This window comes from Drosophila hydei, unplaced genomic scaffold (genome assembly GCF_003285905.1).
Source record: "Drosophila hydei strain 15085-1641.00,03,60 unplaced genomic scaffold, DhydRS2 tig00000060-arrow-pilon, whole genome shotgun sequence".
Classification (NCBI taxonomy): domain Eukaryota; kingdom Metazoa; phylum Arthropoda; class Insecta; order Diptera; family Drosophilidae; genus Drosophila; species Drosophila hydei.
In genome coordinates, this window is record NW_022045656.1 from 721698 (window position 1) to 776831 (window position 55134).

The 55134-nt window shown below is 39.3% G+C and overlaps 1 protein-coding gene across 2 annotated transcripts; it reads left to right on the forward strand.

Moving 5' to 3' along the window:
- Positions 1-15889: 15889 nt before the first annotated feature.
- Positions 15890-39912, forward strand: LOC111599711. Of its 2 annotated transcripts, none has more exons than XM_023315443.2 (2): positions 15890-16693; positions 38871-39912. In XM_023315443.2, exons 1-2 carry the CDS (start codon positions 16310-16312, stop codon positions 39429-39431), a joined length of 945 nt encoding a protein of 314 aa, XP_023171211.2. In that variant the 5' UTR covers positions 15890-16309; the 3' UTR covers positions 39432-39912. The 2 variants fall into 2 exon arrangements, with proteins under 2 accessions (XP_023171211.2, XP_023171212.2); XM_023315444.2 differs by lacking the exon at positions 15890-16693 and adding an exon at positions 27900-27966.
- Positions 39913-55134: the final 15222 nt, after the last annotated feature.

The following is a 55134-nucleotide window of genomic DNA, read 5'->3' on the forward strand; positions in this document are numbered from 1 at the left end:
ATGTGTAAAAGAATCGTTTAAAATAAATGACAGCCGCGCCCCCCATGCGCTGCTCCCCTGCCCTCGCTGACTCACTCTCCCTCTCTTTTTCGCGCGCTAGCCGTCTCGCTTTATGCTTCAGCTTGCCTGCATAATTACCCACAGAGCTGAAGCACACGGCAGATCACAATAATCAATACGGCGATGTAGGATGCCACAACAGCCTGGCCGAGTTTTTATATTTTTTGATTTTGCTCTTTCTATGCCTTCCTCTCTTTATACCCTGTAGTCCAAGACTTTGAAGCCATCAGAAGATTTTTGAGCAAGAACTCTAAGTATAATAGGCTGAACAGAGTAGAAAACAGAAACAGTCAAATTTTTAAGAATATTTTTTAATGTCATTTCAAAGTCAGATTCAAAATTTGCAGAGATAAAATCAAATTTTTCAAACCTTATAAATGTCTAAATTCAATTTACAAAATAATCAATTTATCTTCAAAATTACAGAAAATATTTCAAAATGAAATGGAACTTTAACATATAGAAACAATATGAAACAGAATCCACTCAGCTATTTCAGTAGCTTCAATTAGAATGGTCCGATAATATCCACATAAAAATGAAAGCTAGATGAATAAACAAATTGTATACTCAATATTAATTAAACATATCAATTTACATAATTTGCAAATGATTTTCATCATTAGCCAGCTCATAGTCTTCTGTGATTTGATTGTCAATTTTAAGCCAGCTGCAAGATTTCTCATTGATTGGAGGATATCTTGAAGTCAACCAATATTAGTTAGGTCACTTTTTCTTGCTTTGTTTTTGCCTCTCGGTGAGTGTGTGTGGTCCAGTGCTTCACATGTTTTCGGTTACTTCGTTTGAGCTGGTAGCTGGATCCAGGCTAGCCCAGCACCCAGCGCCCAGCGCCCAGTTGCCAGTTCCAGTGGCCACGTCCACATCCCTCAGCTGGCAGGCGTGCCTAGATTATTTGTTTACACGCATCCATTGAGCGATGCAAATCCATCATTCATCATCATGCGAATGCACTAAGCATAGACCCAAGCGAAGGCGACGGAGGGGACAGCGCAGCTTTTAGCACATTACAACACCACCTTGGCCGAAATAGCGCCTCAGGCCCCACAAAAGTGTTGCACACACGCCAAGGCTGGCTCGCAACACCTGGCAGAGACAACTGTTGCTGCCTGCCCGGCTGCCCCTAACCGCCTGTCGTACTGGCTGACTGACAGCTGGGCGTGGCACAGGCAATGAGCAAAGTCGAAGTTAGGCGGAAAACTTTTGCTTCGTCCTGCCGAGCAACTTTATCCTTGGCCCCCTGGACCCTTGGCATGCCAAGAGGAGGAAAATAGCAGGAAGGGAGCGAAATTGTCAACTTGGCACGCATTTTATTAAATGAAAGAATGTTTTTTAGCTGAAGCAAGTGGAGAAAGTGAGCAGGGCTGAGCTGCTGTCAAACTTATGCCAAGCAAATCGAGAGAGCACGCACGGACAAAGGGGGACACAGAGTCGACAAAGTGAACATTTTTTAATTGCATTTTTGCCAACTGTCGCTGCGGATTATTGGCAGCGGAAAAGCGATTCATTCCTCTGGAAATAGCAGCGGAAAATGTTATGCGCTTTGCGCAACACAACACTTGCATTAGGCAGGAATCTGAGCTCGAAGGAGAAAGTGCAGGCAGGGCAGGAGCGTAGACAATGGCAATGACAATGCCAATGGCAACGGCAACGGCAACGGCAACGGCATTGGCAACTGCGACTTTCAGAAAGCAAAAAGGATATTGGATAAGGAAACTTATGCTAATGAGCAACTGCTACAGGAACAGCAGCAGAACAATCAAGCAGCAGCTCCTAAGGAATTTAAATCATTTTCTATTTTCGTCTTTAACCTTGCAACAATTTTGTTAATATATTGGCTGGAATTGAATAATCAGACAGAAAGTTATTTATTCATTTTAAATGAAAGCCAAATAATTAATTTGAGATGTGCTTGAACAAAACACGTTTTGGGTGTCGGTCGATAGTATACTAAAAACTCAAATATAAAGTCTACTGCACTCAAGCTGGGAGTCTCTTGGGCTCAAGCAGAGATTTCCAGGCTAACCAAAACCCACATGGAACGATTAGACAAACACGCCAGGGGTTCAGCTGTCATCAACCCGCTTGTTAACAGCAGCGCCACCCGCCGCCTAAGAAGATATCACCCACTGCATCCACCACATTGTTATGATTGAATACCCTAACTGCTCTAAGCCTCTTAACTATCCTGCCACTTTAGTCAAACAGCCAATACACTATAGTCTATCGGGCAGATTGCAAGTAAATAAAAATATATTACAAAAATAGTCTACTTTTATAGCACTAACTAAATTGAAAATAATGCTTTATAATCATAATAGAAAAGAGGAATTAAAGTTAGTTTTAAATCAAACTTTTGTATTAGAAATTTGAAAACATCAAGCAGACGATACAAAAACTTAAATAACACAAAATGCTTAAGTAATTGAGGCTAGACTGCAATGTTTAGCTTTTAAATAAAATATATATTTCCCTTTTATGTATTATTAGTAAAAGCTCTCCCAAAACGCAGTTAACTTTCGCTTTTACTGCTTCCATTTGAACACGTTGAGTCGAAATCAATGACAAATTTTATGCTGCTGCTGCTGAATGTTTTTAGCTTTAAGCTTTTGCCTTTAACTAAATGCCAGCCGCAACTTACATGCATAAATAAACACTGCACACACACACATAGCTGTGCACATATGCGAGTCCAACAACAATTATAGCTGTATTATTTTTTGGCAATTCTTTTTTGTTGCTCTTGACGCCGCCGTCACCGCTTGTTTGCAGTTGTTGTTTTTTTTGCTTAAACGTTTCGGCTTGTCATGCGATGAAAGAGCTTTTGTATCTGTATTTGTGTACGTGTAAGCTCTGTCGGTGTGTGTATGTGTGTGTGTGCGTGTGTGTTGTGAGCTGTTACGCGTCGCCACCCAGAAGCTCAAGTTTATAAGAGCCTACATATACCATCATCATCATCGTCGCCAGCATCATCATCATCGTCCTGAACCTCGTCAGGTTGTTGCTTTTGTTGTTGTACAACTTTATGTGTGTTTTCGATAAGTTGTTGCTGCCACGCAACAGCAGCAGCAGCAGCAGCAGCAGCAGCAGCAGCAGCAGCAGCAGCAGCAGCAACAACTAACAAGGGATAGCGATCATGATGCTGCTGACGATGATGATTCTGATAATGATGATGATCGATGCGGTTGCCAAAACCAATGTCGACTGGCAATAGTCAGCGCCAACAGCAACAGCAACAGCAACAACTATAAAAACAACAACAACAACAACAACATTGAGGACGGCAGCGTTTGATTTGCTTGGCCTGCTACGCAGCCCATTAAAAGTACAATGACCAGAAAATAACGTTATTAAGCAAGCGCCTTGGCCAGGCACAAAAACCCAAAAACTTCGGAATCAAAACAAAGTAACCAAGAATTGCCCAAGACACGCACACACAGAGCACAGCCAGACGCGAACACCCAGAGTCCAGGTTCCGGTATATAACAAACGGGAACGAGAACGAGATGGAGATTGAGATGGTGAGAGATCCCAGTTTCGATTCTCATTTTTTATGCTTGGGGCACGATCGAAAGCGAAAACGTTGGAGGTCCGCAGCATAAACAAACTCGGAACAACAACAACAGCAACACACAACTGCAGCAGGCAAGAAGAAGCTGCCAGGGCAGCGTTTGATCAAAAGCTACCCTATAAATGATCGAAGCAAGAAGAAGAAATATGGAAAATATAAGACTTCACTTATATTATTACATTATATTTTTACATAAAATAGTTTAAAACTCTATGTCCATCGTTTATTGTTCAAAATTTAAACAATGTTTTAATATGAATAGAAAAAGACTAAGTCATTCAATAGCTATAAATCAATTAAGCGACAAGCACAAATAATATATAAAAATTAATTATGTTAAGTCAGCAGCAGGCGGACTATATAATACTAAAGCCCAATTTGTGAACGATTTTTACTTTGACTTGCTAAAATTGAAATAAAAAATTGTTTTTCTGATTAGACACGCCCTGAGCGGCGACTGTAATGTAACTAATATATGCTCAACGTTTGGCTATAAAATGCCGTTCTTCCCGATGTGTCACATCCAACTAAATGATTTGGAATTTGAATTATGTAATTATAAAAATTGGTAAAAATAAAGAAAGCAGGAAAGTAAGATGAGAAAACAATTTAAATCGCCTTCCTTATGAACTACAATCAAGAACTGCATTTGGCAAAAAAAAGAAAGCAGAGTAAACTACAGAACACTATGGCTCGAACCATCATCTCCTCGGCAATGCTCACAGCCTCTACCCATCGCGCCACTTCACTTCTCAAACACCAGGTCACAAATCTTAATCAAGGCAGCAGCTGAAAAGTCAAGCACAATTCAATAGCAATTTCGATGCTTCGATTAGAAACGAATACACTCAAACACTACATACGAATAGAGGTACAGGCGGACGGACTCAGCTCGTCGTTGTGATCAAGAATATATAAAAACAGAATGTGGACAAAAATATTGCCTCGTTGAACATTTTTGTTTTTCATCTTGACGAAATTAAGAAATTAAACTTTGCAATCAATATACCCTGTTAGGAAGTCTCTTAAGGTATAACCTTAAAAACATTTAGTAACAATTTTCATTTCATTCTTTTTGATTGCTGACTAACTGTTTATCACATGAATCCCGGCTAATTGGTTGACTCTTTTGAGTTGGGTTAGTTTTGATTAGAAGTCAGCAGCAACAACAGCAACAACAGCATTTGTTGTTGCCGCTGCTGTCCGGCAAACAAGTCAAATTACATAGTTGAACAGTGTTGAAGCCCCCAACCGGACAACGGGTCGTCAGAGCAATTGTCAATGGCTCTGCAGCAATGCAGCAGCCACTCGAATCGGTGGCCCAAATTGCAGTGGCCCAAAAGGCGGCCAACTGCAAAATAGTTCTCTGTGACTGTAGCTTAAAATTGATTGAAATTATCAGCTTTGGGCTTTGGCATGTCAACTGTGAATGTGTGCGAGCATGCGTGCATGTGTGTGTGCGTGTGAGTGTGTGTGTGTGAGTGTGTACCAGACATTTAATGGGTTAAACGAGCCAATGTGTCGTCGATGTCGCTTGCCAAGTGGCTTACGCTTGTTACTTAATTGGATTTGGGTTAAACCATAAAATTACAGCCAACATAGCGCACAATAACAATAAACTTGCACTTAAAATCCATATGTGTGTGTGTGAGTGTGTGTGTGTGTATGTGTGCGTATATGAATGTTACTTTATTGAAAATAATTACCTAAATGACATGTTATCAGTTAAGAAGGAGAGCACGGCAGAAATGCAGAAAAGAAGAGGGAGAGAGAGATACATAGATGTCGACAAGTTGGCTAAACTCTGATAAACTCTCATAGGTATAACAGCAATTGAATATCAAAATCAAAATGCTTGCCAAAAATAGTCAATAACAAGTAATAGTTCTCTAGTGTAGACTGCTCGACTAGAAGATACTCTGATTCCATACACATTCAACACACACAGCAGTCCGCTCTCCACTTTCTGCTTTCTGGACTTTACTATGGCAACTTAATTGTTGAATAACTTTTCTAGCTGAACTTTCTTGATTAAATTTTCAGAGCGTGATAATGACATTTAAATGTATGTTGGAGTCAAGGCACAAGTGTCTAGCACATGAAACAATTTATCTGCGAATTTGCCGGGAAGGAGCAGGTATTCAAAATCCAAAGTATTCATCACAAGAATCTACACAGTAACTCTACTCCTTTTAAGGTGTTCAAGCTACGGTAGAATACAAAATATATTTATCGATTTTTATCGATAATAGTGAAATGAGACAAGTTTTCGAATAAAAAGTAAGCTCGTACTGCGCATGGTATACACCCATCTCAAATTTCTCTAGCATTTGTTACGGACGGACACAGTAAAACACCAGCAACAACAACAACAGCAACCACGTCAACTGCACATGTAAACAATCGAAATGTAACAACAAACCGAATTTTAGATATGTGACAAAAATTGTATACAAAATCAGTCAAAGTTTAAACTGACTTTACTATGCACTATTTATTTTTTTTAGAATATTAATTTCAAATAAAATATTTGACTTATTTGACCCCTTCAGGTAAAACAGCAGACAGAAGACATTATCATGTATATATAAATATATAATATATATATATATATATTTATATATTTATATGTTCTTCTTTTACAATATGTCAACAGTAACCGATTTACTCAGTGTGTACAATGTGCGTAGCTAAGTGAATGGTTAAGAATGGGAAAGCGGAGATGAGATCAACAGAGAGCATCCTTCCTGGCAATTTTCTGACCTGCATATTTATGAATATTATCAGCTCACATGACAAGTTAAATTTCTTGATTGAAATCGTAAAATAATTGCAATTTTAATCTATTCAGACTGATATGAAGTTCAAATTATAACATATTCCTAAAATATTCCTAAAATAAAAAACCAACTAATTCAAGTCAAGTCTCATACGCAATTTGTTAGTCAAATAGCTGCCAACTGTACTTGCGAGCTGGCAATTGCGCGTGAATTATAAATAAATAAATATTTTAAGATCAAACCCGAAATAAGCATCATGTTGTGGCCACATTTAGTGTCATATGCCAGAGACAGGCAATAATATATGCAATTACTGGGGCGCACGTTCCGTGGCAGATCTTGTTTACACATATAGTATACTATATCTCCTATAAACAATGAACACTAAGTATTAATTCATGTGAAAATAGTATTTTAAATAGCTGGCACAACGCCAACGAATAGTATTTCGCTAATAATTTAGATTAATTGATGCGTGTTTGTTATGTTATTTCATGTATATATATACATATTTGAAATAACAAAACAAATATATATATATACTATATATAGCGTACAGTTATTTCCGGATAATACAAATATTTCTGGATTTGTGTAAAGAATTGCGGATCATAGCCACAGCTGACTCTACGCAGTGCTTAAAATATCCAGAATATGATTAAGCCAAAGAGAAGGCAGAGAAACATGTCAGATTCGAGAAAATTACTTCTCAAATGATTCACTTCACTCATGTTTTCCAATCTTCAACATACTTTGCTCAAATAAGTGACTTGCTAAGACTATGAGATAAAAAGAATGACGAGTCAAAGGGTTGAAGCATAAGCTCGATTTGCGATGATTCATTGATATCAGATTGTTAAGATTCTTTGTTTTGTTAATATTTTATTACATTTATTTAATATTTCTATCATTCTTATTGTTGATTGTTTTTCATTTTTGACAAAGATTAAAAGCAAACTATTTATAAATTTATTAAGAGAAACTTGCTATATTTCTCTCTATAAGATATATTCGCTCAAGCATTTGACATAAGACATTTATTTTTAATGTATAACATCGGACTTTTATTTTTAATCTATAAAATATTTTCTTGCTTACCATAAAAGACAGAAAAGAAAATAAAAGTTGTACATAAAAAATTCGATTCGATCTAAAAAAATTGATCATTTTTAAATTTCAATTCCTTTTGTAGACTTTTTACACGGCATTTATTACGCTTTCAAGATAATACAAGGGATCAACTCTTTTGCAAAAAATAACCTCGAACCGGAGCACCAACACTGATGGCATAGCCGCATTCTCGACTCGTTGACATTTGGCATTCAAAACACAACTTCAAATTTTAGACATGCTATTTACATTTCTAACATGGCTCGCTTTAACCGGGGTCGCAACTCAACTTTCAGCTGCATTTACTATTCTTGTTGTTGTTGTTGCCGCGGCAGTTGTGGTTGTAGTTCCTGTTGCCATTGTGTCTTGCAACATGTTGGCTTTGCGTCGTCATCGCTGCCTGTCCATCTGTTACATGTTTTTGTACGACAGCTCAAATTCTATATGAATACACACACGCCCACAGCCATGCATATTGCGGGCTCTGCTATATGTTTGATTCATGAACGAGTTTTGAAAAACATTCGAATCATCCTTAACACTTAATTCAGTTCAATTAAGACTTCCGCGTTTGCGTAGACAACTTTGTTTTATACAAATAAATATTTTTCTCTACCATTTTGAGGCATTTTAAAAAGTAAAAGAGATTGCGGATCCTACACATATATGTTGGGTGCACATATATATCTATTAAATATATTATATTAAGATTTTTGTATTTATTTGAAAGTCTCAACCGTAAACGCCGACGAGTCGCTTTGCGTTCACACGGGTAGACGGACAGGTGGACATACCTACAGACGGACGGACAGCGCCAACAAGTCATTGAGAAGCCATGCTCAGGAGTTCAACTCCAGGATAAGCATGGAGACGAAATATTTTAATATTTATATATATATTGCAAGCTCAGTTCATTAGCCTTGAAGAAAGCCACGTTTCCTTTGATATGCACAATAAATGAATTAGCTAATGGAGTAGAAATTCTCGGGCGGAAGGGCATAGCATCTTCGACATACCAAACGCAGCTATATTTTGTTTTTCCCTCTTTTCTATTTCTATTCTATTTCCCTTTTTGTTGTTGTTGTGCTCTGTAGCAACATATTTCAGTGCATAATTTCATAGTTGGGCTACACCCACAATGGGAGCAGCGAACTAAAAACTTGACATGGGGACAGCCGCAGCCGTCTAACTGACAGTTGTCGTTGTCTTGTGACGTGTTTTTGCTCCTTGTTGTTGTTGTTCTTGGGAGCACTGGCTTGTTATCATTTTTTAATAACATTGTTGCGCAGAGCAACGAATTTGCATAAAGCACAAACCGAGCCACGTCAGAGCGAGCAGCAGCAGAAAAGGCAGCGCCGGCCAACACGTGGTATGAGTAATTCTTTCTTAAGCACAAGACAATGACACGCGCGTGCATTAAGAGTGTGTGCGTGGTCGTGTGTGTGTGCGTGTGTGTGTAACTATGCGTGGGTGTGTGCGTGCAGTATGAAATAAAACAATTTTCATACAAATTCCGTGCATTTGCATAAATTTCATGAGATGCCGTCGGAGTTAGTGCCATGTCACGCTGATCCTGTCAGGACGCGACACGACTAACAGCAACAGTAACAACTGCAGCAGCAGCAGTAGCGCCAGCAACAGCAACAGCAGAGGCAGCAGCAACTAACGAAGGCATCAAAGCGCGACATTTGGCCAAGTGCATGAGCCATGCTTGGCAAAAAAGTTTTTGTGGACAATTTTTTTGTCCGTTTCGACAGTAATCATAAAACATAAAATTTCATTACATATGAAACAAAGAACCAAGAGCATTTCCGAAAAAAGACTTATATTCATACCAAATGGAGACACTAGAGACGACAGCACGTGATTGCAACATAAAAGCGTCATTTAAATGACGTTGCTGTCCCCGTTGCCGTTGTCGCTCCCTTGGCTGCTGGCAATATGATAACAGGAGCTGCGCCTGCGCCGCAAACTTTTCCGTTTGCTATTTGCCGCCTCAATAGTTTGTAACGACCTCCTGCCACGCCTCCCACCTCCATTGCCATCCGCCCTGGCAATGGCCAACGGCTTTATTGAGGTTTTGTTTAAGCTTTTAGCGTACTTTTCTTTTTCCTAGTGCAAAGTTGGGTTGCTCCAGTGTGTGTTTGTGTGTGTGTGTGTTTGCCCGGCAGCATTTTTGCAATTAGGCAACAGTTTCGGATATTTTTCTTTTTGGTAAATGCAATGGAACTTTCCAGTTTCTGCCACAGTTGCAGAGTTTTCATTGCTAACAGCGTTCGACACATACAAAAATGCTGCGTAATTGAGACTGATTGTGGATGAGAGGGCGAAGGGGAAATTGGGCAAAGTGAGCAGGTGGGTGGGGCTTCGCAGTGTGGGAAGCGACGCGTGGAGAACCGCTTGCAGCTGCTTTATGAAAAAGTTGAGTCCTGTGTGGCATTTGAAGCGAATTTGGCAGTCCCATCTCCACACTCACACTGACCCATTCGCAACATGTGTGTCCGACTACGAGTGACTATGTGAGCTGAAAGAGTTGAAAATATCGTATAAAACGTTACTCAACAAGTCGAGCAAGGATTAAGTTAAACACACTGTCAAATATTAGTCATAGATTGGTTCATTTTCAATTATTTTGAATGTTTCGTAATCATTCTTCTTCTTGAAAACAACGACGTTACTCCATCAGGCAGACGACTTAAATTGTTTTATACTGGCAATATATTCCCAATCTAGGTAATGTGTCAAATATTTTGCTTAAGCATATGTCTCTAGTTTTTTGTGAATTTTTTTGAAGAAAAGGAAGCTATCCAAAAAAATAAACCTTGCAAACTATTTACACTGTATACTATATATAATATTCTTTAGAATATTTATATATATACTATATATATATTATACTATAAAATATATAGGGGTCGAATAGTGGGCGTGACAAACAGCAAATATATATATCTTATGAAGCCTGGGACTAAGTCCTCCAGCCCCTACTGCAGAAAACAATATGTATTTTATCGGCTTCTTTAGTAGCTTTCTAGCCAGGTATGCCAATAGTGTGTTAGGGTCGCCTTTACCCTTGCTGATATGTTCGAATCGGAATACTTTACAGCTTTCTGTTTCAGTATCTCTGCCACTATATCGCCCGGTCTCAATATTATCTCTTCCTTGGGGAAGATTGGATCAGAGCAGTGAAGCTGTATACGTTTTATAGATGCGTGTTGGAAATGGTGTCGTCACTGTGGGATCCATTGTTTCATCCTTTATTCTTGCTGCTGCTTCGTAGTTCCTAAATTTCTTCTCAACGACCGACACTTCCTTTTAAGTGTTGTTGCCACTTCCATTGTGTAATTTGCTAAGTGTTAATTTAAGTTTGCCTGCAATGTATGCACACTCTTCTTTTTTAGTTTCTTTTTTCCGCGATATAGTGTTTCCACCTTAACGCCTTCCGTCTACTCCTTTACTTGCGGAGCGGTTATTGCCTTGAAAAGAGACGGTCTTTCGATAGCTTTGAAACCTATTTCTACAACTTCTTTTGCACATAGTAAAATTATTCAGTGTTTTCCAATCCTTTATTGGGTCGACAATTTTTTAAGAGCCAAGGCGCTATTAAAGGTTGCTTTGTTCCATTGGTTTGCTACCACTAGGCCAGTGCTAGCATCCAGATCCGCTCCTACTGCTCGGGCATCAAAATCGTATGCATCTAACTTAATTTAAGCGTATTTATGTCGTCAACAGTTGTGAGTTAGCAGCTTAACTCTGCAGTGTCTGAATGTAGCGTAAAAGTAGCAATTTTCCGATTATACCGAAAGCCCATTGAAAATGCGAAATCAAAGTGAAATAGTTTTATTAAAATATAAATAAATAACTAAATATAAATATATGTTTTTTATCCGGACGAGTCCGTCACTCGGTATGTATAAACGTTGCGACGCGATCTGAGAACCTAGAGATATGATAACTATTCCTGTTTTATTGTTATCGACCAACATAAAAAATAACTAACTAAAGCCACCGAAATTTAAGTAAAACAAGTCATTAAAAAAACGCTTGGATAATTTGCAAAGAACGTGGCAAGCGGCGCTAAGCGTACTCATCTTTCTTACACCTGTGTAACATTCATTCAAATGCGAAGCTTCGAAATTACGATTGAATTGTGATTGAATTATTAGCTGCTTCTGTAGTTCAGAATTGTAATTTCTTACTTTAGCAGTGAAGTGACGGTGTTAGTTGAGACGGCACTCGTTGTCGAAGAATTTTGAGGTCAATGAAAGTCGACGGATGCGTGTTTTTATGTTTTTTTTGTCTAATTATTTAGAGTGGAACCTTGGTATCCTAGTGTCGTTTTTTTATTTTATTTTTTTTTTATGATCAACACAAGTTTTGGAAAATATTTAGAAAGCGCAGATAAGACTGGGTTCATTATATCGTCTTACTTTCCTTTATTTGTAAACACGAGTCTTAATGTCCTAATCTCCATTCTTCTTCTTTTTTATGCTAAATATGAAATGTATTTAAAAACGAAGGTCGGGCTTCGGGGTATCTCCTAGTCGGGCACCCCCAACTAGAATTTTGGAGCTTATTTTACTTTATTTCTGTTATTCCTTTAGCAAGAATCCATTCTTAGAGAATGAATCCATTCTTCAGCTTAGAGTGTTCAAAAATGACCATCAAGTCGATAGCGTATTCCGCTGTGCTGTTACGTTTTAGCCCGAAGGATCTACATCAATTTGTGGTAACTTTTCGAGTCTGTGTCATGTGATCGACAGTACCATGTCCTGTATTAATAAAAATGCAGAATTTATGTGTGTTTTGCTGTGATTTATTTTGTGACCTGCTTCTCCACATTTAATGCAAACGCCTCCGCCATTTTGGCCTGGGCCTTGGCACTTAGCATGTATGTGGCCAACCCCAAATCTCTGTGGCATATCCCTAGATGCCCATCTCAAGTCTAGGTCTTACAAAACGTAATTGTATGTTTCCCAAGTTGACCAACTTCTCTGCTAATTGGCGCTCTAGAGTTACACAAGCTCTAACCTGCTCCCGGCTATTCGACGCACTGACTCCGCAGACTCCGACTCTACTGTGAGTGAATCAATATTTCGAATCTCTATTGTCGCTATAGGCTTCAACTCAGCTACCGTGGCTGTTTTGAACATGCTCAAATAGCAATTGTTCCCGTTTATGTCACAAGGAGTCTAACGGATTGGGTTTCCCTTTTGTCTCTTACACTTGCCTTCCCGTGCTGCGTCGGAGAACATCTACGTGGCTCTGTCTTTGTTCAAGTTTTAGGTGGACCGGGTTTAGTAGCGAAGTCCGTTTTATGGCTGCTGCTTTCAGTTTTTCTGCAATATCCGTCTTCCATTTTGTATAAACGCAAACCAAGCTAGAAAATTGCGAGAAACGATATCTAGTATAACAGAAATGCTATTAGTTCAGTGGGATCAATCGTGCTGTGAGTCAACTTCAACTACGATAAGTAAGTCTCCAGATAAGCATCAAGTATTTGTAACCAATATTACATTATCTTAACTTAAATTCTGCGAAGTTCAAACTAAGTTTCAACACTCAACAAGAAAAGCAATATTATTGCATTGTCTACCTCAAATTATTATTAATGCTCGCCCATAGATATGCTAACCACACGTATATTAATATCAAAATTTGAAAATAAATTTCTATTCTCATACACAGCAAATGCAGCTGGGAAAAGAGGAAGTGTTGCTGCATTCATTTGTGAATGCATTCCTCTGCTTCTCTACCTTCAGCTTGCATTGCAATTCGCTGAATGTGAAGTGTTACACACTTAATGTCATATAACACCCATGGTCTGGAAGGAAGGTCAGAGGTCGGGACTGCCACATTATCAAACGTATATATTTGGCAGACGAAGAGGATGTACAGCATTTAATGCGAAGCCTAGACATAAAGATAAACTAAGAGAATCTTATCGCTGCCTTTGCTGCGGCACCCCACATGAAAGCAAGAGAAATGACAAAAAATATTTCTGGCCTCAAGTAATCGACAGGCAAACAAAAACGTGTGTGAAAAAAATAAGACTGGACTGGGGTGTCAGGCTGTCGGGCTGTCGGGCTGCCGAACTGGCGAACTGCTGGACTCACGAATAACATACAAAAATGTTGACCACGTTGACAGCTTAACGTACAAAATTAATGTGACAATCTAGCTAAATGCGTGTGTGTAGGTTGGACATAAATATGCGAGTATATAGCATACATATGTATTTGCGCATTGAGGCAGATAAACATGTTGCCAAAATGACCAAACAAACCTAACAAAGCGAGTAGGAGGGGTGCAGCAGCAGCAGCAGCAGGACAAACAGCTGCCAAACTGATAGACATTAATTACGCACAGAAATACTAGTGGGCAACAAAAACTACAACAACAGCAGCAACAACCCACAACGATGAGTTGGAACTCATTAAATGGGTCTTCCTAGTAAAGCTGGCGGCACAGCGGTGCGTATGCGTGATGCGATCTAATGGTTGCTGATATTCCAGCAAACAAACAATAAAAGTTTTTATTGCCGCTGCTCCCTCTCGTTTTTCATCTCCCTATCGCCTTTCTCCTACCGGGTGCACATGCCCTTGCACCCTTGGCGACTATCTTATCGTGCAGACAACAAAAAGCATTAAATTACTTTATAATCCGTTTATAGCTCCAGCCGGAAGTGGCCGAGACAAGCACACACATGCCACACACACACACACACCCATGGAGTGAGAAAAGGACATCTCAGCACGTTTTCTGCGCACATAGGAGCCAGCTCAACAACATAATCAAATCAAAGATTATGTTGAAACATTGAAATTACGTACAGAGCCGACATACAAACGCCAGATACACAAATACACACACACACACACACACACACTATCTCAAGCACACACAATTACAAACGCAAGCACATATAGATATATATACACTCAACTGATGAAATGTGTGCCTTCTCATCACTTTAGTCAGTAATCTGCCACCAGAGCACTGCAAGAGCAGCAGAAGTTTTAATTTAAGTTGCGCTAAGTGCGCGACCAACAAATATCCTGTAATACGGCAAAATAAAATATGTAAATAAAATCAAATAAAATGAAATCAAAGATTAAGCTTAAAGTTACAAATAAAAATAAATTTAAATTAAATTTAAATTAACTTTAAAATTCAAATTAATATTAGAATTAAATTTATATATAAAATAATATTTAAAATTAAAATTAAATTATTTTAAAAATTTAAATTTAAACTAAAATTAAAATAATTTCTGTTAAAACTAAATTATTTTATATATTGATAATATATACTAAATTAAAATTATTAAAGATAAATTCAAATTAATGTTAAATAAATATTTAATTAAAATTACAATTGTAACTTAATTTTAAAAATATTAATTCAATTTAAAATAAATTTAAAGTAAACTCAAACTGTTTTAAAAAAAAAAAAGAAGACTAGAAAAAACGAATGAATTCAGCAAAAACATAGGCTCATAAGAATTTAACTTTTTATTATTTTATTATTAAGTGTAGAATCTGTACAATCAAATTTAGTACCTTAACAACACATGTATATATATGGAATTAGAGCCATATTATGAGGAATTAAAAGTTTTACTGTATTTTAAAGCCATTTTAACAGATTAAAATTTCAAATGTTAAATATAACAATTTATAAATGCAGATTTAAAACACATTTTTAATTTGCTTTTCTTATTCAATTGCAGAAAATCGATTATACTCGAATTTATATTTAGGTTTTTTATGTCTAACTCAGGTTAACATGTTCGAAACTTATCCAATTAAAATCATCACATTCCGAATAAACAATATTTGGCTTCTTCTAATCACACTTTATGTAAAATTTATTTAAGACTGTTGTTTACGTGCACAACAGACCCGCCTCGTTTTTTGCACATTTACAGGGTATTTCAAAAAACTGCTGCATAGCATGAGGCGCCGCTCGACTGCCGCCAAACAATTACACACATAAAGCAAAATGCGCTACAACTTTGAACTACTACCCGCTCAACGTAACAAGCACACCTCTTGCCACGCCCCTTTCAGGCCATAGTAGGAAGCAGAAGCCGCAGCAGTCGACGCAGCATCAGCTAACGTAAACAGGCAAAAATCTTTGGTTCATTCACAAGCCGCTGCCAAGGGCGCAAGTGGCATGCTTTTTAGCACTCACTGTGTGCTGGACATGCGCACTGCCCATCGTCAGCTGCTCTCGCCACAGTCTGGCAACGCTGTACGGCGTCGGCAGCACAAGCGGCCCAAATACTTAGCAATGCTACCAGTTGGCTGACTGCACTCGGCTCGTAAGCGTCGCGGCTGCTTTTACCTTTGTGCACCGTGAGGCTGTCCGTGTGTGAGAGAGCGACGTAAGGGTACGTGTATGTATGTGTGTGTGTGTGTGTGTATGCGAGTGTAAATTGGTGCGTACGGGCGCCAAGTTGTTGTGTCTTTAACAGCCACCACAGCACCATTGAACCACCTGCCACAGCACGCTGCTATTTTCAGTGGCACTCAAAAGAAAAAACAGAAATAAATACACACACAATAAAAGAATCTGAAACTTCCGGCTGACGATGTGCATATAAAAAAGAGCCAGGGCATGTTTAAAGCGGACAGACCTGTCGGAAGTTGTGTTTAAACAGCAGCAATAGCGACAGCAATAACAACAATAACGGTAAACAAGCAAAAACATTTCGCAATTCAACACAGCGCGCAGGAAAGTAGGCAACAGTTTTTTGTTGCGCACCATGGAAATGGACGTCAATCGTCAGACACGCCACAATGCCAACCTAATGACCATATCCGCCCGCTGTTGTGCCAACAACAATGCAACAACAGAAACAACCGCAACAGCAACAGCAACAGCAACAACAGCAACAGAAATTGAAACGCCTGCAGCGAGCGGCTGTTGTGGCATCTTAAGTCGTTTGTTCTGCGTGAGCCGCCATAAGGCGACACAGTCGGTGGCAGGTACTGAGTGCAGCCAAGGTGAGCCATTGTTCATGCAACGCAAGACGCTGACAACGCAGCCGGCAGCACAGCGACGTCGACGTACGCCACAGGAAATCTATTTCGAGAGTCGCGGCAAATCCTGCAAGAAACTTTTAAAATTCAATGGTAATTCCAATAAGGTGAGTGCAACAGAAAGTAACTGTAACTGTAACTGACAGAGTGTGTATGTGTCTGGCTGTGCTAGTGCGAGTGTGCATGAGAGTGAGCGATTGAGGACATGACAAGCCAAAGCATCGACTCGAAATCTGTTGACAAATTTAAGCAACCCATTTACATAAGGACAAAGCTGACCTCGAAGACACAGCAGATTAGAAAGGATTTAAGAATTCAAACAACAAATGTATCAATTTCTTAATGCTATCAATAAGCATATGACTGCACCCCTTGCTGCTTATCAGCAATATATGTGCCACAACAAGCTCTAACTTAACTTAGGTCTGGCTAAAGTAGATATCTGCAAGGCTTATAGAAAAATAGAATCTACTCTCGGCTTTTTGTATAGCCTCTCAATTTTATTATCGGCACAGTTTACTATCAAAACTGTAACTAAATGATTAAGGACTAGCAATCAGGTCGAAGTTATTTAATCAAAAAGGAAAAAGTATAATAAAAATATTTTAATTTTTAAGACTCAAGTTTCTTAGCTTCTTATCTTTTTGAAATGCTGCATAATTCCTTTAATGGCATCCAGCTGAGTTTGAAGTATTTTGTAGTACAAATAGTTGAGAGCTACAACCACTGTTACCTAACACCGTGAGCAGTCAAACCAATACACAAGTGATTTCACTTCACAAATTTCACTTAGGCATTCATGGGTGAGTGCTCAGTGTGTGCGCGCCATTGTTAGAAAATTTGGAAAATTTGTAGCTTTAGCTGTAGCTGTAAAGAGTAGCGTGGAATTGAGTCGATTGTTGGTCTTTTGTTTGCGGGGCACTCACACACACTCACTCACACACACGCACTGAAATACTTTTACTAATACTCATACTCATGCCCATAGTCTGAGCACTTTGCATATAAATCATTTAGTATTGTGGCTGGGTCGCAATGCGCTTATGAAATATTTCATTTGGTTTAATGTGCCAGCAACTTTAAGCAGTGTTGCTACATGCCACATGCCACACGCCACAGGCCACACATGACTACTTTTTCTATGCTGCCTTGCACTAATTAAAAACGTGCAAAAAGCAAGCCAATCAAACAGGTCGATGCACAACAATGGCCTACCCAAAATCGCATATGCGAATATATAAATGCATGTGTTTGTAATTGTGTGCCTGTGCCTGCATCTGTGTGTGTGTGAGTCTGTGAGAGAGTTTGTGTGCGCTGCAGGACACAATGCCATGTGCTGGCTGTCCAACCCAGCACTAGGCGCGCACTGAAGCGCAAGCAACAGGATGAATTTGTTAAACAACATGAACGTGAAGCTGGCGGAGCTTTTCAAGCTTTCCTAGAGCATGGTCTGGTCTGGACTGGCCGGGGCTTCAACCAGGACTAGGACCTGCAATGCCTGCAATGTGAAAAGTGAAAAATGAAAACTCATTCGCCCTATCAAGTGACATCATCAATTTCAGTCTATTTTGCACTGACGAGGCGAATGCAGCTGCTGCACAAGTGCCACAAAAAACGGAAAGGACGAAGCCAAACGCCAGAGAGCATTAGCTGTTGCACCAGACGGAAACGCATTTTGCATGTGCTGCAAGGGCTTGGGGCGACAGAAAGGCCATCGTGATATTGTGGTCTAGTAACAAAAGCAAAACAACTAAGAAGACCCAATCGCCCAGTCGCGATGACCCAACTGATAGATACCCTGGACCACTGCGTGCATATCTGCCTGACTGTCCACACAGATGGGCAGACAGACATGGCTAATCGACTCAGCCTTTCGACTCTCAGTCGTCATGATCAAGAACACATTTGCCTCAAGTGGGATTGGATTCAATCGACTCGGCTATTGTCACTGCTGCGGAATATAAATATACGTGGATAGCCCACATATTCAGCTGATTGTTATATATATTTCAATGAAATCATTATACCCTCAATTCTCTTTTGAAATGGATTCAAGGTAAAAACAGAAAGAAAAATCGTGCCAAGCTCTGTTTTAAGTTAGACTTTCGCATTTAGCTGTCAGTCACTTAGAGCGAAGGCTATAAATACATTGAAACTTAGGACCACATAAGAATTTATACTGAGGTTTTATTAGAGTTGAAAAGGGCTCGAAATCTATGATCGACATTTAAAGACCAATGATATCAACCTACGTAAAGGCTTGGCCTGATTGTCTAAGATCGTACTAAGTATGCTGAAATGACTTAAGTTCGTTATTAACAGAGACAGACAGACATACCTTACGGAATGTCCAATGAACTTCAAATCATTTCAGCTTAAGTTACAGTGCAATTTAAGCTTTATTTCAAACTAATTTCCTTGCCAAATTTTCCAGCAACATTGAATTTGATACTTTTTTAACTGCATAAATTAGTTACAATTTAATTAAAATTTCCTCGCTAGCTCAGAACTGATTTAATTTACTTAATACAATTAAAGTTAGAGCAAGCTTTTCACGTGCGTTAAAAGAGGCATTCTTAGGCCTTTATTGATCTACATATCACATGAATATGGCCTCAACACAGTTTCAAAAACTTTATTAAGTTCCAGCACGAGTTAAAGTTTTGTTTGTGTCTAATTAAATTTTAAAAGCGTCTAACCCTGGCAGTCTCCCAATTGTGCCTAGTTTATAGAAGCAACCAGAGCTCAACCCTGGCTATCAATGCACGAGTGTAGCTGTGTTTTAACCCCCCGGTCAGCGTTTGGCTTACACCTCAGACCTCTCATCGATTTTATAATGAAGCTATAGAGCAGAGTGAAGCAAAATGTTTGTTTTAGCACAACGAGCCTCAGGGTGAGTGGAGCACGGGCCACCGTTTGCAACCACCGAAAAAACCTACCCCCCGACTGACATTAGGATTATATTGCATTACGGAAATTTGGGGGCGACGGTTGCGTTACCTTCAAAAGCGTCCTAATGTCATTACTTTTATGTCATCAACGGAGCTCATTGAGTCACAACCTTGAAATGCAGCCAAGATGTAAAACGCAAGTGGCTGACAGACAGCATGAACTGTGAATCTAATATGTAGCTGTATGAGCCTGATTGCAAAACAAATTCAATTTATTAGCAAACACCAAAAGCTCGAAAATCAGACAAAGAATCCCTTTCTGCTAATCAGCTTGAAATATGCTTATGAAACTAAGTCAATTTAGAGGAAATTCAATTCCTCTTTACGGAATTTGAATAAGGAATATGTCAAAGAATTAATTAGAAATTTTTTGAATAGAACAAGAAATATACAAAATAAAATAAAAAACATGGTTTAACTTTGGTAACGTTGCCTTGCGAAGTAAACTATGGTTGCAATATTTATCTTATATATCTTATACCTTATTTAGTTATGGGTAACAGGTAGTAGAAGAAGTAGAATAAGCAAAGGAAATAGTCAATAATAAACTATGATCATACTCAATAATATGATGGTCATAATCAGCTCTTAATGACTCATAAAATATAATAATAAAAGACTTGAAATTATATAAAGTATATCTTTCAAAAATCTTTATATATATATCTTTAAAAATTTTAAAATTCACATATTCAATCATACTTTAAAAAATAATCAATAAATTTAATCTATGTACGCCAAACCTAAGATCCAAGCTCTTAATTATTATTATTATTATTTTATTTATATATATATTGCACGTCAAGTACATCTCAAGTCGATTTCTGAACTTCCCTTTTAATAACGTTCAATCTTCTCTTCAAACTGCAGCACTGCAATTTCTTGTCAGTTAAAAGTTTAATTTTGAGGAGTTGCTTGGGAAAATTGATTAAATTTTGAGAAGAGCACATGTGAACTCGTCGCTCAATAGCTGTGAAAGGCTTGGAGAAAGTTTGCAGCACCTAGGAGAAGCTACTCTTAAATTGCAAATAATCAATTGGAATGAAATTCTTTTGTCTTCCTGTCGAGCTTTGACTTTCTTATTAAATAGTTGCTCAAAGTGAAATTTGGTATTTACTCCGTATGAAGCATTTGCGTTTAATTGTTGACACTTTGTGCACAAAAGTGCCTATTACGAAGTAAACAAGCCAAAACTATCTAAAAGTTTGTGGTAAGCGGCTTAAAGGCTTCGGTTCTTTTCAGAGTTTATCAGCGTGTCGGAGGCACTTCCTGCACTCACTGATTGCTAAACAGTCTTGGCCAAGTTTGCGCTCGAGAGAAATCATCATGTGCCAACATTAGTGACCCGGCGCATGCATAGCAGACTGGTTGGCGAAAGTCCTTCGTCCTTTCATCGCCCATAATTATGCTGTAGCTGGGTTGTTGAGCTGCTGGTTGCCAGTGGCCGGGCACAAGGCTCAAATGCAAATGCAAATCAAGAAACTGCCCCGCCAACAAAAGCCGTGAGAGCTCAAACAAAAAAGGGTATTATAAAATGGACAGCCCTCGCCTGCAAGCGGAAGTGACTGGCCCATCTGTCTGTCTTTCTGTCCATCTGTCCGCTCCCTCCCTCTCTCCCCGTCGTTGTCCCCCTCTGACGCTCTCAAACTGTCGCCTCTGTCAGCTAAAGTAACTGTGCATGTGTGTGGCTTTGAGCATTGTGCCGTATGGAACTATGGTTATACCCTTTCCAGTTGTGGCTTGACTGAGAGGATATAAAAATATATATTGTAAATCAAATGAGCTTTTGAAAACTAAGTATTTGAGACTCAAGCTATGATACTTTGTTAGATTTGCAGGAAAACGTGCTATGACCTAGTCAGCTACCAAGTTTTGCTTGGCTTAATGTTGGCTAATCCTACAAGAAAATCAATGCGAGTCCAGCACAGGAAAGGCAAGGACAGGTACAATAATTTAAAATTAATTGTGAAGCCAAGTGCAGGTGTATTTCGCTCTACCAAACTGTTAATTTCTGTCACAAAAAAGAGAGTCAAAAAAGTTGACATCAACATTGCAACGTTGTAAGTGCCAACGGGCAATGAAGAGCCAGTGAGCACTGGCAAAAAATGAGCAGAAGAGCTGAGCTTACAAACAGTTGGCTGCTGCTACATGTCCGCGAGCTGCGCAACATTTAGAACACACGGCTAATGTGTTTTGCCGCCGCTGCTCAGACGACCACAAATGCTGGCAGCCAGCAAGCGAGTAGACAGCAAGTCCTGGCCCGTAGTCCGCCCCATTCGATCTGATGAGCCAGCTGCCATCTTGGTGATTGACCCGACTGTTCGCATTCATTACAATCAGGCCTGATTAAGTTGGGCAAAAGTTAAACAGGCGCCAGCGACACAAACTCAATTCAGGAGTGAATTTATTCGAATGCCGTCGCAGACTCCAACAAAAGCAGTCAAAGCGCTGCATATACAAACAAGTAAGAAAGCTCTAGTAGAGATGACCGACAACGAGATACCCTGATCCCAGTTCTATCTGCGTTTTTAATATTTTTAAGAAAATGTTTGTTTAATAACTTCTATTTTGCTTAATGGATTTTAATGGAATTTTCAGCATATAATCAACATATTCTATTTGATTGGTAGAAATGTTAACTCTTTCACATATTGGCCCTATTTCAAACTGAACTTAAATTTAAAGAATTTAAGGAAATTTGGAACGCGTAGCCAAAATATAACAAAAATGAAAGTTGTATAAAATAAAAGTAAAACTCGTAAGCCGTATAGACATAATTTAATAACTGTATTCCATCATCGATAATTATAAAAACGGGAATAGTTATCGATTATTTGAAACAAACTTGATATGCGCGTGCTATACACGGACCTACAAAATAACATATATGGATAGATGGGTAGACGGACAGGCGGACAGACTGATAATCAACTCGGCTTGGCGTCATGATCAAGAATATATAAGCTTTATGGGGTCTGCCACGCCTGCGTAAGCCTGTTACATACATTTGCACAAGACCATTATACCCCGAATTTCCATTTTCAATGAGGTTAGGGTATAAAAAAACTGAGAAAAAGACAACAAAAAAAGTCATAAAAATGAACCGTTAATCCAAGTAGTTGAGGCAATGGACTCCAAGCCCTTTTGCCCAACCAGATGAAGCATTCGCCTTTTTTGGAGCTGGTCCCGAACTCTGGACTGCTACTGCCAAGCGTTGACGATGACAAGGGTGCTTTGCCGCCTCACTGACTAAATAAAATTGGAATTTATTATCATGATTTGTAGCAAAAAGAAGAAGCAGCAGTAGCATCACCAGCAAAAGCAGCAGTAGCAGCAGCAGCAATGGAGGCAGCGACAGCAGATAAAAGAGATAGAAGCAGTCAAAATGGCAGCCTCACTCCAACTGCGACTCTTCGCCCGCTTCCCAACACTGACTCATTGGCTGCCGTCAGTGCAGGCCAAGAAGCCAGAAGACGCCAATAAGTAGCCGCACTCTTAGATTTATGCAGCGTGCCTCTGATTTAAATGCCATGCAAAGTTTAAGTCACGCCTACAGCACTGGCTGTGGCCTAAAAGGATTAACTATGCATTTCAGCTAGTTTATTAGGGCTTATGGCTCACCAGCTCAGCAGCAGCAGCCGGAACAGCAGCACCAACAGCAACTAAGGCGATTTACGTCTGGCGACGCAGCGTATGCGTAATTTTAGTTGCGCCGTTCGCAAAATCTTAAATAGATAGCGATTGCTGAACTGCTGAGTGGCAACTTTTATGATTATGCGGCAAGATGGAGCCATAGCTGCAGCCCACTATCAGCCTGTAAGCAGCTAACTTAATAATTCAAAAGAAAATATGCGCAAGCCCCAAAAGAGCTGAATTGCATGCGCCAAAAAGTGGACTTAAAATATGCAACTAGCTCAAAAGAAATTCTTTTTTAATGATGTATCACGAAACTTACAGGAAAAGGATCAGTCTCGTATATAGATGTCACCAAATCAAAGCGCAATCAATGGGATTCACACATGTGAGACGCAATAGTAAAAAATTATTCATAATAACCTGAATCTCAGTTGAAGGTGGAAAGTTTTTTCATATGTAACATGCTAAAGAATTAGGATACACATAGTCTTAATAGATCACTATCTCGGAACCTGACAGATCTACAGACTTGAAATATATTACGTAGGTTGAGGTTGTCTTTAAAAAGAACCCAATTCGCAGAGCCACGAGGCAGCTAAAGCTAGAAGTACGCATTGTGACTATACAAAACATGCAAATAAGTAAAATATATAGACTTTTCGAACTAAATGGAGACGGAGTGATATTAATACTAGTTTTGTATCTATGTATGCACAGTTTATCAATAAATATTTTTACTGTTTCATAAATGAAAAACCATCCTTACTATTGTTGACTTATTTCGGGCAAAATCTTGAAAATAAAATAAACAAAAAAATAGAGCTTTTAAGTTACTATTTCCAAAGCTTAAAAAGATATATAACCTATATTTGTATACCCTGAGCACATTGAAAATGGTCAATAATCGGCACGAGCATGACAAATTTCTTTCAAATAATTGATACAAATTCCCGTTTTATTATTATTACAATTAAAACTTTGACTTTTGTAATATTTTGGATACCAGCTCTGAATGTACCCAAATTACTTAAATTAAATTCAGTTGAATATATAGCCAATATGTGAAAGAAATTCCGATGTCTCTAGTCTCTAGCCCCTATAGGGCTCAAATTATATAAGAATTTGTACAAAACATTTTATGGTCAGGGCCAATGTGTCTACGCCCTTTGAGGGCGTGGACAATAATTATTTGATCGACCTGTATAGCAACTCTCATGCTTACCTGATGTAAAACTGTAGAGGATACAGGTATACCAGAATTAATATATCTATTATACCTTTTTGATCTTGCTAACTCGTGTATATTTTCTAATTTCAAGAGGCTAAATGACTGACGATCATACGATCAAAAACTTCATGAGCAAGCAATTTATTTCTTCCACATAGTTTATAGTTGATAGTTAAAAAGCAAATAATTTCACATTCATCCCGATTGTCATTATTAAAGTTAACTTTTAAAGCGTCTGATGAAGTCAAATAATTGTTGCAGTAAGTTTTGCTGCTACCCGATTCTGAGCTCAAATTAAAGCGTTTGCCAGTTGCTCCGTATTCATCATCATATGAGAAAACGCTGTGGCTGAGTCGGTATGAGTGAGTGAACATAAAAATATTTTTTGACCAACGAGGCTTACTGCAAGTACTTTTCCATCATTGCTCTGACGCTTTCTACCCAAGGGGATTACCACGGAGGCCGACACTGGTTCCCCAAATATCAAACACCTCTCACTAATACGTGCACTTTCAGCTAAAAGGACACAATACACTGACACTGACACGGCTAGGCCAAAAAACCCGCTTTCAGCTGAGTTGAGCGCAAAGTGCAGGCGTCGTTAAGCTAGCGCCTACTCACCTGACCCGTGCCTGACCACGCCCATTCGTGTGTGTTGCGCCGTGCTTAAGCGAACATTTTTGGCATTTTGCATACGAAAAAGAAGTAAACGAGAACTTTTAGTTTGGAAGGCACCACTAAAAAATTTGTAGCTGTCAATGCTCTGAAATTTTTCTCATTTTCTTGCCGTTTGCATTTCAAATGAGCATTGTGCTTGAGTAGAGAGTGTGTGTTAAATATGTGTGTGTGTGTGTGGGATACACACAGTTTCATTTTACCTGTCGGCTCAATGTGTCATTGTTACTGTTGCTTTTAGACAATGTACGAAGGATATACATAAATAAAGCACGCTACTTTTTGTTCCTTTTTGGCCGCTGGTTGTTGGATGAGACGGCGCCTCCTGCGCTCGACTGCCGTGACAAATTGCGTTAAGGCTACGTTAAGCTGCAGGCAAAACGACGTTTACAAGGACTCAACCGCCTGCAGCTGGCTGTCCTACTGCTGACTTAATGTAGTTAATTATTGCAGCATCTATTAAGCATTTGCCCAGAATGCTTGCCAAAATTCTAGCTGACAGACGCTGCAAAGTATGCTATGCTCTCTATTCCAGCTCAGTTGTGGCATAGACAACAATTTGATGCGGCACACAGCTGCCGCTTGATTAGCTCTGGGTGTGTGCGTGGGTGCAATTTCGATGGCACATGTGCTGTCAACAACATTTTTGGCTCTTGCTGAGATTTTAGCCCGGCACCGGATTTTGACGGCAAACAAGATTTGTCTGGACCCAGCCAGCTGTGCTGTGCTGCTCTCATTTTGTCTTTGCCAAAAAACTAAAATAAAAAAGGCCAAATGAAAACCAAAATAAGAAAAAGAGAAAAAAATTAAAAAGAGATTTGTGCCAAAATTAAAAGCAATTTCCTGAACACTCACAAAAACCAAAAAGAACAAGTAACAATGTTTCAGTCGGGCGTCACTGACTGCATAATACTCATAGTCATAATACTCATAGTCTAAGCGCTGCCAGCTCCGACATTCAGAGGAATATAAGCTTTTCTGTCGATCTGTAGAGAATCTCAAAAGCAGCGCACAACCCAAATGTCTAGAGTAAGAGCTCTGTTGGCGATATATCCTCTATATCTGGTTGGTCTTCTAAGTCTCTTGCACTTCCTGACATACCAGATTAAGTATTTCCCGATTAGCCATGCATTGAATGGTAAAGGGAAATTTTAAATTTCAATAGATGAGAATGAAATGACAGCAAGACGCACATTACACAAAACCTATATACACTTTCTGTTCGTGAATGAGTATAAAAAGCAGCACAATTTGCGAGCGCATCAATTTAATTCAATGTATTTTATGCCCATGTGTGTGTTCTTGTCTGCTTGTATATGCCGAGCTAATTCAATGAACTAGACAACGAAATAACTTAAACTTGATGTAGCAGATAAAGCCCTGCGTATCAACCCCTGTATCATAAAACCGCCTGCCTTTAAAATTTCTTGATACGCCACAGCCAAGCGCCTGCTAGGCCATGGGCCAAGTGGGTATGGGCGGCTCTTGCAAATTTGACGGCTTGAGAGAAGGCAGTCGAAGTTAGGCGACCCGTATGTATGCATGTATACATGCTACTCACAAGCACACAGATATACAGATACACACAAGCACACAGATACACGGACACACATAGGCATGCCAGCAACTCGTGATATTTGATGGATGGTATCGCAGATATGTTAACGTGCTGGCAGGCAACGGATTCGCGGAATGGCGACGTATCCGCGACTTGGCAGCATGCCTTTGATATAGGAGACACAACGAGCCTGAGCAGAATTGAAAATCAGTCCGGGGCAAGGCGCTCTAAGGGACAACGCTTCAGCAAAATACAAATACGACACAATAAAAAACTCTGATTAAATGAAGCCTGACACAAATTTAAGTCTGTTAAAGTCGCTTTAAAATGACAATGAAATTTTAAAGCAAATATATTTTAATGGCTACCAAAATATATTTCTTAATAACATACCATAAAAGTGCTATACTCGAGACTGCTTCACTAGGAGATACCCTGAATCCTGTGTATAGCTAATATTCGAATCAATTTAACAAACAACAGAAGCACACATACACACATGCACACAAACACACATACACTCTCACTCATAAACACACGCTCTGCTTGCCGCAGAGTTCACGCAGCGACTGCGCTTGGACTGAGCTTATGGGCTTTATTATGGGAAATTAATTATTGAAAGCCTTTTGTTCCAAATGCAGTTTCTTATTGAAATGTGCTGGGCTTACTGATGTTATGCATATGTATGTATTCGCCAAAGCTCATGTCTCTATTATTTGAAATACGTTTTTCTAAAATATACAAAGACTTTGTATTCATTGCATGAATATGTGTGTAAGAGGAATAAGGAGGCGTGGCATATATATCTTCTTTATCAGGACGACGAACTGAGTCGATTTCGCTCTATCTGTCATTGTATATGACCATGTCGATATCAAAACTTTTCTTTATGTATAAATTCAGTTGCAAATATAGTCAATATGTGAAGAGTTTGCAATTTAGTAAACTGACAAATGTTCAATAAAATATGTATCATATGCAAAAATGTAGTTAAATCCGTTACGTAATACAGAAGCTATTAAACAAAAATTTGGCAAGTATTGCCAGGCTGTGGATTACTTTTAAAAACACAGATCGGAAAGTTAAGGCATATTTCCTTTAGTTGGGAGCCTACGACGAAATCTTTGTAACTTGTTTTTTTTTTCAAATTTGTTCAAATCTACTCTGTGAAAAATGTTGCGCTTATTTAAGAAAGTGCCATTAGCCTTTCATGTGTTAATATAAACAATTCAAAATCTTTAATTTAAATTAATATTTAAAGAGAAAATAAAATAAAAATAATCAAATATGTCATCATTCATCCAACATTTAAAGGGGGCATATATTAAGAGGGCGAGTATTAATAAATTAAATTTAAAAATATAAAAATATATTGAAATATAGAGAAACATTAGCGTGATCTTACAAGTGCGTTTTATCCATCTATAAACAAATGGTGGACATTTATTAAAGCAATGAAAAATGAATAAAATTATTTTAAATACTTGAAAATTCTGCTTCCTTTCGCGTCACTTAAATTATTTATTTGTAATTTTGCCTCGTTGATAGATTGACTATTGAACTTAAGAAAATTACCCCAACTTCTCTATAAACTGTCTCCAAGTGGCAAAAATAGAAAATTCAATTAAATTGTCCTTTTGACAGTCATTGCTGTTATCCGAGTTTGCCGACCTTCCACAGTGCAATGGGTTAAACAGTCTGCTGCTGCCGCTGCGCCTTTAAATCAGTCTAAAATAAAATGATTTCATGTTAGGCACTGTTGGCAATGAAATACGAGTGCGAGAGGCGTGCAGCGTGAGCAGGGGACACAGTTGAGGGGCTTTTATATGGCGCCATATAAATTCGGGGAGCCCATACTTCAGGCGCCACATTACGTTTATGGCTGGCTAAATTAAACACAAGAAGGCAGCGCCGCCAAAGTGGCAAGGCAGTCAGTTGAAAGGAAGTGTGTGTGTGTGTATATGTGTGTGCGAGTGTGTGTGTGTGAAAAAGGAAGTGAGCGGGAATGCCAAGCTGGCTGGAGGGAAATTGCTACAAGTTGCTTTATTTTATGCGCATATTTGCGCATATTACTCATACGCCCGGCTGGCATACATCTTCATTTAAGCAAACGTCTTCGACTTTGCCTCCGTTTCACTCTGTGCCCCCTCAGAGGGTCTTGGCGCTTGCTTTGCTGGCTTTGGCGCACAAGGAGTCGTATATTTTTATTTTATTAAATTTTCATTTCATTTGGGCTGCTTAACATGTTGCATACGGCTACCAGTTGCCACATTTGCTGCTTTAAATGGATAGTGGGGCGTGGCAATTGGAGCCGCCTGTCATTAACCATAATTGAAACAACAACCATTGGAAAAATTTTCCCCTGATTCGTTGATTGGCTGCCAAAACATTTTGACACAGACGCTGTGGCGTTTCATTTCCGTGGCTGATTTATGCGAGCTGCACGAATTCCCAGTGCTATTAAGGTCTGAATAAGCTTTGAATAAATGTGAGCGGAGGTAGCTATCTTTCTTGGCATCCTTATTCGCATTCGAAAGCATCGTTCGCTTATGTTCGCCCGAAAATTCGCGCAGCGCGTTTGCTAAGCTGCACATTGCCATCCGCCATCCGCCATCCGCCATACGCCATCCGGTGGGCGGCACAAAGAGAAGACTGCTCCCAGTGGAGGTCAGGCCTCGCTGTGCCTTGCCCGGCCGCAACCTGCGCTCAGCCTTTTCAAGAGCCCAGCATATCGGCAAATGGGTTATTGATGAGCTATTTTGCAATACGCTGGGGAACTTCCCATTGACTTGGCATAAGTTACAAAGCGCGCCAATTTTTAAACTGCTGCGGCTCGGGGCAGCAGACAAGAGGTCCCAAGTCTCCGGCTGAATGTGTGAATCGAATCGTGACTGGGATTTGACTGCAAATACAAAACAGAGCAACAACTTGTGTGTGCCTAATAAGAATTTTAACTTTGAATTTGATACCCAAGAGCAGCCTTAAGCTTTGCTGCTTCAGAGTTAACCTCACGCTTGGTATTCAGGAAGCATATTTCAAGACTGACGTTATCAATAAGAAAATACTAAAACTTAAGTCATTTTAAGGCGATACGCTAATGAGGCAACTGATTCTAGCTGAACTTAATTGAATGTTATGGGAAAATAATGATATCTTAAATCAGATATAAGATCACTATTGTTCAGTTAACTTTCAATTTGATTTCCTCAACTCCAAAATTACATATAAATATATACTTACTTATAATAAAAAATATAAATTGTTCAACTAACACACTAGGCAACATATTTATTCATTTATTTCTGATAAGCAGAAGGCCTAAATGAAATCTCATTTATCAAAGCGCAAACATCACGTTTGTTAGCTCTTCTTTGAGTCAGCTCAATAAAACTTTAGCCATGATTAGTAAGTTACTAATCTCACTTATGGCTTAATTCAGGAATCGTACAAAATGTTGACTTTTACTCTAAAGTTTTCAGTGCTTGACTCTCACTGCTTACTATTTGAACGAGTGCTCCTTACAAAAACTATAACTCTCAACTTATCTAAACAGCTATCTGCTGAGTCAGGGATGTGCTCTATAAAGTTTAGTTGCTCTCGGCTTATCCTGTCAGACGTTTTAGTGTCGCTTTAATGCCAACACCATGCAACATGCTCCTTAGACGCTGTTCACTCTCATACTCATTCGCATAACTTTAGACTTCTTCTATCCCCTACACAACATGCATATACCTCTATATATGTATATATGTATGTGTATGCCTCTATACATTACGTGTGTGTTGCCTGCAGCTCAAATTTCATTAGAGCTACTTTAAAATTGTGGCACATGCGTGGCACAGCGTCTCCGTTCACGGCTTCAGCTCTGTCACATAAATGTGCTTAATCTTTTACACGGCAGCCCGACGAGGTAGATGCTCGTTAGTGTGCGTGTGTGCGTGTGTATGTGTGTGCAGCACCGTGGATAATCATTGTTTGGCATAGAATCTGACACAACATTGTGATATGCGTTTATCTTGCATAAGCCCCAGAATCAATTCACCAGACTTAAGGGGACGAAATGGACCTATCAATGTCATTTTGAAGTATCAGTTATAGCCTCATGATAATCTGAAGAGTCTAAAAGTATTAACTTAAAAGTAAGGCGCAATATTAAATGGCTCAGTCTGTAAAATATGTTTACAGCAAGGCATATATATTCAAGAGAAATATTAACAGGTTTTAGTACAGATAAAAAATACTTTCACTCTCTCCTGTTGCAGCGTTCTTTTTATACCCTTAACCCATGCAAAATGGGAACTCGGAGTTGCGTGAAAATGTGTGTAACAGGCAGACCGAGACGTGGCTGACGATATAAAGTTGTGTTCCTAATCAGGATGACAGGCTAAGTCGATCTAGCCATGTCTATCTGAATGACTGTCTGTTCGTATGAACGCAGTAATCTCGCGAACCACAGTTTGAAATATTTACTAACTAAACTATAATTAGAACTAAAAACTATAATTATATAAAAATTATTTTTCGATACAATTTACCATTTTATCATTATCAAAAAAAAATCGCTTTTTATGAGTAGCTTGAATTCCGTAAAAACTGGAAAACAGATTTACCATTATTACAGTAAATAATGTATAAAAGGATTTTGAATATATTAGATTTGGTATACATTTTCTTCGTATCCAACTAAATTTGCAAAAATTGTGTTTCTCATATTAGAGACGGTTCAATCGCTACCAACTCCCAATTTTACTATTTGCCATGCATCAGTTGCCGTTGACATAAAATTGTTGGCCAATCCTGAAAGTAATGCCACGCGATACTACGCCTCCAAAAGAATCGATAGTAAACATTATTTTAATAATCGAGTTCTGAAGTTTCTAGCTCGGATACTTTCGAATATGTAGACTTTTATTGGTTTCTAGGCAAGTTATCGGCGCTGAAAAATAATATATTTTTATACCCATTAAAAATGGGAGATCCGGGCAAAACATTTTTTTTAATTATATAATAATAATAACAGAAAGACGATGCATACAAATTCTTTTGGAATTTTATTCGGCTTATTGTTTACATTTGCAACTAAACTTAAATTTAAGGAATGGAATCTAAACTATAACAAAAAATCAATATTATATAAAGTCTACAAAAAATGAATACAACGTACGAGATATAAATTAATAACTGAATCTCGACTTCTTAAATCGATTACAACAAATCGTTAATGATTGATTATTTGAAATAAACTGATCATATATATATACTTTATGGGGACTACCACGCCTCCTTCAGCGGGTTAGATAGTTTTTAACTGAACCATTTTTTTCTGATGGATTCAGTTTGTGCAAATAATATCACAACTCTAAAATAGTGTTACACACTCTTAATCTGGCCCACTGTGGCTTCCTTTCGCCACATCACTTGTCTAACATATCAAAATTGTAGTTTCGCATATCCGGCGCCTCGGCATGTCAACTGCGAGCTGTGTGAAAAGTTTTGGCGGCGCTTGTACTTTGGCAAAGAACTTTAATTTCTGCATTACCAGCGTCGCCGCAGCGGGAATGGGGTTTGCGCGTGAGAGGAGCGAGTGCATCCGAGACACATGAAAAGTTTGCCATATAAAGTTACTCTTAACAAAACGCCCAAGCTTGACGGTTGCGGCCAGGGGCTGGGGCAACGGTTGTAAAGCGGTTGTTGCGAGGAAATAGTTACGCCGCGCCGCGCCGCTTCAAGTTTGCCTGTAATACAACTCATTAAATTTAGAAAATACTCGCGACAAACTTTGAGGCCGTGGCATCTTATGCCGGGCGTTTGCCTAACATCCGTTGACATCTACATTTACTGCACGCCGTAAACTTGGCCGGAATGCGGCTCCAGCTGGGTCGGGTCTGGTTTGGGCCATCCATTCTGCACTCTCTAAGACTTGAAATTTAAGTTGCGTCAAGTTTAATTGCAACGGATGTTGGGCGTGTAAATTATTTTGTTTCGGCTGCCTCATTTTCTCTGCTAATGAGCAACTTATTAAAACTTTGGCCCTGCCAGCTGCAGGCCAATTTGAATGCCGGACCCACAGTTCGGCTTGGCTCCACTTGACTTGGCCGGCGCCCACTTTCAGGGCGTGGTGCAGCGCGTGAGGCGCATACATAAATTCGAATAGCTATGCCAATTGAAACTAAAGCCAGAGATAAGTTTACATCCAGCCAAAAACTCATTACAGCTCGCGAGCGAGCTCCTAGCACAACAACAACAATAAATCGAGTGGAAAGATGGAAGCGAAGAAGATGAAGAAGAGAACCTTAGCTTCATTTTCTGCTGCACTTCAAGGCAACCCTCACGTAAAACAGGGACAAAGAAACTCAGTGTGAAGCAACTGAACTGTCAATAAAATTAAAAAGCAACGAGAATTCCAGATCAGTAATTACCGCACTCTTCGATAAAGAAAAGATTCAACTCAACGAATTTATATATTTATAAGCATGGCTGAATACCATTAAAAGAGTTTCTGAAAATGATTCGATGTTAGAACAGTGTAAAATATAAGAAATTGTCGATGCAAACCATAAGCAACGAGTATGAACGCTCAGTCAGGGGTGTCCGACTAGGAGATACCCTAAACCATGTCCAAGCAAATAGTTTATATGTATCTAACTTTTCCCAATCAAATTAAAAAAGACAAAAAAGAAGTAAATCCTATGTCAGGTCACCAGGAATCGAACCAGCACCTCCTCTGCTTTACTTCTCGAGCTCCAAGATCTAACTCAAAGGACCCCCTGATTACTCAAACATATTTCAATCCCCATTGCGATTCTTTGAGCAAACAAGACTGCATTCATTTGATGCATTTGTGCACACGTTTTACTTAACGGACTTCAATTAAACAATCACCTTTGTACAAAGTGAAGCCTCTTCAGTGAAAACTGAACTTCAATTAAATAGATTTTGGTAAAATTTGAAGCCTGAAGACTCTAGCAACAAAGACGTACGAGATATATTTTAATTGCTTAATTTAAACAAAATTTTTAATTAAAACATTGAAACGGGAATATTTACCGATTATTTGAAATAAGCCTGAAATTCGCATGAAATACGCAGACCTACGACATTAAAGTCCCTAGTTCGTACAACCTATAGATCGACGGTCGGACAGACAGGCAGACGAACAGGACTAAGTGACTCAGCCGTCGTCCTGATTAATACACATAGTGTATGGCGTCTGTCATGATTCGTCCTACCTTTAAATTCCATTTTGAATGGGTGTTTAAATGATCAGGCTTATTGAAACTTAACATTTCGTTAAAAAAAACTTTAAATTATTTATAAAAACACTAATTAAAGCAACTATCTGACTAGACTATCAAAAAAAAAACAAAATTCTTTACGCAAAATAAATGTTTGCCTTTCTTAATGAATGTAATGTGTGCTCATGCTTTGCATAGTTGTGCAATAACAGGGTATGCTAAGCCAATAGCTGTAATGAGTTGTAGTGGGAGTGTCAGCAATGGGCGGGCTAATGGAGCTGTGAATGCGGCATGTCTGCTAGCAACTGTTTTTGTATGCGAGGGCCTGTGCCTCGAGTGCTTAGACAATCGTGTTGAAGCTTTGATTTTCGAGCTTACGCCGGATTTGGCTGTGCACTGTAGCATACTTATGAGGGCTGCTGCTAATTAGCTGCGACTGGCCAAAACACACACGCACACGCACACACCCGAGCTACACACTATGTATAGAGTGCGACATTTTGACTAAGTAATAGTCGAACTGACAGACAGAGTGACTGTTAAAGTGTTGAAATGTCTGCCGCAGCACTTAATTAATTAATGTCAGCGGCCATCGAACGAAACGAGAAAACTTTTCCACTGCCTTGAAAACTTGGCAGCTACTTAAACATTTGCTAAGTCAGGGCGGGGCGTGCAATATTTGTCAGTGAACTCATTAAGCAAATTAATAGACAAAGTTGCCAGCTGAGCATTGACAATGCAAGTGGCGCGATGCTGGTTTTGCTTTTGCTATTGCCATTGCTATTGCTGGGGTCGGTGGGTGCACAAATTTATTTACTTCTGATGTGTGGCAATAAAATGGCAACGCAATAAAAACCAAAGTCAACAAACAATCGCGCGACACGCAGAAATCGATTATGGACGCCTCAAGGCAGCAGCTCCTTCAGTGTGCCGCCACCCAAAGAGTGCCGCAATCACAGCCACAAGCCACGTTTTCGATTTTGCCATTGCCAATGGACTTGGCCACCTGATGCCCCGGCTTTGAAATTGCCAACGCTGCAGTCGGCAAACCAAAGCGGAAGTGATTTATACGTATCTGTGTGAGAGCTGCATATGTGTTTGTGTCTGCTAGTGTGTGCTTGTGTGTGGGTGTAGGGATTTTATGACCCTTGATAGTGGCAAGCGATTTGTAGCGTTGCATTTTCAATTTCGCAGCATGCACTTTGGCAACTTTGAATAATGCAATGGAAGGGCACCAACTGCACGAACTCCAACCCCAACGTTAACCAGCTCTGACTTCGCATTTTGGCAGCTTATTAAGGCGCTGCCCTGCTGTTGTTGCTTCTGCTGCCAGCAGGTCTCCTTTTATTTTTTGATCATTTTCAAACACGAGCGCGCAATTCGAGTGCAGCAGCATTTGCCATGTGGGGCAAGTTGACATATATGCGGCACGTGCGCTGCTATATGTGACCCACTGTCTGAGTGCACGTGTGTGCCACTGAGTGCCCAATCTGTGGCTGACGATTGATGCGCCCGACACCTACACACACACACAAAGGCATACGCAACTGCAATCACAAGCAGCTCGTTATTGGCCTGCGACTGCGGTTAGCCCTTGCACTTCAATAGAACATGTGAACAAAAATAAAGACAGCAGCTCCAACAATAAAGCACCTGATTTAACCAACATGTTATATCACCGTTAACTGTAATATAATAAAGGTTTCCAAACGAACCTGAGCTAAAAGCAAGGAGTGAAAGCGCATATTGGTTTTGTGAAGTCTCCGTCTTGCTGCCCGCCTATCCATAGATTATATATCTACCGATCGGGCAACCATTTAAAGTCTACATCTTTGAAAGTATCAGAGTTAGATATAGATAAAAATTCGATTATTGAGCTATTATTGACCTTCTCTATCTATTCCTATCTATCTCTATCTACACCCTGTGATTTTCACATTTGGGATCCAAAGACTACTGTAGACACCTTCTAAGTAAAGTTAAAGCTATGGAGTGAAAAGTAGAAAGACTCTAGAAGGTAAATCATAAAAGGAAGAGTGTTTATATATATATATGTCTTATATAATCTTAAGTAATTCTGAATATTTTTGAAGCTAGCTGGAAAGCATTGCCACCACAATCTAACTCACAAAACTTCCAGACACAATGATTGCGTTGCGCACCTAATGAAAGGAAAACTCATTCATCAGGATCACAGGATCAACCAGAGTTGAATCAAACGACCCCTCAATCCTTTACAATGTTGATTATGTATTAATGAGTATTTGCAGCCACCTCATTTGCATGCGCCCGCGATTTTATTTTCCATATTATTCTCTTAACTGCGGCCACTCGAAAATCGTTTAATTTTCATTAATAGTCAAGTGGGTTTTCATTCAGGATTAATGTGCCATGGCCATGGCAACTGTATTCGCATTGTGCTCGTGCCGTCTGCTAGTTAAATGCGTTAAGAGCATAAAAAATTAAGTTAAAATAAAAATAAAATGCGGAATTATGCATGCATTTTTAACCGTTGTCTGCGCCGCATTCATTTTAAACAATTTACCTGCCACACAAAAAATAAAGGATACACAGAAAACCACATAAGCATATTATTTTAAAGTCAGGAACTTAACGCATGGAAGTTCCCAGAAGCCAACCGCCTGCAACTTCAGCCACTTCAATTTCAAAAGCAGCTGCTACTGCTGCTGCTGCTGCTGCTGCTGCTGCTGCTGCTGCTGGGGCTACTGCAGCTGCTGCTGTAGTCATTGCTAGTGGCCAGTGTCTGTTGGCTATTGGCCATTGGCTTGGGGGGAAGCAGCAGTGACTGCAGCTTTGGCAGCTCCCTGCAGCTCAAGTTTTCATTTCTCTTTTACGCTGTGCTGCTTTATTTCAATTCCTTTCAAAATAAAAGTATAAAAAATGAAAATATTCTTTTGAATTCCACAGATTTTTTATCCCCTTCCCCGTTTTCCCTTTTCGTTTCCACAATGCTGACTGTCGCTCCATTGTGCGTTTAATTCCGTGTTTGATTAGCGTCGTCTAGGCAGCTGTGTTGGCTTATTAAGCATACGCCCGGTTGTGCGCCCAGTTAAACAGTGAAAAACACACAGCCATGCATTAATAATAAAATTGTTGCAGCCGCCGCAGCAACCGCTATGCAAAATCGCTGCCAGTTGATGATAAACTAACTAACACATTTTATTTATGAGCTGGCATTGAGATAAAGCCACCATGTGCGGCATGCGGCATACGGAATGTGGCATGCGGCATGTGGCATGTGGCATCTGTCATGTCCCACATGCCACAACCAACCACAGCAACAATATCAAGAACATTTGCGGCCGCGCCAGTTAAACAATATTAAAAACAAGTAAGAATCTTTCAGTCGGGCGTTACCGACTGCATAATACTCCCTCCCAGTCTAAACTCCAAAACTGTTGAAGATATGCTTTTACCCATTTACCACGTCTCCAGTAGGCGTGGACATAATATTACGAGTGTAGATTAACTACAAAATGTTGGGACTTAGTGCATATAATGTAAGATATTTTCAATGTAACAATGTAACAATGTAATTCAATAAATGAAGCTTTAAGTTTCTAGCTCTGATGCCTTAGAAAATATATACCACTATGAAATTGCATATATAATCTATATATTTTTATATTCGAGTTGTACTCTCGAGTGTTAATTCCGAATTTCAGAATTTCCATATAGCACTATGAACGCAGAACTTATTTGTCACATCTCTAGCAGGGAACTGTGGGAGATATAATTTTAGCCTATTTGCCACGCCCATAATTGACATACGATGTATCAAGGCGTATCAAGGATGATCCACGTGTATAAATTCCACAAAACCAATATACTCTTACAATTCCAGGTCCATAACTGCAATTGATTTTATGTATATGACTTTTTTTAAAATATTTTCCGTTGAGCCCATTGAAAACTGAATATCAGGGTATAAATCTTTGTAGAATCCAAAAAGTATATATATTATTAATCATAACAATGATCGGAGTCTTTCAAGCCATATCCATCTGTCCATCCGTGCGTTCGTCTGTCCATCCGTCTTGAATTGCTAGAGAATGGAAATTTTTGCATTTTGATTAATTAAAAAGTTTATCAAAAGTCAGTTATTAATTTGTATCTCGAACGTCTTTGGAACGAGAGTCTCCAAATTTGACTTTTAGTTTCTTGTATATTTTATACGGCTTTGATTTTGCATTTGTTACATTTTGGATACCGGCTCAAAATTTCCCCAAATTCTTATAATTGAATTTAATTTAAATTAAGTTCACTTGCAAATAAATATATACGTGAAAGAGTAAGCATTTTTAGAAAACTGACAAATATAGATTATGCAGTTCATATGCTTAAAATTTCTCTCATATAAGTTAAGCATCACAGAAGTTATTAATCAAAACGTCTGACGAGGGAAAGTCCAATTGAAATTCCCATACATCGCACATTTTAACAAATGCATTCATTCTTTTCTAATCCAATGAAATTGCCATTGATTAAATTGTGTTTCAATTACAAGCAGCTGGCTTAATTTAGATTTGCAACTGAGTGCTCAAACAGTGAAATTGCGTTGGTAAAGGTGATGTCCGCTGCCTAGGAGATGATTAAAAGCCTTGTGTCCTTATTTCGATTGGTCGAGTGCTGCTGGTTTTCATTGTTCATTTCTTTTTGGTTTTTTGCTATTTTGGAACACAGATCAGAGGATCGAAAAGACTTGCATATTTTATAGAACAATGAGTCGAGCAAATTCGAACGGGTGGGGCCACAGAAGCAGCCAGATAAGTAATGAGTAGCACTTAGTGGCACACATAAATTTCGTTTAGTTAGGGCTTAAACAATGACCCAATGACTAGTCGCTGTGGATGCAAATGTGGGGCAGTTTGCACTTTTTAATTACGATTTTTAATTAAAGCAGCGATACGCAAAACCAATTTGCAATTGGCACTGGCTAAAATCTCACTCGATTTCTCTTTGCTTTGCATTCGCACACAGATATTGCTGTATCCGGAGGAGGGCTGGGCGCGCACCGCGTCATCCAGCTACTGGACCATCACACCCTGCTGGTGGCAGCCGAATCGTTGTCGCATTGTCGAATGCGCTGGCACGCAGCGGCAGGCAACCAAGGCCAGAATGCTGCCTATGGACCAGCAGGGCTCGCTGTTGATTGCCGGACACTTTCGCAGACCGTCAATAACAGCGACAGGCGGTGCTGCAACAGTCGCAACAGTGGCAACAACAACAACGGCCGCAACAACGGCTGGAGGGACAACAGCTGCAGCAGCAGCAGCAGCAGTATCTGGAGGAGCAGTAACGGCCTCTACTGCTGGCACAAATAGCAGCTCGCAGTCAAAGTCGAGGTCACAGCTGGCATACAATGATGAGTTTAAGCTGTATCTGACATCGAACATATCGATGGAGGATTACAACATGGGCTACTGCCTAACTGGATTCGTCGAGCGTCGCTGCCAGCTGACAAACACCTTTCAAATGACGCATTTCGCAGTCATCAAGCGGCAATGGCCGCCGCCACCGTCCAAGCTCAGCAACTCATAGGCATCCTGTCCCCTGTGATCCCTCTAACCACGCCCACTTAGTACGTGCTACCCATTGACAGCTGAGTGTATACGCTCTATGCTCAAAATCTAGCCATTAAGTAGTGCAATTTCGCAAAGCTGTGGCCCACGTGATAGCAGCAAAAATGCAATACAAAAATGTAGCATACTTTTCAGCGCCTCACTCAAAAAATAATTAACTTGTAGAAACTGCAAACTGTGGGCAATTTGTCGCCACATTTTTTTATGTTTGTTATAAGAATTTCTATGTGTGTACTAGTGCGTAATTTGTAATTTTAACTAAATGCTCTAAACGTGCTTAATTCGTGTGCTTTCGATGTTGTGCAAACAACGAAACCGAACAAAAAATAAAACCAAAACTCTTTACATTAAGCAGCGTAAAAATAAAATCAAAATATTCAGGAAGAGTGCACTTTGGCCTGCCGAAGATTTTATACCCTTGCAAAATTGAGAAATTATATTACAGACTTGATATAGGACTTCTACAATTCTTCTATAAATATACAAAATATGACTATTAATTTATGATACATATGTATGTATATAGCAAAATAATTTTATTCGATTTAATTTTTGCCTGAAAATAGATTTTAAAATCAAATAGGTTTATTCTTTCTTTATTATACTGTCTATAATTTATACACTCCATTAATTTATATAGGTTTATATACATATGTGTAATTTCAAATTCAAATTTTTGTGATTCATGGCCAATTCGTAAATGCCAATGCAAGGGTAAAAATAAATCCGAAAACAAATAACTGCAAAATACAAAAACTAGATGCTTTTAAAAGCTAAAATGCAACTAAACCGCTTTGCCGGCCAACGCACACACACATTACAATACATATACACATTACACCACACACACATAGCGCACATTCCATTTAAGTCAGGGCAGCTACTTAATGCTTAAAAAGTGCAACAAATTGAAACTTGTGCTTGTCGAAGCAAATGATTGTGTGCCAAGTAGCGTGCTGGTATGTGTGTGTGTGTATGTGTGCATGAGTGCTTGTGTGTGTAAGTATTTGTGTTTGTATGTGTTTCCTTTAACTACGTAAACGAGCATGTTCAAATGTATTGCCTTTAAGCTTGAAATTTGCGCAACTTAACAAACAAATTTTGCTGTTGTTTTCATTTAAGAGCATCAAGGCTCATCATCATCAATTAATACTGGCATCACATGGCATTAAGGCCCAATTGTAACTGCAGCAAAACTTACACAGCTTTTGCGTTTACTTTATCAAATAAACTATATAAAATGTTATAGTAAAGCCTTTAGTGCAATTTATTTATATTTATATTTATATTTATATTTATATTTATATTTATATTTATATTTATATTTATATATATATTTATATTTATATTTATATTTATATTTATATTTATATTTATATTTATATTTATATTTATATTTATATTTATATTTATATTTATATTTATATTTATATTTATATTTATATTTATATTTATATTTATATTTATATTTATATCTATATTTATATTTATATTTATATCTATATTTATATTTATATTTATATTTATATTTATATCTATATTTATATTTATATTTATATTTATATTTATATTTATATTTATATTTATATTTATATTTATATTTATATTTATATTTATATTTGTATTTTTTTACTTTAAAAGCTATGAAATATTTTCAAATTATTGTTTTAAGAAGCACCACCACCAACAGTAGAAGCTCATCAGCCAGCAACAACTAACGAACTCTTCGCGGCGGCAGAGCCAAGCGACTCTTCATCCATACTAGAACCAAGTCAAGAAATCCCCAAAACACCGCCAACTGCATTAATTCAAGAAGTTTCACAGCCACAGGTTGCTCCAACCGCTGCCCATCTCTGTCGACACCTGCCACAGCTGCCGGCTCATCCTCATCCTCATCGGCAGCGGCGTCACGTCAACTGCAGCTGCCGGCATTGTCGGCAGTTGCCGCACGGCAACAGCAGCTACTGCTGAACGGCTCGCTGAAGAGCAAGACGAAGACATTTACTGCGTATCGAGCATCGGTGCGCAGCGAGAGCGACGACAAGGAGTACAGGGCGGCTAGCAGCAGCAGCAACACGATACCGACGACGGGCAAAAGTCGGCCGGTGTCGCACTCGCTGGCGGCCAAGATCAGCGGCAAGAACTGTAACAATCTGCTGCACAACGCCGGCAATAAGCTAAGCGTGAGCAGCAACTCCTTCGGCCTATACGCAGCATCTGGCATCATCGCCCAAGAGCCCTGTCTCCAGCAACGGCCATCTGAACAAATACTGCCTGACGGACTTGACGCGCCGCAAGGCCGAATTCAATCGCCAGCTGAGCGCGCCGACAGACTACACACATCACTCGTCCAGTAACGGCTCATAGCATCGCTGGAGTGGTGGGACACAGTCATCACGGCCATCACGGGCACGTGCACGGCCAGTCATCGACGGCGCCAGCCACACTCAAGTCGCTGCAGCTGCACAACTTTGGTGTGCATCATCCGATGCCAAGGCCCACGTCCACGTTGTGCACCAACAGCTTCAACAGACGCCACATACGTAGGCGCAAGAGCAAGCTTAGTAAGCGCCTGCTGAACGGCGATAGCGAAGAATCAGTACGCTGCTCATACTGCTCCGTATTGAATGTGAATGAGAACGACTTGCGGATTTCATTCGAGAACACCTGCACCGACTCGCTGGTCACCGCTGCTAATATGCGACCAAGGAACCGAAATGGTGCACTTTGATGATGTGTCGTTGTACGGCACTCCGAAAGAGGAGCCATATGCTGTACTTTAATCTGCATTGGCCTCACTCTTTGGTGGATCATCGACGCAAAGAAGTCCGCGAAGCACTTGCGAGGAGTCGTCGCTGGAATTGGGTCGGTCGAGGACGACCTTACACTTGAGGGGGGGGTAGTTAACTTATAACACTTAGTTAGCTTATAACACTTAATATAAGGTATTATTCAACACTTATTATCGGGTGCTAGACAAGTTAAGGAACAGCCCTGGCAAGAGCAACTCTACTTACGCCGGTGAGGCTATGATTTGTAAAAATATAGATTAGTCTCGTGTTTTAACTCGTACTGATAGGACATGCTAAAAATTGGTGTCATATAAGTAAAACTAAAAATAGTGAATATAATAAGAAAAACCAATAAAATTAACTGTTTCGATTATTCAAAAAAGAACAATTAAAAGCAGGGTTAAAAAGCGTTCTTCCAGTAAACCGCTTAAATAAATATTCACTCCGTCATTTGCTCGTTAAATGGCTTATTTCATTGTCTGAGCCCGAGGCCAGCAATAAGAGGCACAGTCGCCTCTCAACCTAACTTTCAGTCACCACAGGACTGGAAAACATATAATTGGCGCCCAACTAGTGGTCGGACTCCACAACCAACAACAATTAAGACAGCAGCGCGGGAGCTGCAATTGACAGATCTTATAAAGGGATTTTTTTTTTTTTTTTGTTTTGTGTTAGTTGAATCTTGTAAGTGGATACTCTAGCCAAAATTTTTCTTCAAACACAAAAAGTGTTAAAATTTATTTTATAAAAAAATAGCTAGGACTAGCGAGTATTTTATATTGCAATTGCATGTAAAAAAAAAAAAAAAATTAATGATCAGAACCAAGTGAGAGTGACTACTTTGGGAATTTTAGTGGCAGCAATTGATCATTCAGATCGTCAATAAAATTACATTGTGTTACTTTCTGTGTGTCTGAAGTTGTGCATGCAGTTCTCGTAGTTCAGAACTGCGACGTAATTCGACCCATCTTCTGACGGCCCGTTTTATTTTTCGCGACCACTGACCTGCGCATGTCTCGGTTCAACCAATAGAGAAACCCTCGCAGGCAGTCTAGCGACTCAGATTCCGACTGTGCAGTTCTCCCACCATCAGGTAGAATGGATGTAGATCAGCTTACGGAAGTAATAAGGACGGCTATCAGCAAAGCTTTAGCCGAACAGGCTGCTGTAAACCAGCAGAGGGAGCATGCATTGACTCAAAGAATTAATGAGTTAGCTGAACAAATAGCAGATGCATCCCCATTAGTTAGAAGTTCTTTTTTGAAAATGCTGAAGACCAGACAAAAGGCCTTTGCAGACCCAGACGAGACGTTGCCGTATAACACATCAGTCGTGGCTACCATTAGGACCATAGATGAGCAACCGATCTATACCAAGCTTTACCCATATCCAATGGGAGCGGCTGATTTCGTTAATAAAGAAATCAAAGATCTACTAAAGAATGATATAATTCAAAAGTCCGTCTCTCCCTACAATAACCCAATATGGGTAGTAGACAAGAAGGGCACTTATGAAGCGGGCAATAGGAAAATGAGGTTGGTAATGGACTTTCGTAAACTTAACGAAAAAACCGTGCCGGACAAATACCCTATGCCAAATATATCAATGATATTGGGGAATTTGGGGAGAGCCAAATTCTTTTCAACATTAGACCTCAAGTCTGGTTATCACCAGATCATACTCGCTGAACGCGACCGTGAAAAAACCTCTTTCTCTGTGAACGGGGGGAAATACGAGTTCAAAAGACTCCCCTTTGGATTAAAGAATGCAGCAAGCATTTTTCAAAGAACCATCGACGACATACTGCGAGAGCAGATTGGCAAATTTTGCTATGTTGATGTCAATGACGTAATCATCTTTTCAGAAGATGAGGAATCCCACATTAAACACGTGGATCGGGTCCTAAAAAGCTTATACAAAGCAAACATGAGGGTCTCCGTCAAAAAGTCACGTTTTTTTAAGAAAAGCGTGAACTTTCTTGGTTTCGTAGTCACCAGCACTGGCACCACGACGGATCCTGAAAAGGTTAGGGCAATACAGGAGTATCCAGAACCAAAAACGCTGTTCGAGGTTAGATCATTTCTAGGCCTCGCAAGTTATTACAGATGTTTCATTAGGGACTTCGCCGCAATAGCAAGACCCATCTCGAATATCCTGAAGGGTGAAAATGGAACAGTCAGTAAGCATAGGTCCAGAAATATAAAGGTTCAATTCTCTGAAGTGCAGCAGAGGGCATTTCAGAAGTTGCGCGATATTTTGTCATCCGAGAATGTAATGCTCAGGTACCCCGATTTTAAGAAGCCATTCGATCTAACGACCGATGCTTCGGCTCACGGCATAGGTGCAGTTTTGTCTCAAGAGGGTCGTCCTATAACAATGATTTCAAGAACATTGAAGGACAGTGAGGTTAACTATGCAACCAATGAGAGAGAGTTATTGGCCATTGTATGGTCACTTGCCAAATTAAGGCACTATTTGTATGGGGTGAAAGACATTAATATCTTCACTGACCATCAACCCTTGACCTTCGCAGTTTCGGAATCTAATCCAAATGCGAAAATCAAAAGGTGGAAAGCGCGCATTGACGAGTCTAATGCACGTATCTTCTATAAACCTGGCAAGGACAATCTGGTTGCGGATGCCTTGTCAAGACAGCAGCTCAACGCTATAAATGAGCAAGAAATTGAGTCCTGCGCAGCAACGATCCACAGTGAGGTATCTCTCACCAACACCATTGAGACGACAGACAAACCCTTGAACTGTTTTCAAAACCAGATAGTGCTAGAAGAGGCGCGTTTCCCCTTAAAACGAAGTTTTATTCTTTTTGGAAATAAGAAACGCTACTTGATCAGCTATACATGCGTCGAATCGCTGCTAGACGAGCTCGAAGATGTAGTCTCACCCAAATGCGTAAATGCTCTCCACTGTAATTTACACACGCTTGCAATGATACAAGATGCATTGGTGCGAAGATACCCAGCCACAAAGTTCTGGCATTGCAAAAATCGCGTAGTGGACATATTTGCGGTTGGAGAAGGAAGGGAAATCCTCACAGTCGAGCATAATAGGGCCCATAGGTCTGCACAGGAAAATGTTAAGCAGGTACTCTCGGAGTACTACTTTCCACGGATGGCAAAAATTGCCAAGGAAATAGTACAAAACTGCAAAACATGTGCTAGGGCTAAGTATGATAGACACCCCAAAAAACAAGAGCCACAAGAAAAGATAGAAGAAAAGATCAGAAACGCTCAGACGACGCTCAGAGCTAGGGAGAACGCAAAGCGGCAGAATAGAGTCTTCGATGTTGGTGACAAGGATTTGGTCAAGTCCAACCGACGGCTCGGAAACAAACTCACACCTTTATGTGTCGAGAAGGCCGTGGAAGCAGACCTGGGGACCGAGGTCCTCATTAAAGGAAGGGTGGTCCACAAGGACAACCTAAGATGACTCCCTTGTTTTTTTATTACACCTTTTATTATAAGCCGCTAGGCAATTTAGAATAAGTTAGATATAGTTTTTCAATTTACCTTTAGCCACTTGGCATAATTTTTATAAAACAATTTGGTGGCGGGTACACCCGATGCCGGTCATTTAGAGTAGATTAGGTCCACTGAAATGCGACTAATGAATGCCGACAGTAGACGGATAGAAGTAAACACTGAGGTTCAAGACCAGCTTAACCAGTTAACATTTGCTGTCAATGGAGTTCTCGGGATAGCCAAAACTCACAAATTGATTTATTTATTTGAAACACTGAAACACTGTCCAGAAACAGAATGCGGACGATCGAGTTGCAAAGTTTAATGCTTGCTATTACTCTCGCGAAGGCTCATTGTTAGCCCAAACATTTTGGACTCCTCAGATTTAAAATCAATTTGGCTAGAGGAATCCGTCAACACTATACATTTTATAACCAAATTCCCAAAAATTAAAAAAGCCTGCAGAAAAATTACGATTTATCCTGTCGTCCACAAGAACCAGCAACAGCTCTATTCGCCCCATAGTTGGATGCTAAGCCAGAACCACAGCATGCAAATCTACAAGCGGAATCGTTGAGGAAACCCCCTTGTTCACGGCACCACCACCAACAGTAGAAGCTCATCAGCCAGCAACAACTAACGAACTCTTCGCGGCGGCAGAGCCAAGCGACTCTTCATCCATACTAGAACCAAGTCAAGAAATCCCCAAAACACCGCCAACTGCATTAATTCAAGAAGTTTCACAGCCACAGGTTGCTCCAACCGCTGCCCATCTCTGTCGACACCTGCCACAGCTGCCGGCTCATCCTCATCCTCATCGGCAGCGGCGTCACGTCAACTGCAGCTGCCGGCATTGTCGGCAGTTGCCGCACGGCAACAGCAGCTACTGCTGAACGGCTCGCTGAAGAGCAAGACGAAGACATTTACTGCGTATCGAGCATCGGTGCGCAGCGAGAGCGACGACAAGGAGTACAGGGCGGCTAGCAGCAGCAGCAACACGATACCGACGACGGGCAAAAGTCGGCCGGTGTCGCACTCGCTGGCGGCCAAGATCAGCGGCAAGAACTGTAACAATCTGCTGCACAACGCCGGCAATAAGCTAAGCGTGAGCAGCAACTCCTTCGGCCTATACGCAGCATCTGGCATCATCGCCCAAGAGCCCTGTCTCCAGCAACGGCCATCTGAACAAATACTGCCTGACGGACTTGACGCGCCGCAAGGCCGAATTCAATCGCCAGCTGAGCGCGCCGACAGACTACACACATCACTCGTCCAGTAACGGCTCATAGCATCGCTGGAGTGGTGGGACACAGTCATCACGGCCATCACGGGCACGTGCACGGCCAGTCATCGACGGCGCCAGCCACACTCAAGTCGCTGCAGCTGCACAACTTTGGTGTGCATCATCCGATGCCAAGGCCCACGTCCACGTTGTGCACCAACAGCTTCAACAGACGCCACATACGTAGGCGCAAGAGCAAGCTTAGTAAGCGCCTGCTGAACGGCGATAGCGAAGAATCAGTACGCTGCTCATACTGCTCCGTATTGAATGTGAATGAGAACGACTTGCGGATTTCATTCGAGAACACCTGCACCGACTCGCTGGTCACCGCTGCTAATATGCGACCAAGGAACCGAAATGGTGCACTTTGATGATGTGTCGTTGTACGGCACTCCGAAAGAGGAGCCATATGCTGTACTTTAATCTGCATTGGCCTCACTCTTTGGTGGATCATCGACGCAAAGAAGTCCGCGAAGCACTTGCGAGGAGTCGTCGCTGGAATTGGGTCGGTCGAGGACGACCTTACACTTGAGGGGGGGGTAGTTAACTTATAACACTTAGTTAGCTTATAACACTTAATATAAGGTATTATTCAACACTTATTATCGGGTGCTAGACAAGTTAAGGAACAGCCCTGGCAAGAGCAACTCTACTTACGCCGGTGAGGCTATGATTTGTAAAAATATAGATTAGTCTCGTGTTTTAACTCGTACTGATAGGACATGCTAAAAATTGGTGTCATATAAGTAAAACTAAAAATAGTGAATATAATAAGAAAAACCAATAAAATTAACTGTTTCGATTATTCAAAAAAGAACAATTAAAAGCAGGGTTAAAAAGCGTTCTTCCAGTAAACCGCTTAAATAAATATTCACTCCGTCATTTGCTCGTTAAATGGCTTATTTCATTGTCTGAGCCCGAGGCCAGCAATAAGAGGCACAGTCGCCTCTCAACCTAACTTTCAGTCACCACAGGACTGGAAAACATATAATTTACATACACTTTTGGCTTTATCTTTTAGGTTCAAGTATTTCTGATTCAAGTTATATGCTGCTCTGTTCTCAATGCTACACTCTAATCAAAAGATTCACACAGACACACTCTCACATACTCTATCTCTCTCACTTTTTGAGCATAAACCGCAACGTATATCAACAATTCGTCCAATAATTGGAGTATTTCGGCGCAACAAATGGCGACCACGCCAAACAAGGCCGAAGCTCCAATTGCCAAAACCCTAAGTGTTAAAAAAAATGGTAAAACAAAAAACGTAAGCCAAAGCTACTTAAGACAAAACTTAAACTACATCTAGGCTAAGTGCTAGATGTTAATAAAATAAATCAAAGCCAAAGTAAAATTAAAAACTAAAAATTAAAAAAAAACAAGTATTTACAAATATATATATATATATATTTAAATATATATATGTATATGATAAAACTATAAACTAATATTATGATAAACTATTTATGTGTGTAGGCTTGAAGTGAACTCAAAGTTTTTGCCATTATTTTATCGGTGTGTTTATATATATATATGTGTATATATAAGCTAAAAACTCAATCACTAACATTTTTTGCTGTAGTGCATAGCTCGCTTTTAGGCGCTTTTACACGCAGGCGAACCCCAAAATGGAAAAACAAATCAAAAAAACAATTAAACATATTTATACATATATTTTACAAAGCCCTTAAATAAATTATCTCTAATTTTTTCTCCCACACAGTCTGTCCCAGTAATTGATATTTAAGTATCAGGTACCTGCCAAAAAACAAAAACAAAAAATAAAATTTAAAACAAAAACAATTAACAAATAATTGTATTAATAAATATGACAAAAATGCCAAATAGAAAGCGAAAAACAAAAGTAAATATTTGAGCAGTTCCAATGTCCAAAACTGTTATTAGGCAACAGACATGCAACTAATTATTTTTTTAAATGTAAACAATTAAAAAGTTTTCTATGTATACAAATCCCATGGTACACATAGCCAACAGAAATACACACACACAAGCATACACGTGCGTATCGATGTTGTTGTCGTTTTTCTATGTGTCTACGTGAATGTGTCTTGGTGTGTAGCATATTTATCAGCGCTTAGCTTAGGGCCTAATTCCAAGCTTGAATAGAATAAATAAAAATTAAAAATGCGAGCCAATAGAAACTTATTCAAAACGGACATGCAATGAGCTTTTCTATCGAACTGTAAAGAGTAAATAAAACTAAATTACTAGCTAAAAGTATTTGAAAAACCAACCACAACCAACAGCAAATCAAAGACAACAAACACACAGCTATGTGAGCTATGCAGAGGGGCTTCAAATTAAAATTAATTCAATTAATTAAGCTTATATATTAATAATTACGTAAATGGAAATGTTTATACAATTAAGAAGCATTGAGCCACGCATTTGGCAAAAATCAAATATTACCGCGAATATGAATTGAAACTCGATCGCTAAACGAAAACTAGAAATCAAATTTAAAAACTGTTTAAGAAAACATAACAAATAAATGTACTCTTAAAAGAAGTTCACAACCTGGGAATACCCTGTAGCCAAAATAAACCTTACTATACCTTTTGTCTTATGCTTGTGTTCACATTTTCCGTTCTTATACAATAAAATTATCTTTGAAACATTTTGGAAATTTGAAAACATTTTGTGAGTAGGCCAAAACATGAAATATTTTTGGAATGTGTATACTAAGCAAGAACTTATGTACCAAAGCTCTAATAACACACAAAATCTGTTTATCTATTCTAAAAATAATAGAAACAAACAGCGTCATTATCTGTGCAGCATATATACAATGAAATTTGATATATCTCACGATCCAATCTCACTCATAAGCAAGTAATTACTGACGAAGTGAAACACAAACACAATTCCATGAATGTCGCCTGTTATAACTGATCGGGGGCTACAGGGTATCCCCTAGTAATAATACATGAAAATAAATATTTATTAAAAAATACTTGTCTATGGAAAAGCAAGTGAAGTAGCTATGGCCCGGCGCAAAAGTAGAAAATGCGAGGAATGTAAAACAAAGAAACAAAACAGATCCAAAAGCATAGAAAATAAAGCAACAAAAAACTATAAAATTGAAGTTTTACTTATGGTTGTGGAGCTTTTATGGATCATGCGGAAAATGTGAGTATGAGCAGTCAGAAGACATTAAAGCTTATTGATTAAAAAATGAAGTTGCGGCTTGGTATTATTTTCTGTTAGTATTCTTTTCTTTTTTAAGTTACAGCAATTCCATATACCTAAGCTGAGCACTGCAGGTCCAGGTCCCACTTTTCACATCACAAAAACCTTTTCTATGAAGCCAAAAAAAAGCATGTAATGCTTCAATGGAAGAGAAGCATTACATGCTTTTTCGACAGCTTTCAAATTGATTTTGGTGTACTTAGTGTACAGTCAAATTGCCGGTCTCATCTGTCTATTACAGAGAGAACTGTTTCCGAGTCTAATACGCCACAGAGGCTTAGCAACTATCGTTGTGCAAAGTGTGTGATAAGTGGTCACTGCCAGGCAAATCATCAAGTATTTTATACCTTCCCATCTCGACTTATTGAATGCAACTTTGCTCCGTTGGCTTGCTATCACTTACCCGACGGCCATATCCAATATTTACAGTGCTCTTAAGTTAGTCGAGGATATTCTCCACTCTACTGCTGGCAAGTTATCTTACCAGTCAGGGCGTCCAGTACATAAACACATGCATGGAATTTTTTGCTCTATGCTGTCGGCTAAAATCTGCTTCAACACTGCGGCTTTAGTTTTGCTACGGTGTAGCTCAGGGGCTTTACATCAATTTGTGGTACATCACCGGCAAACAACGCTTATTGCCATTGTGGGGATTTTTCAAGTCTTTCATTTCTGCTCTCTGTATTTAATGCAGAGGCCTCCATCATTTCGATGTCATCTTATTCAATTGGTCTGTAGGTGGTCTACTGCAAAGCATCTGCTTATCTCTGAATGTTTTACACATCCTTAATCTAGGTCTAACAAGGCCTATTTCTATATTGCCCGAGTTGACTGCTTTAGTTTTGCTTCAAGTTCCGGCTGCGATAAAATTGCGTAGGGATAGCCTCATAGTTATCCATGCGAGGGCTGACTCTGGTCCTTGTGGGCGCACACGTTCAGAAACTGGATCATTACAGATGACAGATTAAGGAGTTATTTGAACTTTGGAGCGAAGGCAGTTGCAGCATTGTCACTCCTTTGGGCCGAGGTGGACGGATTGCCCAACCTCTATCTAGTGGAGCCGATCGGGTAAGCTGTGTTCCAAATTGAATAAGCAATGACAATAATAATGACCCAGATGAACAACAAGCAGTTTGGTCTTGTTTCTGTCAACCCATTTCCTCCTTTACGCCTTTTTTAATTATTATATTTATGTAACTTGTTTAAATGCATATTTAATTGTTTATAGTTTTTTCTATAATATCACAGCTAACTGATCGTTCTTTTGTTTCTCATATGAATTGAAAAGCTTTATTCATTTTTTAGTTAGTTCTCTCCAACTTCACACATATAAACGCTGTGTTGACGAGCTCACATTTCTCTCTGACAGCTCTTTTTTGAGTTGATTTGATTTAAAATTAATTCGATTTATTGACTTGATTTCGTTGAGCAATCCAAGATAGGTCTATAATATTTTGAATGAATGATTTCATATAGAAGTCAAGTTTCGATATCTACAGCTTGCAGATTACATTTTCTAATATTCAGATCTTTAGTGACACGCATTCAATCTTTAAATGTTAAGGACGTGCACTTGGACCTTCCATTAGCCTTAAATGAGTATCAATAAATCAGTTGTTCAATCAATTAGTGAAAGAGATATTTTTATTTTAGTTATTCAACTTTTCAGCTTCCTTAAACGTCGTTCAACTATTTTAAAATGCCTGCACTGTCATTTTATTGCATTTTTAGCAGTCACATATAGAATATTGCATAATATTCAGATTTTCATCTTTTGTTCGATTTTATCTCCCACACTTTTTTCAGATTTCGATATGTATAATAATTCAATTGATTTTATTATATGTGCACCCATTTTTTAGTTCGTTTCAACAGGCGCTTTCCTTGCGAGCTGCATACGCAAACAGAGTGGAAAGCAAACCATATTCGCATTTCAATTACAATTTCTATGGCAGCAGCTCTTTTCATAATTATATCTGCAATCGGGAAAACTCGCAATTGCAATTTTCATTGCCGTTGCTGTTGAAGATTCTTTTTGCTTGCATCGGAGCTGTGTGAAAGAGCGCGTTTTTGTTTGATTTATTTGTTTCAGTTTTTTGCGCAATTAAATTTATATTTACACGCGATATATGTGCACGATGTGTCCGACTAGATATATGGCACAATTTGAATTGTGCCCCACACCCTCCTTATTTTTTTATAAAATTTACTTTGTATTATTTTTATTTTCTTTGTTGAAAATGTTTGTCTTTCACAGAGACGCGCTGCAAATTAAGGCTCGTGCCTGGGGACAACGCAATTTCAATTTATATTCGTTTCATTTGAAAAACTATGTTTGATTTTTATTTGCATTTCGATTTACTTTTATTAGTGATAAGCTTTGCACACGATTTCATTTCCAGTTTTTACTTAACATGCCAAATACAACATAAAACATAAAAGATTTTCACATTGATTTCATCTGGTTCTATGCAGCGGAATAAACTAATAATTGTTGCGCCTTTCGAGCGACATGAAATGACAGAAGAGGACAAATTATGCAGATTATAATCGCTTATGGAATGCAACCTGTGCCAATTAACGCCAATAAAGAAGTGAAGCTATGCACGAAAAAAATAAACTAAGCAAAGCATGATCCAACATAATTAACACAAGCATTTTTAAATATTTTCCACAACTTGTATCTAGCATTAAAAAGAGAAAATCAAAATTTGCCACGTAACGCGCTTTGCCTCTACCAACACCGTCACTTCATATTGAAACAAAAGAAGCCCCAACGCCACCCTTCATTGAATACAGAATTCCACGTCGACGATGTTTAGGCGCTGTTTGCCATGTGATTTTACAAATTGGCAGGCGTTTGGCTTAATAACTTTTGTGTTGCCAATTGATATTAATGACAATTCCAGCAGATGATCTACATAATCCATATACATATTACATATACATATTTGTCAGGTAACTAAAAATGAAAACTCTTTCACATATTGAGGGAGCCAGAATTTAAAATAAAAAAACAAACAAATTGTATAACATTTACATAACTCTAAATACAAATTCATGAGACCCTAGCTACGAGATATAATTTAATAACTGCATTTCGATCATGCTTTTAATGAATAACAATAAAACGGGAGCAGTTATCGATTATGTGAAACAAACTTTAATATGCGGGAGCTAGCTTGAAATCTTTATATATAATCTTACAAGCATAAAGAATGAAATAGGATAATATAAGCGAGGTATTATGCGCATACAACTATATATATATATACAACTATATATATAGCAGTACTTTAATGAGCAGACCAGAGTGCAGCTTACCCTCGTAGATATTAATGCAAGAGAATAATACACGCACAAAGGAAGATAATTAAGGAAATTAAATATAGTATTCAAACATTTTTAGCTTAAGCAATTACCATGGTATGACCGAAATTGTTAACTAGGCAAGACCCTTAGCTAAACCTTGAGTAATTTGTCCAAAAACGAAAAACAAGCCCCATTTTCGTCACGTAGCCCAAAACTGGAACACAATAATAATTATTTATAATTATTGTTAATTTTCAAAGCAGAAAAGCACGCAAAAACAATAAATATAATAAAAAAAAACAAAAGCTCAGAAAAAAATGAGAAATCGTTAAAAAAAAACCACAAAGAGACCTCAATTAAAATTCAAATTAGAGCGCTTCGGAAATTTGCACCCGACGTTGGTGGCCAGAGTGCGAAAACCTAAAACCGCAGAGCCGGCTCAACGGCAGTTCCCCAAACTAAACTCCCGCAATGAAATATGAAGCCCGGTAGCATGGCACCAGCAGCAACGGCAGCAGAGGAAGCAGCCGAGGGACGTACGAGCAGCAGCCATCTCGTTCCGAACAACTAATAAGAAATTTGTGAACTTTGCAAATTTGCCATCATTAATTCTTTGTTGGTCTGGCCGTTCACTAGTCCCTGTCACAAAGCACACATAAATTGTCGAAATCGCAATCGGGCTCCAAGTCCTTACACCAACAACGACGACGACGACGACGACGACGACGACGACGATGATGATGCCGTCGCGATGTAGTCCTCGTCATTGTGTAATAATTGTCAAGCACTTTAAATCGAAGCTGGGCGCATAATAAATTGTCATATGAAGGCGCGAGCACCCGCACCCGCACCCGCCCCCGCCTTTACCACCGCCTAAAGGACAGTCCAGAATATGACTGAAAGAAACACATCGCAGCGAGGCGCTATGAAATACTGGACTACTTGATACCCTGTAGCTAAGTTACTTAGATGCAATCTGTGTGCCTTATGCAGAAAATCAATAGTTCAGAATATAAAATATATTTGAATAAATATAGATAAAAGATGCATTACATTCTCGATTAGCTTATCGATTTCTTCCAGCTGGAGTTGTGGTCTGAAACGCAGTGAGCTATGGCTAAGATGCATATACATGATTCAAACTGCTTGTCACCATCGATTTGGTCGCTGGGTATGAAAAAGGTAATGAGGAAACGGAAATTGCTGCCGGAAGTGTATGCGAAGGCGGAAGCTCATTTTGCAATATTCACAGTTGACTGATTTCTAGCGACTTTTTACCCGTCGCCGTCGCCGTCGCCGTCGTCGCCGCCACCCGGGCGCCATGAATTGTAAATTGATTGTAGCCAAAGTCGTCGCCCGTTGCCGATTTTAATCATTAATAATGGAGGCATGGGGCGGTGCCGCAGTACTGACTACGTTGGACCTTAGCCAAGCCCAGACACAAAACACTGAGGCACTGAGACTGAGGGTGAATGGCAGTGCTGAATGTCAGAGCCGGAGCTCGAGTCAGTGCCGGAGAGAGACAACGGCAGACGCTGACTGAGCACTTGGACTGCGCCTAAGGTTAGACAACGACTTTTCGAG

What these genes read in the sequence shown, in the direction of transcription:
- LOC111599711 (XM_023315443.2), top strand. Translation starts at nt 16,310, where the DNA reads ATGGAAATGGACGTCAATCGTCAGACACGCCACAATGCCAACCTAATG. An exon ending in TCAATGGTAATTCCAATAAG is followed by an intron (nt 16,694 to 38,870) that starts GTGAGTGCAACA and finishes ATTCGCACACAG; the next exon opens with ATATTGCTGTATCCGGAGGA.